This window comes from Protomyctophum bolini (assembly GCF_963924005.1).
Source record: "Protomyctophum bolini genome assembly, chromosome: 10".
NCBI classification, from domain to species: domain Eukaryota; kingdom Metazoa; phylum Chordata; class Actinopteri; order Myctophiformes; family Myctophidae; genus Protomyctophum; species Protomyctophum bolini.
The window spans coordinates 28,155,605-28,226,250 of record NC_137871.1 but is presented as its reverse complement, the minus strand read 5'-3'; the positions used below and the strand labels follow the sequence as shown (position 1 = coordinate 28,226,250).

The 70,646-nt window shown below is 46.4% G+C and overlaps 2 protein-coding genes across 2 annotated transcripts; both read left to right on the top strand.

The window, feature by feature from the left end:
- Positions 1-22,338: 22,338 nt before the first annotated feature.
- Positions 22,339-25,285, top strand: LOC308322253 (putative ATP-dependent RNA helicase DDX4; the record flags this gene model as incomplete). Its single annotated transcript, XM_080773449.1, has 9 exons — positions 22,339-22,356; positions 22,457-22,510; positions 23,263-23,298; positions 23,395-23,430; positions 23,549-23,653; positions 23,745-23,897; positions 24,043-24,197; positions 24,546-24,675; positions 25,271-25,285. 9 exons carry the CDS (start codon positions 22,339-22,341, stop codon positions 25,283-25,285), a joined length of 702 nt encoding a protein of 233 aa, XP_080629575.1.
- Positions 25,286-28,945: 3,660 nt separating this feature from the next.
- LOC308322252 (dual specificity calcium/calmodulin-dependent 3',5'-cyclic nucleotide phosphodiesterase 1A-like) lies at positions 28,946-65,761 on the top strand (the record flags this gene model as incomplete). The annotated part of the gene is made up of 18 exons (XM_080773448.1): positions 28,946-29,030; positions 33,052-33,102; positions 35,248-35,416; positions 44,206-44,319; positions 44,856-45,041; positions 45,636-45,702; positions 45,869-45,985; positions 52,254-52,394; positions 52,870-52,970; positions 55,600-55,728; positions 55,970-56,071; positions 56,868-56,988; positions 58,629-58,710; positions 59,434-59,554; positions 60,821-60,996; positions 62,128-62,294; positions 63,888-64,032; positions 65,556-65,761. The coding sequence occupies 18 exons, from the start codon at positions 28,946-28,948 to the stop codon at positions 65,759-65,761; spliced, it is 2,280 nt and encodes a 759-aa protein (XP_080629574.1).
- Positions 65,762-70,646: the final 4,885 nt, after the last annotated feature.

Here is a 70,646-nt window from a genome sequence, read left to right as displayed (position 1 = left end):
CCGTATCTGCCCCACATGCTCTAGTGTCTGCAAGGTGCGCACATTTGTAAAAGGAACTTTCCTTAGTGTGACACAGACCTGCAGCCATGAGTTTTGTGAATTCAGCCGGAAGTGGAACAGTCAGCCACTGTTGCGCAGCACACCAGCAGGGAATCTGCAGCTATCGGCTGCTGTCTACTTCACAGGCTCTTCTTTCATCCAGACTAACAAGGTTGGTAAGAAATAATGGAGTATTCTCCCGCAGCTTTGTGTTTTAATTTTTCAGTGCATCCCACTCTGCTACAGAGGGATGTGGTATGAACACTGTTACAGAGGAACTTTCATATTTTTCATTGCAGGTGCTCAATGCAATGAACGTCAGAACGTTCAGCAGGATGTCACACCGGAATCACGTTCACCAGTACATCCAGGCTTCTGTGCTGCATAAATGGCGGCTACACCAGGCGGGCTTGCTGGAGGGTCTTAAACGGAACCAAAAAGTATCTCTTGGTGGAGACATGCGAGCGGACAGCCCAGGCCACTGTGCAAAGTACGGCTCTTACTCCATGATGGACCTCGACACCAACAAGATAGTTGATATCCAGCTGGTACAGGTAAATTGTTTGTAAAACTAGAAAATGTGTTCAGTATAGCAATAGCGCAGAACTTCACCAATGAGGCAGATCTGGTATTCATGTGTGTGTTTATGATACACAGAGCAATGAAGTCAAGAGCAGTGTCCATATGGAGAAAGAAGGGCTGATCAGGAGTCTAAAGTACCTTTCCAAAGCTGGCGTGAAGGTGGATTTCCTGGTGACAGACCGACACAACCAGGTCCAAAAATATATGAGGGAGGAAAAACCCACTATTACCCACTATTACGATGTGTGGCATTTATGCAAAGGTAGGAAATTATGGAAAATAGTGTTTATTGATCATTTGTAGCACCGCTGCACCATCCAATAAAATATATTGTATATGTTTTTAAACAGCTTTCACCAAGAAGCTGGTTGCCATGGCAAAGTTGAAAGAATGCGCTAAGGTCAAGCTGTGGAAGAACAGCGTCAAAAACCATCTCTACTGGTCAGCATCTGGTTCTTCCAGTGGAGAGGAAACGGTGGCAAAGTGGTCATCTGTGATCAACCACATCACCAATGTTCATGTCCATGACAATCCACAGTTCCCCAAGTGCCTCCATCCCCCCTCGACTGACAAGAACAAGTGGCTGAAGCCTGGTATGCCACTATTCAATAGCAACCTTTTGTCATTAGAATGCTGTTGTAACAAAACTCTCAAGATCAGTGTTGATTTTGGCAGCAAGTTTTGATTTTTTTTTGTCAGTCTTTCGAATAAAATTCCATTTCGCTTTAGTCAACTAAATATAAGATTTTAATCGACAAAATCTACAGTTGATTTAGTTGACTAAAATGTATTTTGGCGGGCTGTCCTCATTTTTCACTTGCTGAAAATAGCCGATCTACAAGCTCACAATGCACCGCGACACATGAGCTTGTAGAGCTGCTATTATCAGCATGCAATACTGGATCTCTTGTCCACTAGTCCCATCCTAACATTTCAGTCTTTGTCGACGAAATTGTGAATCTTCGTTATAGTCATCATAGCTTAGTTTTCATTTCGTTTTCATCATTGAAAATAGTTTGCCGACAAACATTTTTTGTCATAGCTTTAGTCGACGAAATCAACACTGCTCAAGATGTAATCCACTGACTGAATGTATTTTATAATAGTATACTCTTTCCCCCTTTAGGATCAACGGCCATCCGCAAGCTGGAGACGGCATTGACGAATAAGCGCATTCTGGGTGACGTGAAGAAGCTGAGCCCTCTGTACCAGACATCTGCTTTGGAAAGCTACCATAGCGTCATTTTGAGATTTGCTCCGAAAAATGTCGCCTTTTCGTACTTGGGAATGCTTTGCAGGTAAATTATATAATAATCATGGTGTAATCAAGTGTTATGTATTATTTATTATTATAGTGCCATTTCATTTGGAAATATTGAGCATTTGCTGCATATGTGCTGGTTGCCAGTGTTTAAAAAAGGGGGGGAAAAAGCCAGCCACTTGAACAATGTAAAATGTGATCTTCTAGCCATCTAAAAACTAACTTGGGTTCATGATATCATCCCATTCTTCTCATTTCAGGCTTTACCTCGCTGCATTGCATTTCAACGAAAATGCTGGACGTCTCCAAGCGGTAACTGCGTCAGGAGTTCCGCAGCACAAAATAACGTTTCCCAAGGCCAAGAAAGGGGACCACGTTGTCAACAGGGTTAAGACCAACTATACTACAGGTCAGTTACATGCAATACCATGGTCATCAGTGAAACTTTGCATTATAAATGCTCTAGTTGCAATTGAGACCATATGAATTACTCAAACTACTGTACATGCTGTTATGTGCTCTTGTGTATTTTAGAATATGTGACAGAGCTTACAGACCTCCTCTTTGACGAGGTGTTCCCCAACCCTGCACATTTTGTGGCTGAGCTGGAAGAGGTCCCTGTCCCTGGATTCCTGTGCTCACAGTACGAGCATCCAGAGAAGACTGCTGCAGTTGCTGCACATGTGTCCCGCTTCATCCACCCAGAGCCAAATTAAGACGTCAAATAAATACAAAATAAACAAAGCATTTTGCCTCCAACAATCTGTAATTTTATATTTTAGCTATATACACACACAGCAACATACTTTTTTTTTTAAACAAAAACCTCTTAGGATTTAGAACAGTGGTTCTCAAAAATATAATTTTAGGATATTTCCATTGGAAAAAAATGTCTTGTATTCAGGCAAATTAAATGGAAGGCCTAAATCCAGTGTATTCGCCATCCTCATCTGGGTATTCATCGTGTATCCGGTGCACAATACAGGATGGCAAAATTCTCCGGTTCCCTGCACCCAGGCATCCCCAGCACCATGACACGAAAGACCTGTAGGCCAGGTAGCGAGCACGCCTGTAATGAGAGAATTAATAAAATGACTTGTGTGCTGTTTTCTTTCCCTGCCTGAGGGTGGTGCTGTTAGCTCTGTTTTGTGTTTCTCAGTTGAGTTACAGCCAGGTGGTGAATGCACTGGAGACTAACTGCATGGCGCCAACTTCAAAATGACACCTGCTAATGCCAGTTCCATTTCTCTTCTTCCGGGTTGTCAACAAGGAAGCTTTGAGAAGGAAGAGAAGTGGTCACGTGACTGGGCTGCGCCATGTTACTTTCATGGGAGCCCAACTCACACCAGCAGTGCATGGAATACATGGCAGTGAATGGAGCCGGCTGGACCAGCTCATAACAAACATTATTTATGAACGATTGAGACCTTTGTCATATAATCGGTTCCGGAATATAAAACAAGACATATCACAGGTTGTTTTCGATGTGCATAGTATATAATTTTATCTGAGAATCTAAACAGCAGCAGATATCTGACAGACAGGAAACGGTGGGAAGTCTTGTGATACTTGGTACGTTCAGAAAGGTACTTTGTGCTCTTTAGATACCATACCTCTATAAAAATTACACAGTGTACATACACATCGAAAAGCAACACAGCAGACAATGTGTTACATGTCTTGTTATTTTCCAGAAGTGATTACTTTACAACAGGTCTCAGTCATTCATAAATAATGTTTGTTCATGAGCTGGTCACTGAGCTCTCATTGACTCCAGTGCATTCTGCCAAACCTCCGGGTAGTTTGGCTCCCATGAAGGCGTCCATGAAAGTGTCATGGCGCAGCCCAGTCACGTAACCACTTCGCTTCCTTCTCAAAGCTTCCTTGGTTGTCAAGCACACTGCTGTGCTGCCATTTGATCACCAACCTTACTTCATTTACTGGTCTCTGATGAGTATGAGTCTTCTGTCATCTACTGTATATATACTATATGGGTTGCAGGATCACAATCTGCTTCAATGATTGCGTTGATCAGTTTAGTCAGTGTAGTCAGCCTGCTAAACAGATCACCCCAAAGTGGCTTATAATAACACCAAATTGGTTTGGAAGAAAATACTGCAATGTCTCTGAATTGCATACAGTATATAATGGAACCTACATAACCTACTGTGAAGCTGTTCACAAAGTTTACCTAACTTTTGCTACTACAGGGAAAACATGTACTTATTTTATTTGTACTCTTTGAATGCTCTTGCACTCAATATTCTATCCCTTTGTTTGTTGTGTTTTGTTGTTTGAATGTTATGCTATATATATGCTGCTGCAGTCTGTAAGGAAGCCAAACAAATAAGTTTTACTCTTATGTACCTGGTACACAAGATGTAACAAAGTATAACCTTGAACCTACTGGTCAGACAAGTACTGTGCACATTTGTGTACAAAACACTTGACAATTGTCATCTTGATCGGTGTCCCAGAGATCAAATGGGTCTGTGGCCTAATGCATATACAAATGGAGGTTCTTGAAATAACATTGAATGCCTATGACCATACAGCTAAGTGACCATAGTTTATTTTGTATAATGATTATATAACATATTTTTCTTGTCCTACATCTTACCAGTTTTTGTGTGCCATTTGATAAAAGTAATCTATATACATTCCAAATAAATATTTGATGGTCTAACATACTCAGCTCTCTTCTTCGTCCTCAGTCTTCCATGCTCTGCCTCATATTGTCTGAGGGCATTCTGCAGGGACCAGGGGTTCAGGCAGACAGGTTCTAGTCCTGGATGGAGAGTCATGCACTCCAGGTCCTCTGGAAGCTCGCTAAACATATTCTGAAGCTGTTGGAGTATGATATATTTTAGTACTTTACTGGTTCTGTGGTGATCATTGTTGCATTGTTGAAGATGTTTCTTTACATACCACATTGATACTCTTGCAGCAGATATTGTGATTCACATCAGTCATTGGTCTGCATTTCCCACAGATGCACCTGTATGATTACAATTCACAGTGATGTGTACAATTTACAATGTATGCATTTAGCAGACCCTCGATCATCTCCACTATACCGTACATAGACAGCAGAGAGACACTAGTGCCTCAATAACTAGTGTCAATAACTACTATCCCAGGTAAATCAATAACCATAGCATCATGTCGGTATACTATTACAAACAATGAAAAAAATGAAATGAAATCTAGCTGTCATCATGCTACCCAAAGGCCAGTCCACTCGATGCAACTCCATGATGCAACTACTTGCTACCATTATCTCCAAATGGCAGTTGCATGCATTGGTGTGGATTGCCCTTCAATTGGATTATATATTTTGTCAACCATTGAACTAAATTGAGTCATACAGTTTACAATAAGTACAGTTCAGAGCATAATCTTTTGTAGCAATATTTTCTGCTAGGCTAGGCAACAGAACTAAAAACATGATGGCTGGCTGCCAGTTTGATTTATACAAAAAGAATGAACTGGTAAAATGACAATGTTTTTTGTTCTATGCTACTTATAAATAGCATAGGGTATGCTAATGGTATGCACTCCGGACCAGTGCTTGTTGTTCAATTCGTTGTTCAGACAGTGGTAGAATAATAGAGTAGAAGTATGGGGGAAAATAACCCACCATTCTCCTTGAGGTTGAGTTTGAGCTGGTTCCTCTTCATCTGGTTCCTCTGGTTCCTCTGGCTCAAACATGTATGGCTGTACATTGCCGATGGAACTATTTGGTGCATACATGTTTCTCTTTTTCAAAAGACCGGGCGACACGATCTAATACTTAGATTGTTGTCTTCCGCGAATGGGCGTGGCTTAGACACGCGCACGCGCTCGCACACACTCACACACACACACACACACACACACACACACTCACACACTGTCAACACACACACGTGGCACACTAGCGACGAGCGAGCAACTTCATTGAAACGAGTACAGTCCGTGAGGAAAGATTGTCGACATAACGTTTGGACGAAACGGGGAGAGATATTTCCCGCGAACTGTACAATGGACACGCCCCTACAGTCCTTGCCAGAGAGGCCAGAAAATATTGCATTGTATTTCATCCATTTTTAAACATCATTCCTGAAACGAAGCGATTTTTTTCATCATTCAAATTTGGTGTGTTGGTTAATAACACATTACTCTGTGGCGTGACAAACTGGGAATACAAATTGTATCATCTTTTTATTTTGCTTTACAGCCACTTTAACAATACCATGCGATGACTGTAGAGTTGCAATGCCCTCCATTGACATCCCATTGGTCCAAATTGCATTTACGATCTGCTTGTATTGAACGACGTTAAACTCACCAACATTGCAGCTGTAGTAGGGCAAGCTTGAATTATCCTCTTTCAATCTGAAAAGCTTTTGTTTCCCAAAAATCCACCGTAAACATGTTATGAGCTACTTTCTGTCAAGAAAAACTGTGCTGTGATATTTTTGAGTGGCGCAACCACTCCTATAGACAGTTGTGTGTAGCTGTGTCCCTGGTTCCCTGGGTCTGTCTGTCCCTGTGTCCCTGGCTGTGTCCGAGCACAGAAAAGTGTCACTGTTGCACAGCCTAACACACAGACACACACAGGCCAGACTCACTTCAGACGTGTCCGATTCTTTTTTTTTTAGTGTTAGTTTGGAAGCACTCGTTATTAAGCATTAGGTTATTCTTTAGCTAAATATTGAAAAATAGCAGATCTACAAGCACATAGCACGGCACTTGGTGCCGTGCTACGAGTTTGTAGATCTGCTGTTTTTGAAAGATCTTGAAAATGTGGCGCACATTTGGAATATATATTCTTTCCGGGCGAACGTTTTTAACTCAAATCTTTGCTGGTCCCTGGTCCCTGGAACAACATTTTTTCTGATGGGCGTCCACGGCCAAATACAGATAATTCTGGGGGTCCTTGACGTGAAAAAGGTTGAACACCACTGACATAGAAACATAGGTTTTTCATAAAACTGTCAGGATTTAGAAGGCATTCGTAGAATCGTCCTCTGGTCTAAAATGGCTTAATTCTCAGGGCTTCTGGGTAATCCAGTCTCAATGCAATGCCTATATATGGAGTGTCATGGCAGCCTCCGTATCGCTCTGTCCTCACTACTTGTGTCACAAGGCATGATGGAGCCACGGGTTTTGCAGGTTTTCATAGTAATCTACGGTCGCAATTACTATGCAGAATGTCCCATTTCACACAAGTTATCAAATGTATAAATTGTATACAAATATTTTTGAAAAATGGCAGATCTACAAACTCACAATGTGTCGCATCGCATGCTTGTAGATCAGCAATTTTCAAATGGCCGAAGTGTATATATGGCTTAATGTGGTTGTTGTTTTGTAGTAATGATCTAAAACTGTAGGTCTCAACCAGTGTTCCGGGGACCACCAGTGGTCCTTGAGGGGGTCCCCAGCTAAATGAGTTGGTAACCAAATGTACCCTTATTAGATCTTTAACTCTTGAGAGCGTAAAATGATACCAATATCATTTTACGCTCTCAAGAGTTAAATTATTGTTAAATATCTGCATCACTTAAAGTCCACACAATTAGAGAATGTAGAAGAATTGTTATTTTGATCAACTAAGGGACCACCAGTCTTGATGATGTACAATGATGATGATGATGATGAGCGCCCCTCACTTCACACGGGTGTGATTTTATAGACGGCTGTGTTCCTGGGTCCCTGTGTCCGAGCACGAAAATAGTGTTATAGCGTTTGTTCACCACAAAGTGTCACTGTTGCACAGCCTAATACACAGACACACAGGCAAGGGAGGAGTGCTTGCACAGTACAGTACAGTACAGTACAGTACAGTACAGTACAGTACAGTACCACTCACTTCAGACGGGTCTGATCTTTTTATAATATATTTACTTTTTTTGTTTGTTTTTACAGGAGAATGATGCCTGCTGCTCTTGGAACCCTCCTCAGAACAGCGGGGGGGGAGAGGTACAGATTTGGCTCCCTGCCTCTCCCCGGCCTGTGGACCCGGCAGACCGGTGAGTGTGTTGTTACAATGTTACAATCATGTTATTACAGTGTTACAATGTCATTAGCGTTACAATGTTTTTGCAAGGTTACTACAATGTTAAAAACAGTTTTCGAGGGAATTTGAGTACTTCCGGTCATTCCTTAAAATTTTGAGGTAGTTGCACTTGAGTTTTTCCCCCAATATCTTTTACTTCTACTAGTACTAACCACTACATCTCGGATCCAAATATTATACTTTTACCTCCACTACATTTATTTGAAAACATTAGTTACTAGTTACTTTGCAGATTATTTATTATTTATTACAAAACATACATTAACCACATAGACCTGAGGACTACAAATGCCTTCTAAATCCTGACAGTTTTCTGAAAAGCCCATGTTTCTATGTCAGTCGTTCTCAAACATTTTCATGCCAAGGACCCCCAAAAATATATGTAATTGGCCGCCGACCCCGATCTGAAAATATGTTTTTCCAGTGACAACCCCCCCCCCCACCCATAAGCAAAGATTTTAGTTAAAAACGTTCGCTCTGAAATAATATACATTAAAAGATTTGCACCACATTTTCATGATTTTTCAAAAATAGCAGACCTACAAGCTCGAAGCGTGGCACCGAGTGCCGCGCTTCGAGCTTCTAGGTCTGCTATTTTTCAATAGGCAATACTTTTGTAGTTTTGCTGAAGTACATTTTAAATTCTGGACTTTCACAGAAACAGTATTTCTATACAGCACTATTGATACTTTTACTTTAACTTTTTTCAACCAAGGTTCATGTTTTACAGTAGGTTATTAGAGAAAGTAAAACATGAGTGTACATTTTCTTTCATTTGCTGCTTTCTTTCATTTTAGTGATTTTTATCTATTTTTTACATGGGGGTGGGGGCATTCGAACATGGTGCTAAATAATGTTTTTTAGTCCAGTGGATTAGCAGAGGAGCAGAGTCACAGAGTCCAGTGGATTAGCAGAGGAGCAGAGTCCAGTGGATTAGCAGAGGAGCAGAGTCCAGTGGATTAGCAGAGTCCAGTGGATTAGCAGAGGAGCAGAGTCCAGTGGATTAGCAGAGTCCAGTGGATTAGCAGAGGAGCAGAGTCCAGTGGATTAGCAGAGGAGCAGAGTCCAGTGGATTAGCAGAGTCAAGAGTCCAGTGGATTAGCGGAGGAGCCGAGTCCAGTGGATTAGCGCAGGAGCCGAGTCCAGTGGATTAGCGGAGGAGCCGAGTCCAGTGGATTAGCGGAGGAGCCGAGTCCAGTGGATTAGCGGAGGAGCCGAGTCCAGTGGATTAGCGGAGGAGCAGAGTCCAGTGGATTAGCGGAGGAGCAGAGTCCAGTGGATTAGCGGAGGAGCAGAGTCCAGTGGATTAGCGGAGGAGCTGGGTCCAGTGGATTATCGGAGGAGCCGGGTCCAGTGGATTATCGGAGGAGCCGGGGCCAGTGGATTATCGGAGGAGCAGAGTCCAGTGGATTATCGGAGGAGCCGGGTCCAGTGGATTATCGGAGGAGCCGGGTCCAGTGGATTATCGGAGGAGCCGGGTCCAGTGGATTATCGGAGGAGCCGGGTCCAGTGGATTATCGGAGGAGCCGGGTCCAGTGGATTATCGGAGGAGCCGGGTCCAGTGGATTATCGGAGGAGCCGGGTCCAGTGGATTATCGGAGGAGCCGGGTCCAGTGGATTATCGGAGGAGCCGGGTCCAGTGGATTATCGGAGGAGCCGGGTCCAGTGGATTATCGGAGGAGCCGGGTCCAGTGGATTAGCGGAGGAGCCGGGTCCAGTGGATTAGCGGAGGAGCCGGGTCCAGTGGATTATCGGAGGAGCCGGGTCCAGTGGATTATCGGAGGAGCCGGGTCCAGTGGATTAGCGGAGGAGCCGGGTCCAGTGGATTATCGGAGGAGCCGGGTCCAGTGGATTATCGGAGGAGCCGGGTCCAGTGGATTATCGGAGGAGCCGGGTCCAGTGGATTATCGGAGGAGCCGGGTCCAGTGGATTATCGGAGGAGCCGGGTCCAGTGGATTAGCGGAGGAGCCGGGTCCAGTGGATTATCGGAGGAGCCGGGTCCAGTGAATTATCGGAGGAGCCGGGTCCAGTGGATTATCGGAGGAGCCGGGTCCAGTGGATTATCGGAGGAGCCGGGTCCAGTGGATTATCGGAGGAGCCGGGTCCAGTGGATTATCGGAGGAGCCGGGTCCAGTGGATTATCGGAGGAGCCGGGTCCAGTGGATTATCGGAGGAGCCGGGTCCAGTGGATTATCGGAGGAGCCGGGTCCAGTGGATTATCGGAGGAGCCGGGTCCAGTGGATTATCGGAGGAGCCGGGTCCAGTGGATTATCGGAGGAGCCGGGTCCAGTGGATTATCGGAGGAGCCGGGTCCAGTGGATTAGCGGAGGAGCCGGGTCCAGTGGATTATCGGAGGAGCCGGGTCCAGTGGATTAGCGGAGGAGCCGGGTCCAGTGGATTAGCGGAGGAGCCGGGTCCAGTGGATTATCGGAGGAGCCGTGTCCAGTGGATTATCGGAGGAGCCGTGTCCAGTGGATTATCGGAGGAGCCGGGTCCAGTGGATTATCGGAGGAGCCGGGTCCAGTGGATTATCGGAGGAGCCGGGTCCAGTGGATTAGCGGAGGAGCCGGGTCCAGTGGATTATCGGAGGAGCCGGGTCCAGTGGATTATCGGAGGAGCCGGGTCCAGTGGATTATCGGAGGAGCCGGGTCCAGTGGATTATCGGAGGAGCCGGGTCCAGTGGATTAGCGGAGGAGCCGATTTCAGTGCATTATCGGAGGAGCCGGGTCCAGTGGATTAGCGGAGGAGCATAGACCAGTGGATTAGCGGAGGAGCCGAGTCCAGTGGATTAGCGCAGGAGCCGGGTCCAGTGGATTAGCGGAGGAGCCGGGTCCAGTGGATTAGCGGAGGAGCCGGGTCCAGTGGATTAGCGGAGGAGCCGGGTCCAGTGGATTAGCGGAGGAGCCGGGTCCAGTGGATTAGCGGAGGAGCCGGGTCCAGTGGATTAGCGGAGGAGCCGGGTCCAGTGGATTATCGGAGGAGCCGGGTCCAGTGGATTAGCGGAGGAGCCGGGTCCAGTGGATTAGCGGAGGAGCCGGGTCCAGTGGATTATCGGAGGAGCCGGGTCCAGTGGATTAGCGGAGGAGCCGGGTCCAGTGGATTAGCGGAGGAGCCGGGTCCAGTGGATTAGCGGAGGAGCCGATTTCAGTGCATTATCGGAGGAGCCGGGTCCAGTGGATTAGCGGAGGAGCATAGACCAGTGGATTAGCGGAGGAGCCGAGTCCAGTGGATTAGCGCAGGAGCCGGGTCCAGTGGATTAGCGGAGGAGCCGGGTCCAGTGGATTAGCGCAGGAGCCGAGTCCAGTGGATTAGCGGAGGAGCCGAGTCCAGTGGATTAGCGCAGGAGCCGAGTCCAGTGGATTAGCGGAGGAGCCGAGTCCAGTGGATTAGCGGAGGAGCCGAGTCCAGTGGATTAGCGGAGGAGCCGAGTCCAGTGGATTAGCGGAGGAGCAGAGTCCAGTGGATTAGCGGAGGAGCAGAGTCCAGTGGATTAGCGGAGGAGCTGGGTCCAGTGGATTATCGGAGGAGCCGGGTCCAGTGGATTATCGGAGGAGCCGGGGCCAGTGGATTATCGGAGGAGCAGAGTCCAGTGGATTATCGGAGGAGCCGGGTCCAGTGGATTATCGGAGGAGCCGGGTCCAGTGGATTATCGGAGGAGCCGGGTCCAGTGGATTATCGGAGGAGCCGGGTCCAGTGGATTATCGGAGGAGCCGGGTCCAGTGGATTATCGGAGGAGCCGGGTCCAGTGGATTATCGGAGGAGCCGGGTCCAGTGGATTATCGGAGGAGCCGGGTCCAGTGGATTATCGGAGGAGCCGGGTCCAGTGGATTATCGGAGGAGCCGGGTCCAGTGGATTATCGGAGGAGCCGGGTCCAGTGGATTATCGGAGGAGCCGGGTCCAGTGGATTAGCGGAGGAGCCGGGTCCAGTGGATTAGCGGAGGAGCCGGGTCCAGTGGATTATCGGAGGAGCCGGGTCCAGTGGATTATCGGAGGAGCCGGGTCCAGTGGATTAGCGGAGGAGCCGGGTCCAGTGGATTATCGGAGGAGCCGGGTCCAGTGGATTATCGGAGGAGCCGGGTCCAGTGGATTATCGGAGGAGCCGGGTCCAGTGGATTATCGGAGGAGCCGGGTCCAGTGGATTATCGGAGGAGCCGGGTCCAGTGGATTAGCGGAGGAGCCGGGTCCAGTGGATTATCGGAGGAGCCGGGTCCAGTGAATTATCGGAGGAGCCGGGTCCAGTGGATTATCGGAGGAGCCGGGTCCAGTGGATTATCGGAGGAGCCGGGTCCAGTGGATTATCGGAGGAGCCGGGTCCAGTGGATTATCGGAGGAGCCGGGTCCAGTGGATTATCGGAGGAGCCGGGTCCAGTGGATTATCGGAGGAGCCGGGTCCAGTGGATTATCGGAGGAGCCGGGTCCAGTGGATTATCGGAGGAGCCGGGTCCAGTGGATTATCGGAGGAGCCGGGTCCAGTGGATTATCGGAGGAGCCGGGTCCAGTGGATTATCGGAGGAGCCGGGTCCAGTGGATTAGCGGAGGAGCCGGGTCCAGTGGATTATCGGAGGAGCCGGGTCCAGTGGATTAGCGGAGGAGCCGGGTCCAGTGGATTAGCGGAGGAGCCGGGTCCAGTGGATTATCGGAGGAGCCGTGTCCAGTGGATTATCGGAGGAGCCGTGTCCAGTGGATTATCGGAGGAGCCGGGTCCAGTGGATTATCGGAGGAGCCGGGTCCAGTGGATTATCGGAGGAGCCGGGTCCAGTGGATTAGCGGAGGAGCCGGGTCCAGTGGATTATCGGAGGAGCCGGGTCCAGTGGATTATCGGAGGAGCCGGGTCCAGTGGATTATCGGAGGAGCCGGGTCCAGTGGATTATCGGAGGAGCCGGGTCCAGTGGATTAGCGGAGGAGCCGATTTCAGTGCATTATCGGAGGAGCCGGGTCCAGTGGATTAGCGGAGGAGCATAGACCAGTGGATTAGCGGAGGAGCCGAGTCCAGTGGATTAGCGCAGGAGCCGGGTCCAGTGGATTAGCGGAGGAGCCGGGTCCAGTGGATTAGCGGAGGAGCCGGGTCCAGTGGATTAGCGGAGGAGCCGGGTCCAGTGGATTAGCGGAGGAGCCGGGTCCAGTGGATTAGCGGAGGAGCCGGGTCCAGTGGATTAGCGGAGGAGCCGGGTCCAGTGGATTATCGGAGGAGCCGGGTCCAGTGGATTAGCGGAGGAGCCGGGTCCAGTGGATTATCGGAGGAGCCGGGTCCAGTGGATTATCGGAGGAGCCGGGTCCAGTGGATTAGCGGAGGAGCCGGGTCCAGTGGATTAGCGGAGGAGCCGGGTCCAGTGGATTAGCGGAGGAGCCGATTTCAGTGCATTATCGGAGGAGCCGGGTCCAGTGGATTAGCGGAGGAGCATAGACCAGTGGATTAGCGGAGGAGCCGAGTCCAGTGGATTAGCGCAGGAGCCGGGTCCAGTGGATTAGCGGAGGAGCCGGGTCCAGTGGATTAGCGGAGGAGCCGGGTCCAGTGGATTAGCGGAGGAGCCGGGTCCAGTGGATTAGCGGAGGAGCCGGGTCCAGTGGATTAGCGGAGGAGCCGGGTCCAGTGGATTAGCGGAGGAGCCGGGTCCAGTGGATTAGCGGAGGAGCCGGGTCCAGTGGATTATCGGAGGAGCCGGGTCCAGTGGATTAGCGGAGGAGCCGGGTCCAGTGGATTATCGGAGGAGCCGGGTCCAGTGGATTATCGGAGGAGCCGGGTCCAGTGGATTATCGGAGGAGCCGGGTCCAGTGGATTAGCGGAGGAGCCGGGTCCAGTGGATTATCGGAGGAGCCGGGTCCAGTGGATTATCGGAGGAGCCGGGTCCAGTGGATTAGCGGAGGAGCCGGGTCCAGTGGATTAGCGGAGGAGCCGGGTCCAGTGGATTAGCGGAGGAGCCGGGTCCAGTGGATTAGCGGAGGAGCCGGGTCCAGTGGATTAGCGGAGGAGCCGGGTCCAGTGGATTAGCGGAGGAGCCGGGTCCAGTGGATTATCGGAGGAGCCGGGTGCAGTGGATTTGCGGAGGAGCCGGGTCCAGTGGATTAGCGGAGGAGCCGGGTCCAGTGGATTAGCGGAGGAGCCGGGTCCAGTGGATTAGCGGAGGAGCCGGGTCCAGTGGATTAGCGGAGGAGCCGGGTCCAGTGGATTAGCGGAGGAGCCGGGTCCAGTGGATTAGCGGAGGAGCCGGGTCCAGTGGATTAGCGGAGGAGCCGGGTCCAGTGGATTAGCGGAGGAGCCGGGTCCAGTGGATTAGCGGAGGAGCCGGGTCCAGTGGATTAGCGGAGGAGCCGGGTCCAGTGGATTATCGGAGGAGCCGGGTCCAGTGGATTATCGGAGGAGCCGTGTCCAGTGGATTATCGGAGGAGCCGTGTCCAGTGGATTATCGGAGGAGCCGTGTCCAGTGGATTATCGGAGGAGCCGGCGTGTCCAGTGGATTATCGGAGGAGCCGGGTCCAGTGCATTAGCGGAGGAGCCGGGTCCAGTGGATTAGCGGAGGAGCCGGGTCCAGTGGATTAGCGGAGGAGCCGGGTCCAGTGGATTAGCGGAGGAGCCGGGTCCAGTGGATTAGCGGAGGAGCCGGGTCCAGTGGATTAGCGGAGGAGCCGGGTCCAGTGGATTAGCGGAGGAGCGGAGGAGCCGGGTCCAGTGGATTAGCGGAGGAGCCGGGTCCAGTGGATTAGCGGAGGAGCCGGGTCCAGTGGATTAGCGGAGGAGCCGGGTCCAGTGGATTAGCGGAGGAGCCGGGTCCAGTGGATTATCGGAGGAGCCGGGTCCAGTGGATTATCGGAGGAGCCGGGTCCAGTGGATTATCGGAGGAGCCGGGTCCAGTGGATTATCGGAGGAGCCGTGTCCAGTGGATTATCGGAGGAGCCGTGTCCAGTGGATTATCGGAGGAGCCGGGTCCAGTGGATTAGCGGAGGAGCCGGGTCCAGTGGATTAGCGGAGGAGCCGGGTCCAGTGGATTAGCGGAGGAGCCGGGTCCAGTGGATTAGCGGAGGAGCCGGGTCCAGTGGATTAGCGGAGGAGCCGGGTCCAGTGGATTAGCGGAGGAGCCGGGTCCAGTGGATTAGCGGAGGAGCCGGGTCCAGTGGATTAGCGGAGGAGCCGGGTCCAGTGGATTAGCGGAGGAGCCGGGTCCAGTGGATTATCGGAGGAGCCGGGTCCAGTGGATTATCGGAGGAGCCGTGTCCAGTGGATTATCGGAGGAGCCGTGTCCAGTGGATTATCGGAGGAGCCGTGTCCAGTGGATTATCGGAGGAGCCGGCGTGTCCAGTGGATTATCGGAGGAGCCGGGTCCAGTGGATTAGCGGAGGAGCCGGGTCCAGTGGATTAGCGGAGGAGCCGGGTCCAGTGGATTAGCGGAGGAGCCGGGTCCAGTGGATTAGCGGAGGAGCCGGGTCCAGTGGATTAGCGGAGGAGCCGGGTCCAGTGGATTAGCGGAGGAGCCGGGTCCAGTGGATTAGCGGAGGAGCCGGGTCCAGTGGATTAGCGGAGGAGCCGGGTCCAGTGGATTAGCGGAGGAGCCGGGTCCAGTGGATTAGCGGAGGAGCCGGGTCCAGTGGATTAGCGGAGGAGCCGGGTCCAGTGGATTAGCGGAGGAGCCGGGTCCAGTGGATTATCGGAGGAGCCGTGTCCAGTGGATTATCGGAGGAGCCGTGTCCAGTGGATTATCGGAGGAGCCGTGTCCAGTGGATTATCGGAGGAGCCGGGTCCAGTGGATTATCGGAGGAGCCGGCGTGTCCAGTGGATTATCGGAGGAGCCGGGTCCAGTGGATTATCGGAGGAGCCGGGTCCAGTGGATTAGCGGAGGAGCCGGGTCCAGTGGATTAGCGGAGGAGCCGGGTCCAGTGGATTAGCGGAGGAGCCGGGTCCAGTGGATTAGCGGAGGAGCCGGGTCCAGTGGATTATCGGAGGAGCCGGGTCCAGTGGATTATCGGAGGAGCCGGGTCCAGTGGATTATCGGAGGAGCCGGGTCCAGTGGATTATCGGAGGAGCCGGGTCCAGTGGATTATCGGAGGAGCCGGGTCCAGTGGATTAGCGGAGGAGCCGGGTCCAGTGGATTAGCGGAGGAGCCGGGTCCAGTGGATTATCGGAGGAGCCGGGTCCAGTGGATTAGCGGAGGAGCCGGGTCCAGTGGATTAGCGGAGGAGCCGGGTCCAGTGGATTATCGGAGGAGCCGGGTCCAGTGGATTAGCGGAGGAGCCGGGTCCAGTGGATTAGCGGAGGAGCCGGGTCCAGTGGATTAGCGGAGGAGCCGGGTCCAGTGGATTATCGGAGGAGCCGTGTCCAGTGGATTATCGGAGGAGCCGTGTCCAGTGGATTATCGGAGGAGCCGGGTCCAGTGGATTATCGGAGGAGCCGGGTCCAGTGGATTAGCGGAGGAGCCGGGTCCAGTGGATTAGCGGAGGAGCCGGGTCCAGTGAATTAGCGGAGGAGCCGGGTCCAGTGGATTAGCGGAGGAGCCGGGTCCAGTGGATTAGCGGAGGAGCAGGGTCCAGTGGATTATCGGAGGAGCCGGGTCCAGTGGATTATCGGAGGAGCCGGGTCCAGTGGATTATCGGAGGAGCCGGGTCCAGTGGATTATCGGAGGAGCCGGGTCCAGTGGATTATCGGAGGAGCCGATTTCAGTGCATTATCGGAGGAGCCGGGTCCAGTGGATTATCGGAGGAGCCGAGTCCAGTGGATTAGCGGAGGAGCATAGACCAGTGGATTAGCGGAGGAGCCGAGTCCAGTGGATTAGCGCAGGAGCCGGGTCCAGTGGATTAGCGGAGGAGCCGGGTCCAGTGGATTAGCGGAGGAGCCGGGTCCAGTGGATTAGCGGAGGAGCCGGGTCCAGTGGATTAGCGGAGGAGCCGGGTCCAGTGGATTAGCGGAGGAGCCGGGTCCAGTGGATTATCGGAGGAGCCGGGTCCAGTGGATTAGCGGAGGAGCCGGGTCCAGTGGATTATCGGAGGAGCCGGGTCCAGTGGATTATCGGAGGAGCCGGGTCCAGTGGATTAGCGGAGGAGCCGGGTCCAGTGGATTAGCGGAGGAGCCGGGTCCAGTGGATTAGCGGAGGAGCCGGGTCCAGTGGATTAGCGGAGGAGCCGGGTCCAGTGGATTAGCGGAGGAGCCGGGTCCAGTGGATTAGCGGAGGAGCCGGGTCCAGTGGATTAGCGGAGGAGCCGGGTCCAGTGGATTAGCGGAGGAGCCGGGTCCAGTGGATTATCGGAGGAGCCGGGTCCAGTGGATTATCGGAGGAGCCGTGTCCAGTGGATTATCGGAGGAGCCGTGTCCAGTGGATTATCGGAGGAGCCGTGTCCAGTGGATTATCGGAGGAGCCGGCGTGTCCAGTGGATTATCGGAGGAGCCGGGTCCAGTGGATTAGCGGAGGAGCCGGGTCCAGTGGATTAGCGGAGGAGCCGGGTCCAGTGGATTAGCGGAGGAGCCGGGTCCAGTGGATTAGCGGAGGAGCCGGGTCCAGTGGATTAGCGGAGGAGCCGGGTCCAGTGGATTAGCGGAGGAGCCGGGTCCAGTGGATTAGCGGAGGAGCGGAGGAGCCGGGTCCAGTGGATTAGCGGAGGAGCCGGGTCCAGTGGATTAGCGGAGGAGCCGGGTCCAGTGGATTAGCGGAGGAGCCGGGTCCAGTGGATTAGCGGAGGAGCCGGGTCCAGTGGATTATCGGAGGAGCCGGGTCCAGTGGATTATCGGAGGAGCCGGGTCCAGTGGATTATCGGAGGAGCCGGGTCCAGTGGATTATCGGAGGAGCCGTGTCCAGTGGATTATCGGAGGAGCCGTGTCCAGTGGATTATCGGAGGAGCCGGGTCCAGTGGATTAGCGGAGGAGCCGGGTCCAGTGGATTAGCGGAGGAGCCGGGTCCAGTGGATTAGCGGAGGAGCCGGGTCCAGTGGATTAGCGGAGGAGCCGGGTCCAGTGGATTAGCGGAGGAGCCGGGTCCAGTGGATTAGCGGAGGAGCCGGGTCCAGTGGATTAGCGGAGGAGCCGGGTCCAGTGGATTAGCGGAGGAGCCGGGTCCAGTGGATTAGCGGAGGAGCCGGGTCCAGTGGATTATCGGAGGAGCCGGGTCCAGTGGATTATCGGAGGAGCCGTGTCCAGTGGATTATCGGAGGAGCCGTGTCCAGTGGATTATCGGAGGAGCCGTGTCCAGTGGATTATCGGAGGAGCCGGGTCCAGTGGATTATCGGAGGAGCCGGGTCCAGTGGATTAGCGGAGGAGCCGGGTCCAGTGGATTAGCGGAGGAGCCGGGTCCAGTGGATTAGCGGAGGAGCCGGGTCCAGTGGATTAGCGGAGGAGCCGGGTCCAGTGGATTAGCGGAGGAGCCGGGTCCAGTGGATTAGCGGAGGAGCCGGGTCCAGTGGATTAGCGGAGGAGCCGGGTCCAGTGGATTAGCGGAGGAGCCGGGTCCAGTGGATTAGCGGAGGAGCCGGGTCCAGTGGATTAGCGGAGGAGCCGGGTCCAGTGGATTATCGGAGGAGCCGGGTCCAGTGGATTATCGGAGGAGCCGTGTCCAGTGGATTATCGGAGGAGCCGTGTCCAGTGGATTATCGGAGGAGCCGTGTCCAGTGGATTATCGGAGGAGCCGGGTCCAGTGGATTATCGGAGGAGCCGGCGTGTCCAGTGGATTATCGGAGGAGCCGGGTCCAGTGGATTATCGGAGGAGCCGGGTCCAGTGGATTAGCGGAGGAGCCGGGTCCAGTGGATTAGCGGAGGAGCCGGGTCCAGTGGATTAGCGGAGGAGCCGGGTCCAGTGGATTATCGGAGGAGCCGGGTCCAGTGGATTATCGGAGGAGCCGGGTCCAGTGGATTATCGGAGGAGCCGGGTCCAGTGGATTATCGGAGGAGCCGGGTCCAGTGGATTATCGGAGGAGCCGGGTCCAGTGGATTAGCGGAGGAGCCGGGTCCAGTGGATTAGCGGAGGAGCCGGGTCCAGTGGATTATCGGAGGAGCCGGGTCCAGTGGATTAGCGGAGGAGCCGGGTCCAGTGGATTAGCGGAGGAGCCGGGTCCAGTGGATTATCGGAGGAGCCGGGTCCAGTGGATTAGCGGAGGAGCCGGGTCCAGTGGATTAGCGGAGGAGCCGGGTCCAGTGGATTAGCGGAGGAGCCGGGTCCAGTGGATTATCGGAGGAGCCGTGTCCAGTGGATTATCGGAGGAGCCGTGTCCAGTGGATTATCGGAGGAGCCGTGTCCAGTGGATTATCGGAGGAGCCGGGTCCAGTGGATTATCGGAGGAGCCGGGTCCAGTGGATTAGCGGAGGAGCCGGGTCCAGTGAATTAGCGGAGGAGCCGGGTCCAGTGGATTAGCGGAGGAGCCGGGTCCAGTGGATTAGCGGAGGAGCAGGGTCCAGTGGATTATCGGAGGAGCCGGGTCCAGTGGATTATCGGAGGAGCCGGGTCCAGTGGATTATCGGAGGAGCCGGGTCCAGTGGATTATCGGAGGAGCCGGGTCCAGTGGATTATCGGAGGAGCCGATTTCAGTGCATTATCGGAGGAGCCGGGTCCAGTGGATTATCGGAGGAGCCGAGTCCAGTGGATTAGCGGAGGAGCATAGACCAGTGGATTAGCGGAGGAGCCGAGTCCAGTGGATTAGCGCAGGAGCCGGGTCCAGTGGATTAGCGGAGGAGCCGGGTCCAGTGGATTAGCGGAGGAGCCGGGTCCAGTGGATTAGCGGAGGAGCCGGGTCCAGTGGATTAGCGGAGGAGCCGGGTCCAGTGGATTAGCGGAGGAGCCGGGTCCAGTGGATTATCGGAGGAGCCGGGTCCAGTGGATTAGCGGAGGAGCCGGGTCCAGTGGATTATCGGAGGAGCCGGGTCCAGTGGATTATCGGAGGAGCCGGGTCCAGTGGATTATCGGAGGAGCCGGGTCCAGTGGATTATCGGAGGAGCCGGGTCCAGTGGATTAGCGGAGGAGCCGGGTCCAGTGGATTAGCGGAGGAGCCGTGTCCAGTGGATTATCGGAGGAGCCGGCGTGTCCAGTGGATTATCGGAGGAGCCGGGTCCAGTGGATTAGCGGAGGAGCCGGGTCCAGTGGATTAGCGGAGGAGCCGGGTCCAGTGGATTATCGGAGGAGCCGGGTCCAGTGGATTAGCGGAGGAGCCGGGTCCAGTGGATTAGCGGAGGAGCCGGGTCCAGTGGATTAGCGGAGGAGCCGGGTCCAGTGGATTAGCGGAGGAGCCGGGTCCAGTGGATTATCGGAGGAGCCGGGTCCAGTGGATTATCGGAGGAGCCGGGTCCAGTGGATTATCGGAGGAGCCGGGTCCAGTGGATTATCGGAGGAGCCGGGTCCAGTGGATTATCGGAGGAGCCGGGTCCAGTGGATTATCGGAGGAGCCGGGTCCAGTGGATTATCGGAGGAGCCGGGTCCAGTGGATTAGCGGAGGAGCCGGGTCCAGTGGATTAGCGGAGGAGCCGTGTCCAGTGGATTATCGGACGAGCCGTGTCCAGTGGATTATCGGACGAGCCGTGTCCAGTGGATTATCGGAGGAGCCGTGTCCAGTGGATTATCGGAGGAGCCGGGTCCAGTGGATTAGCGGAGGAGCCGGGTCCAGTGGATTAGCGGAGGAGCCGGGTCCAGTGGATTAGCGGAGGAGCCGGGTCCAGTGGATAACGGAGGAGCCGGGTCCAGTGGATTAGCGGAGGAGCCGGGTCCAGTGGATTATCGGAGGAGCAGGGTCCAGTGGATTATCGGAGGAGCCGGGTCCAGTGGATTATCGGAGGAGCCGGGTCCAGTGGATTAGCGGAGGAGCAGGGTCCAGTGGATTATCGGAGGAGCCGGGTCCAGTGGATTATCGGAGGAGCCGGGTCCAGTGGATTATCGGAGGAGCCGGGTCCAGTGGATTATCGGAGGAGCCGGGTCCAGTGGATTATCGGAGGAGCCGATTTCAGTGCATTATCGGAGGAGCCGGGTCCAGTGGATTATCGGAGGAGCCGAGTCCAGTGGATTAGCGGAGGAGCATAGACCAGTGGATTAGCGGAGGAGCCGAGTCCAGTGGATTAGCGCAGGAGCCGGGTCCAGTGGATTAGCGGAGGAGCCGGGTCCAGTGGATTAGCGGAGGAGCCGGGTCCAGTGGATTAGCGGAGGAGCCGGGTCCAGTGGATTAGCGGAGGAGCCGGGTCCAGTGGATTATCGGAGGAGCCGGGTCCAGTGGATTATCGGAGGAGCCGTGTCCAGTGGATTATCGGAGGAGCCGTGTCCAGTGGATTATCGGAGGAGCCGTGTCCAGTGGATTATCGGAGGAGCCGGCGTGTCCAGTGGATTATCGGAGGAGCCGGGTCCAGTGGATTAGCGGAGGAGCCGGGTCCAGTGGATTAGCGGAGGAGCCGGGTCCAGTGGATTATCGGAGGAGCCGGGTCCAGTGGATTAGCGGAGGAGCCGGGTCCAGTGGATTAGCGGAGGAGCCGGGTCCAGTGGATTAGCGGAGGAGCCGGGTCCAGTGGATTAGCGGAGGAGCCGGGTCCAGTGGATTATCGGAGGAGCCGGGTCCAGTGGATTATCGGAGGAGCCGGGTCCAGTGGATTATCGGAGGAGCCGGGTCCAGTGGATTATCGGAGGAGCCGGGTCCAGTGGATTATCGGAGGAGCCGGGTCCAGTGGATTATCGGAGGAGCCGGGTCCAGTGGATTATCGGAGGAGCCGGGTCCAGTGGATTAGCGGAGGAGCCGGGTCCAGTGGATTAGCGGAGGAGCCGTGTCCAGTGGATTATCGGACGAGCCGTGTCCAGTGGATTATCGGACGAGCCGTGTCCAGTGGATTATCGGAGGAGCCGTGTCCAGTGGATTATCGGAGGAGCCGGGTCCAGTGGATTAGCGGAGGAGCCGGGTCCAGTGGATTAGCGGAGGAGCCGGGTCCAGTGGATTAGCGGAGGAGCCGGGTCCAGTGGATAACGGAGGAGCCGGGTCCAGTGGATTAGCGGAGGAGCCGGGTCCAGTGGATTATCGGAGGAGCAGGGTCCAGTGGATTATCGGAGGAGCCGGGTCCAGTGGATTATCGGAGGAGCCGGGTCCAGTGGATTAGCGGAGGAGCCGGGTCCAGTGGATTAGCGGAGGAGCAGGGTCCAGTGGATTATCGGAGGAGCCGGGTCCAGTGGATTATCGGAGGAGCCGGGTCCAGTGGATTATCGGAGGAGCCGGGTCCAGTGGATTATCGGAGGAGCCGAGTCCAGTGGATTAGCGCAGGAGCCGAGTCCAGTGGATTAGCGGAGGAACCGAGTCCAGTGGATTAGCGGAGGAGCCGAGTCCAGTGGATTAGCGGAGGAGCCGAGTCCAGTGGATTAGCGGAGGAGCAGAGTCCAGTGGATTAGCGGAGGAGCAGAGTCCAGTGGATTAGCGGAGGAGCCGAGTCCAGTGGATTAGCGGAGGAGCCGAGTCCAGTTGATGGAGGATCTACAGAAGGTAACTAAGGAGAGAGGTGGATTAAACTAGATGAACTGGGCCACTGGATTGTCCATAAATGATTTGCTATTGAACTGATTGTATTATTTTTTCTTCCCAGGGTTTGGAGGTGGAGGAAGAGGAGGCAGAGGTGGCAGAGGTGGCTTCCGTCAAGGTATACTTTTATTAAAAATCCAACTTAAGTTCTCTGGTAATGTTAGTAAATATTGGTATAAAGTTTGTTAAAGTCAGCTCTATCTGGAAAATTCCACAACAAGCTTGTAGAATCAAAATTGACTGTGGAAAAAAGTGTCTGCATTGCACCACCGACTCGAGACAGACTGACAAATGCTTCTGATGTCCCACCTGCGCCACTTCAATTCACAATTGCAACATAAATAAGTCCTGTATTGAAATTAGTTGAAGCCTATAGCTTGCTTCTTAGCAGAAATGGAAATTCAAAAATATATGTCAAAAGATATTTAAAAACATTTTCGTGACCTGAAATTACGAACGGATGAGCGCTTCCTGTGCAGGAGTTTATGGAGGCGGATGGTTGTGGAATGGTTGACTATCAACTAGCAAACAAGCAGCTGCAATGTTTGCTCACTGCCATCAATCTTCTCTATTTTGTCTAAAATCAATATTCCTTGTTCTTTTCACTTTGGGAAAAAAATTATGCATTTGAAAATAGTGTGCAGTTTCATTTTTTAGCTTTGTGCTTTAACTGTGCTCTACTTGCCTGAAAAGGGAAGAAATAATAAAAATGTATTCGTGAAGTAATTCTATGTTAGTGTAACTGCAAAAATTTGAACAGAAGGTGAAAGAGAAGGTTCTGGAGTTTATCATGATACATCATTGTAAAGTGAATTAATGAGTCATGTTCATGAGTGAATGTCAACTGATCCTTCTTGTGTAATGCTGCAGGATATCGTGGCAAAGATGAAGAAGTCTTTTCTAAAGGTAATTTGTGTGGATAAGGTTCCATGTTTGAGTTGGTTAGCTTCAGCTTGCATTGGGGACACATGCTAAAAATATATATTCTTTTATCTGTAACAGGTTCAACAGAAAACACTGAAGATGGAGGTGAAGAGAGTAAGTAATTCAAATAAATGCATCCATTGTAATACATTTCTTGTATACTTGTCCAAAAGTCATTCTAACTAAACCTTATCCCTTTCCCTAGGACCAAAGGTGACCTATATTCCTGAAGGATGAAGAATCCATTCTTTCCCACTACGAATCTGGCATTAACTTTGACAAGTATGATCAGATCATGGTGGATGTTAGTGGCAGCAACCCACCAAAGGCCATCATGGTAATGATCTGTTACCAGTGTTATCATCAGTTCAGTAGTCGTGAGTAGTTTTCTTGGACAGCAATGAAACCCTGTTTGTCTCCATTTTCAGACTTTCGAGGAGGCACAATTCTGTGAGTCCCTGAAAAGGAACGTGAGCAAATCCGGCTATGTGAAGCCAACTCCAGTGCAGAAGCATGGCATCCCTATCATCGCTGCGGGCAGAGACCTCATGGCCTGTGCCCAGACTGGATCAGGCAAAACGGTGAGATTCAGCTGATGCTTTCATCTAGAATGACTTATGGTTCAGGACAGGACACATTGTTCAGATTAAAAATACATCCAGTGGTGTAATGAACCACTACATACGAAGTGGATGTGAGCTTGGTTCTCTGTTTTCCTCCCTAAAGGCTGCCTTCCTGCTGCCAATGCTCCAGAAGCTGATGGCAGACGGAGTGGCAGCTAGTCAGTTCAGTGAGCTGCAGGAACCTGAGGTCGTGGTCGTTGCCCCAACCAGAGAACTGATCAATCAGATCTACATGGAGGCCAGGAAGTTTGCCCATGGGTGTGTATCGTCAAAATAGTTTGAAGTTCTGCAGTAGCACATGGTAAAAAATAATTATCTGCAAGCTCAGATGAACTTTCAGGAGATCAGCAGCAGTCTAATATGAAAAACTTACATGTAAGCTGTCCTCTGCATTTTGAACTACTATCAATCAGTGGCATTTTGAACTATATCTATTAGCAGAAGTGACATCAGTTTAGATCATACAGCTTTGTCAATAGTGTAGTAGCAACACGGAACATAATAATTTGAGTGTAAAAGTACACACTGGCCAGAGGCCAATAAAACACACCAATGATGCCATAGTAGTATATTAATGAACACATTTTTCTCATCTGACCTGTGTAGGACATGTGTGCGTCCTGTTGTGGTGTATGGTGGAATCGCAACTGGACACCAAATCAGAGACATCTGCAGGGGATGCAACGTGTTGTGTGGGACTCCAGGAAGGCTGTTGGATATGATTCAAAGAGGAAAGGTAAAGGAAGCCTTCAATTCAGTAATGGTGGTTGCAACTATCAATTATTTTCTTAGCGATTACTATATCGATTGTTAAAAAAAAATAATTAGAAGCATTTTGTATATATTATATATATACTTTATTAAATGTATGAATCCATTACCGGTAACCCCATAAGTGTTATTTTACATTTATATTAACAAATTGGTTTTTAAAGTTTTTTGTCTATAATTACATAACCAAAATAGGGACTAATTGATTATTTTATAAATTATAGATAATCATTCATAATCAATTAAATCGATTCGTTGGATTAACCCATTCTGGGTGGGAACCCCTTTTGGTGTTTAAAGCATTATGTTATACTTTTAGCTATTGACAAATAGCAGATCTACAAGCTCATAGCGCGGTGCCGCGCTACGAGCTTGTAGGTCTGCTATTTTTGAAAAATCGTGAAAATGTGGCACAATTTTGGAATATATATATCATTTTTGGGGTCCTTGACATGAAATAGTTTAAAGAAAAAATATAGAAAAAAAGTTGTCATATGTACAAAAACACTGTTTCAGTGAAAAAGATGTCATAGCTGCAGTGTGCTGTCCCCCCTAATAAGGGTCCATTTGGTTAAACGCCATAGCTGCATGGGGACCACCTGGAAGTAACCACCCTCAAGGACCACTGCATGGTGGACTGGCTTAGCTAATTAGTTACTTAGGCCTACCATTAAAGGAGTTGATAGAATTGCGTGTAATTTCACTTTGATGTAGCCACAAATAGTTCATTAGATCAGTGGTTCCCAAACTTTTTCATACCAAGGACCCCCAAATTGACACTAATTAGTAGTGATCGACCGATAATCGGCCGTTATTCATGTTTTTTATTAATATCGGTATCGGTGGTAAAAGTTAATAATCGAACCGATTATTATATTTTGTCATAAATGCGCAAAAAAGTACAACAACCACTCCACTCTCATTGAAAATCCGGTAGAGTACGGTTGTATGGAGATGTATATAGCTTAGCTGCGTGTCTGTAACACAGAGGAGGAGTAGACAGAGCACAGCGCTCTCTCTGCCTGCTCCTCCCTCCCTCCCAGTTCCACACACACGGAGTAAAAAGAGAGAGGACCAGGGCTAGAAGGAGTAATACTAACCTTGTAACCATAAGCATTGCTGTTTTCATCTTGCATTAACAAAAATAAAATCCACACTGAGAGGGACAGAAGGTGTAACAGTGGTAGACCTACATTAGCCAACGCTAGCTCCTATGCTAACGCTGCAAACTTACAGCAGATGTAAACGGTTCTTTGATTGTGTGTGTGTGTGTGTGTGTGTGTGTGTGTGTGTGTGTGTGTGTGTGTGTGTGTGTGTGTGTGTGTGTGTGTGTGTGTGTGTGCGCGCGCGTGTGGGTGCGTGCACGCATGCCGTGTGCGTGCGTGTGTGTGTGTGTGTGTGCGTGCATGCATGCGAGCCAACTGAATGTTTTCTAAAAGGACAACTTTTTCCCCCCATCCTGACCAGCCTATTATTATTATTGCATTTTGGCTATGTGCAATAACTAACTGCAAGCCAATGAAGAATTAACCAATCAGTAGCATTGTCAATATTTGTCTTAATTTCTAATTCATATTTATTTAGTTGACAATAATTTAACGGTAGGCCAGTGTTTTGAGACATACAAGGCTATTGTCTTGTATTGCTATAAAATTATGATCTTGAAAGTGGCAAATTTCAGTGGTGGAGTAAAAACAACAAGGTCACATGGCTTTGGGGAGTTTGGGCAGCAGATCTACAAGCTCTCAACATGTCATGCTGCAATGTGCTGTGGGCTTGTAGATCACAAATTTGGATAAATAAACTGATTATTTTTCCCAGATTTTTTTTTAAATAAATGTTTTAAGCCTGTGCCTGCACTTCATACGGGTGCGTTCCATATTCTGCTACAGTACATGTTTGCACTTAAATTAAATTAAAGCTACATTTGATGGGGGGGGGGGGGGGGGGTGTTGTTACTGAAAACGATGTTGGTGATTCTTGCACTAACTTTTTATAAGCAATAAATGTTCTCCAATGCATTTAAAGGAATTATTGTGTAAAAAAATATTTTTTACTTAAATTAATATCGGTCATAATATCGGCTATCGGGCTTTTTGATTCTCCACTAATCGGTAATCGGAAATATCGGCCAAAAACCATATCGGTCGATCACTACTAATTAGCCAGCGGACCCCCAATTGAAAAGATATGCCAGGGACCCCCATATGAATATTTTGACGGCTCTCTATAGTGATTCTCAACCCGTTTAATTTCAAGGACCCCCCAGTTTGACATGCATTAGTCTACGGTTACTTTAGTGTGCGTGTGTGGCGCTGTGTGTGTGGGGCTGTGTGTGTTTGGTTGTGTGTGTGTGTTTGTGGCTGTTTGGCTATGTTGTGAGCTTGTAGATCTGCTATTTGTATACATTTCGTACAAATCGCCCCCCCTGGGTCCACAGTTGTTATAGCTTAATGTGCAACATTTGGATTGGAGACGCACGCACTCGCCCACACACGCACGAACACCCCCCGCAATTTGCACCGCAATTTTAAATAATGGGATGAATCTGCACATAATACAGGAGGCAGCAGCACGACTAGCCCTGGTCCAGGGCTTACAGCGAGTCTCTCTCTGACGCCCTGTGGAAGTCTCTCCCGCAGCCCTCTGGTGATATTCTCACTCCCGTGCGCAGGTTTTCAAATCCCAGCAAATAAACAAAACAACGTAACTACTCACCAAAACAAAGCCTGCTAGACCTTGGTAAAAGTCTATTCTCGTAGCTGGGAAGCGTCTCAGGTCCCCAGTTTCTCTCTAAAATGCACTTTGTGCCATTTTAATAACGCAATGTACCCTGTAATTTCTTCTACTATGGCATTTCCGTGTCTTGCCTGCGCCCGATCTGGTTGGATTCATTTTATTTAATGATTAAAATAGTGCATTTCACATGATTTTAGAGAGAAACTGGGGACCTGAGACTTACAGAGCCTATAGTTTGAAGCTATATATTAAGTGACAGATCACATACTACTTTAACAGAAGATGATGCTACAGATCTTGACTCCTAACCACTATTGCTAATGAAGAACCGTACAGTCATGCTACTTGGACTGCTCATAAAAGAAGATTGATATACGAGGAAAATATATCCGGCGTCCCTTCAGACTTAGCCAGTGAGCTTGGCCAGGACGGAATCCACAGTAAGAGAGGGCAAAAGTGCTGGGCTGGATGGCATTCCCCGGTGGTCTTGAAGAACGAATCTAGACATAACATCATCCCAGTGCCTAAAGCTGGAGACCTCTCAAAAGCAGACAACTACCGAGGTTTCAGACTGACACGTACCACCACAAAGGTCCGTCCAGCCATCTTCAACAGCTTCTCCGTAGTCGGGTCGTGGGGGAAACTGCTCCACCACCTCCCTCTCCAAAGCAATCATTTTAATAATATCATTATTAAAGCTCACAGCACATCTCATTCAAGACACTGAACTTGCAGATCTGCCATTTTTGCCATCCAAATGCATTATATGGTTAAATGGGCCCTAAGCATAAATTAACTAGAAAAACTGCCCTTCTGGGCACAGGTCTCCACCAGGAGGATAGGAGAATGTGTGATGTTTGGCAAAATGTTTAGGAGTAATTTAAACGTGTGTGTGTGTGTGTGTGTGTGTGTGTGTGTGTGTGTGTGTGTGTGTGTGTGTGTGTGTGTGTGTGTGTGTGTGTGTGTGTGTGTGTGTGTGTGTGTGTGTGTGTGTGTGACGCAACTTGGCCTGTTGTAGCGCCATCATGAGGCTGATTTGAAAACTGGCAGTTCTTTCTCAGCCTATAGTGGGAATAGGCACCGTGGATATGCACGGCTTGGGGTAGCCTATCTGTGGATATGCACGGCTTGGGATATCCGTGGATATGCAAGATCCGAGAGAGCGGTCATAAAAATAGACACACGAGGACGCTAAATTGGACCCGTGGTGGACCTGCTAATCTGAACAAAACAAAAACATTTTGATAGCCTAATTCTGTCATAGCATCTGTCAAGGCAGGCAGGCAGGCAGGCAGGCAGGCAGGCAGGCAGGCAGGCAGGCAGGCAGACAGACAGACAGACAGACAGACAGACAGACAGACAGACAGACAAGAGGGCGGGAGGGGGGCTGCATCTCTGCAGTAAGCACCTCTCCTGGGAGAGCAGCAAGTGCCAATCTCTGTTCTTTCGTTCACAGAGGGAGAGAGGAGTCTTGTTTTGTTTGTTAAAAGGCTAAAATGACAGAGCAAGCATCTAAAAAACAAGGACTTAAAAAGTGTCGGAGTGCCACTTTCTGCATCGATGGATTCAGCTTCACCATTGGTAAGAGGAGTGTGTGTGTGTGTGTGTGTGTGTGTGTGTGTGTGTGTGTGTGTGTGTGTGTGTGTGTGTGTGTGTGTGTGTGTGTGTGTGTGTGTGTGTGTGTGTGTGTGTGTGTGTGTGTGTGTGTGTGTGTGTGTGTGTGCGCGTGCGCGTGCGCGTGCACCATGTGCATGTGTGCATGCGACATGCGTGCATAGTAGAATTATAGTATAGTAGTAGTATTTGAGAAACATTTGCAATTACAAAAAAGATTCAGGTCGCAGTTTGTTTTAGGATTAGACATCATACACACACAAATACACTCACGTAGATCAACTATTTTCCGGCTTTTGGCTTACAGTTAGAAATGGCAAAAGTTTGTTAAAAAGGCATTCATAAAATTGCCTAAAATGTCCTCACAATTAAGTATAGTAGTGACGTGTGCGTTATAGTGAACGTGTGTCCGCGACAAAACAGACATAAATCCCTGAGAACCAAGTAGACTACTTCAACAATTGCGGCCTCGCCCTAAAGGGCGTGCACGCATCCGCCTTGTTGACGGCAGACTGGTGCTTTGGCACGGGGGTCAGATCAACATGGAATGAATTCTGTACTGGCCATATAAGGAGCATGTCCTGAGTGTACAGGGTTTGATGAGGTCAGATCAACATGAAATGTCAGAACAGGTCAACTCCATATATGGAGATCGAAGGGTGGTAGCGGGGACATTCCCTTGAGTGTACAGGGTTTGATGAGGGCCGGGCCTTAATTGTCTGTTGAGAACTTTTTTTCTATTGCTGCCGGGCGCGGCTGCACTAATAACTTTGGAGCAGGCCTGTCAGTTTGAATGGACAGGTATCAGTCAAAAGGGAAACATCGAAGAGGAAGGATAGATGGGGAAGGATCAACATATGGAATGTCAGAACAGGTTCTGACATATATCCAATCCATATATGGAGATCTAAGGGTTTGAGGTTTGAGGTCAGATGTTGAGTTGCTGGCCTTTACGCATCCATGATGATGTCACGAGAACTGGGCAGTGGGCACCATATGGGGGCTTTCCCATGTATGGGGATTGAGTCATACACTGACTGACTGCCCGTTTTCATAGTAAATGCAACCTGCGTCGCAATTAACGTTATTATATCATGGTGGAATTAAATCATGCAAAGTTCATGGGAAAACCAAAGACCTATGACATGCTCTATAATGTGTACCGTTGGAACAATAGGCCATTGAACTGATGGCATGGCATGGCCATTGAACTGATGGCATGGCACCTGGCAGTGGCCATTGAACGCACGCACGCACACACACATGCACGCAAGAAGGAAAGAAAGAGTATTTTATTGAAGAGAAACACGCATTAGAAGAACAATGTCAGTCAAGGGATGTGTGTTTTCAGTGACTCTAACATGGTTAAATATATATAGGAAGGGTTTGATAATATCAAATCTCTAAATACGGCATCAAGACTTCATTTAAAAACTGTCTGGGGTGCACACAACAGCCTGAGTAGACAAACGATCCATTCAATACAGGCGTATACTCTCAATGCAAATGAAAAACATTAAATAATAATAATAATATAAAAAATAAACAATAACATTTATTAATAAATTGCTTTCTCGCTCTCCAAACACACACACTCCACGCTGACCTTGTCAAAACGGAGGGACGAAATGATTGGGCAGAGTGCCAAGTTCTGCAATGAGTGGCACTTGAGAGAGCTTGCTCTCTCTCTGTGTGTGTGTGTGTGTGTGTGTGTGTGTGTGTGTGTGTGTGTGTGTGTGTGTGTGTGTGTGTGTGTGTCACTGTGGGTTTCCTTCTGGCATAATCAGTATCGTTCTGATTGGAGGAGCGGGGTGCAGGGGGACTAATCAAAGTTGTTTTGTGAGGTGAGGATGTGTGCAGTCTAATGCCCTTTTCCTTTGTGAATGAATGACCTACTTCATGCAAGGACGGGACTACTTTTGTGTGACAAAATATATAACACAAAATGATGTGAGGATATTTTAAGTTTTCTATTTATTTATTTTTCTTTGCTTTTTTATGTGAAAAGTGGTTAAGAGTGTGTGTGTGTGTGTGTGTGTGTGTGTGTGTGTGTGTGTGTGTGTGTGTGTGTGTGTGTGTGTGTTAGAGAGTGTGTGCATGTGTGTGCGGGGGGGGGGGATGCTTGATCATAGTCACCATGGGGACCGTTAGGGACATATGTGACATCATTCTCTGTGTGTGTGTGTGTGTGTGTGTGTGTGTGTGTGTGTTTTCCAGCCTGTTGCTATTGGTACCCGAGCAGTCTGTGGAGACCTCATTACACACACTAGGGGGCAGGGATTTTCCTGGCATTGAGAGTGTATAGGCTACCGAGGGTTAATCAGCACTGTTGTGTTTTGGTGTTGGGGTGCTTGTGGGCAAACATGCAGGTGTGTGTGTGCATGCGTGCGTGCGTGTGTGCGACAGACAGACAGACTTTCCTGTTCTTCTGACATTGATCCGACCTAATCAAACCCTGTACACTCCATATATGTCCAGTACAGAACAGTCCAGTTTCATTTGTTGATCTGACCAAGTGCCAGTGCTCGTGTGCGTGCAGCCGTGCAAGTGCGAGGTCGCTTCTCACCCTCAGGACGTCCTACTGGTATTTCCTGTATTTTATTTAGTTCATTATGTTAAAATTCAGTGTTGACGTGGGTGTGACGATGTGCAGGGTCCATTTAGCAAAATGAACACAACGTGTCACATATTGATTCAATACGTAGTCTCGCGTAGCCAGACAACTATTCCACAATCTCCGAATGCTATATAGAGTCTGGAACTATACCTCCCGAAATCTGAGTAAGGAAGCTGCTAGTTCAGTTCACGAAAATGTATTTTTAATTTTTTTTACATTTTATTATTTTATTTCCTTTTCTGCTAAGCAATAAGGTTGTGTTTTCTATTTATATTAGGATAAATTTGCGTGACTGTAAAGACGAAACGGAGGGGGGGAGAAGGCTCCATTTCCGCTTTATATTTGACTCATGATAGCTTTTCCATTGCTCCAGACTGTATGACTGTCACAGTGCAAAGACAGGAGCTTTAGGACCCAATAGCAGACGGATAGGCGCAGGCAGATGAGCTTCAATGCAAGGTTTTTATTCTAAAAAAATCACACCTGTGTGAACCAAGTGGTGCAATTCCCCCCCCCCCCCCCCCCCCCCCCCCCTCTCTCTCTCTCTCTCTCTCTCTCTCTCATTACAGACACAGCACTACCCCTCTCTCTGTTTCTGGCTCCCCCTACTGGTATAAATACGTAACATACTCGTGCTCAAAGACACACACACACAGGTACACAGGTACACAGGTACACGGACAAAGCTGGATGTAGAAGTGGTTGCACCACTTAAAAAACCTTGCCACAAGGAAAAAATATCATGGATACACGAGGAGAACACTACTGACATAAAGTGACGAACTAGCAAGGGAACTGAACAAACAGGGGAGTATAAATATACACAGATTAACTAGGCACAGGTGAAACAAAACTCAAAATCAAGACAGGGATTGGCTGGGGCACTAAGAGGACACAGGTGGAAAACAAAGACTAATCACAATACAGTTTAGACAAGGCAGGTACAGAACTACAGGGGCAGACAGGAAGGCACAAAACAATACTACAAAATAAAAGGTACACAAGTTAAAGGTGAAACTCAAACTGGAACTAAGAAACAGGGAAAAACACAACACTTCAAAATCACAGGAAAACACCAACTCAAAACAAAGGAACACAGGAAAAATAAAACAGGGATACAGAACACGGACACAGAAGTCACGGACCGTGACAATGATGGAAGCATTTGGAAATTGCGAGAGGCAACAGTCTGGCAACGCGAGACTATTCAATATGGGAAGCATCATTTTCAAATAAAGGGCGTTTCCGTATGTCATGGGACGGGTGATAACCCTAGCAATAGGTGCAACAACTTGTAGATCTGTAAATGTTTTAACCTTTTCAGGCATTAACCTCTACTCGCTGGTTGTTTAAATCGTTCTCTGTCTGCAGTTGCCAATGAGGCTGGTGAGAGGAATCGACGGACACGGTCTCGGTTCACACGTAAGTTTGAACACCATAACCTCGGATTACTCATCATTTCTGTCAGGCAGAAACCTCCCGTCTCCATATTTAAACCTTTTGTCTTTTTTCCATAAATTAACGCCCTACTTGATCATAGGCTATCGCTACAGCATACATGGATAACTGGTGGCCCGGGGGCCACTCCCCCTCATTTAATGTGGCCCGCAGGTTAATATCGGAATATAATATTGATAATATTGTTAAATTCCAAACATGCAAGCATGACCTGCTTTATTACATTTCAGTTTATTAGTAGCTGAATGACTAATATTAAAATGTATTGTCTTTTTTTTAAGTCCACTATATTTGTATTTTAGTTCAGAAAGTAAACATTGAAATTAAATTAAAAAAATTACTTTTCCAATTAGAAAATACCAAAATATAATTCAGACAGACAGACAAAGTCAAAAGACAGACAGACAGACAGACAGACAGATGAGGCATGAGTTATGCCTGTTCAAAGTGCCTGCATGTAAAAGTAAAAAAAAGTACAGTACTTATTTTGGTACACTGCTTGGTCAAAGCATTAATTGTGAGGAAAGAGCCCATTGTAGCAAAGCACATCACTTAAGTAAATGACTGTTCAAATGACTGTGTGAATGTAACTCTCAGAGATTGCATTACAGTCAGGATTCCTTATTGAATCTTTTTCTTTGATCAAAATGCACGGAAATTTCTACACGTGAACTTTGGACCTATACAGACAAAAGAACTGGGGGCATGATTATATCAGGCTAACTGTCATATTGTCATGTTTCATATTGTCATGTTTCATATCGTCATATTGTCATGTTTCATATCGTCATATTTTCATATTGTCATGTTTCATATCGTCATTTTGTCATATTTCATGTTGTCATGTTTCATATTGTCATGTTTCATATTGTCATGTTTCATATTGTCATGTTTCATATTGTCATGTTTCATTGTTTCATGTTTTCAGTGCAGATCAATTTTGTGTTGATTTAATTTAGGACTGAGGTCGATTCTAAAAACACCTGACCTCAGTTTTCTAAAAAGACTTTAAATATTTATTCAAAAATTACAAACATGTTATGTTGCTATATATACTGTACATACTGTATATTATATATAGCAACATAACATACTGCACATACAAAAAGAAAGAAAAAAATATATTATCTATCTATCATGCCATAGCCGGAAAGGCTATTCTGATTGGTTGCGAGGCCATTTGAAACTGAACCCTAAAAAAAAACAAAAAAACCCAATATATATCCGTGGTCATCATATGAGCATACCTAACACATTTTAAATCTGTGTGTATTTGTGTATATCAAAAGTCCATAAAGATCCAATTTTAAAGATGGAGTGCCTACATTTTTGTATTTTTCCAGTTTTTCATGTCTATGAGGCGACAGTACTTCATTAGACACCCTGGAGTCGTGTTTATGTGCAACGAACGAAAACGGGATGCATGATGACGTGTCGAGAGACTCGAGACCTGCATGAATAAAAATGAATCTTGACCCGTTTGATTCCCAAATCATTCTGCACCCTCCTCCAAACACAGCTGATTTTGACCTGTTTGATTCCCAAATCATTCTGCACACTCCTCCAAACACAGCTGATTTTGAGTGCAGAACTACTTCGTTTTTAATCTCATTCAAGATGAAGTCCAGACCGTGGGCCCTATTTCCGTCAGTAATAAAATCCTTATCCCTAAACTTCTTTGCCTTTTCTACTATTTTGAAAAACACTTTTTAATAGCCGATCTACAAGCCCACAATGTGTTTATGTAGATTGGCTAGTTGAACAATTTTTATGTTTTTCACAAAAAGGCAAAGAAGTTTAGTGATAAGGGGTTTAGCAAGTTAGCAACTAGCACTGACAAAAATATGGCCCAGTGTGACTCAGTGACTCATTTTAAACTTAATCAGCACTATAACATTATTAACATTATGTATATGAAAACATTATACTGTAGGTTACAAATAAGCCACATAGTAGCAAACATTCTTTGCTGCCGTCTGCCTCTGACTATAGTAAACAAGACTCTAGTAAACAAGCGACGTTGACAATAAGGAAAAAACCACGTGGGTCGCCAGCAATACGTTTAAAGACTAAAGGCCCCTCCTTTCATTCACACCATTTTCTGTGCAGGCTCTCAGTCCCAGAATGCACTGTGGAACGCCATCACGGTGGGCGTGGCCATCAAGGACGGAGACAAGCAGCGAGGCATCCTGATGGACCAGCGCAGCCCCGAGGACATCCTGACCGACCCACTGCCTGGCCTAGACACGCCCGACGCCATGGAGAAGACTGCTAACAGGTCTGATACTGTCTGCTGATTGATTGATTGATACTAAGACATGTAACGATTCACTCAACTCACAATATGATTCCAATCACGATATTAGGTACACAATATGATTAAAAAAAGGGTTTTTGTCCAACCAAAAAACAGCAACCAATGGGTGCAAAGAGGGGAACAACCACAGGCGGGACTTGACAAAGGGTCAATTGGCTTCCTTGATGCATTAACGAGCGTCAATGAGCTTCAGTTGTGCACTCCAGATCGGTCCAAACCTACAGATGAGTGAATAGGTCAATGAAGGCAATTTTTTGGGGGGTGGGGGGGTTGTATTTATGTGATGGGCTTTTAACCACATGTCACTCATATTTCCACATCACTGACATGGACACATGCATGCACGCATGCATGCATGGACGCACGCACGCATGCATGCATGCATGCGCGCACACACACACACACACACACACACACACACAATTGAGTTGCATGGTCATTCATATAATGAGTATAATAATATGCAGAATGTCAGGATTTTATCTAAAAAAAGGAGGGAGGGGAAAGGGGGACCAATGACCTAATTATCATTAAGGGAACGTGTGTGACTGTGACTGTGTGTGTGACTGTGCGTGCGTGTTTGCACGCCATGACCTTGTAGCAGGTCACAGTAATTTGCAGCAGTGCAGCTCTAGTTTGTATGAATAGAGGAGGATGCTGATTGGACATGCACGTTAAATGTCCATCAAGGCTCTTGACACAACGTATTTCATGCTCTGCTGCGAGCGGTCTATCTCCATTACAGTAACACAGTGGTTCCCAAACAAGTTTTCATATCAGGGACCCCCAAATTCACACTAATTAGCCTGCAGACCCCTATTTGAAAAGATATGCCAGGGACAGATAAAAGATATGCCAAGGAACTCCAGGGGTCCCCAGCTAAATGATAGTTTGGAACCAAAATGTGTACACATGGAACCAAATGCCATTTGTACACTCAGAGTTAAATCCCAGAGATAGAAATGCCATTAAATGGGGGTCTGTAGACTATTGCATGTCAAACTGGGGGTCCTTGAAATTAAACAGGTTGAGAATCTTCTCTTATGGGTGGTCCCTGGCATATCTTTTCAAATGGGGGGTCCGCAGGCCAATTAGTGTCAATTTGGGGGTCCTTGACATGGAAAAGTTTGGGAACCATTGCCTTAGATCCCAGTAATCACCACGCGTGCAGATCTGCTATTTTCAGCTATTAAATGTTTATTTTTGTCGGGGAAAACCATCGTGCGGCAGAGCATGAAGCCAAGCACGAGAGGGGAAAGTCTCATGCAGCTTCACCCAGCTGAAGGCTGTAAAAGTAAAAGGATAGATCTAACAGACCTTCGCCTCTCATTTATTATTGAAATTGTAATTCTGAACTGGCCTTGGTACGTGTGTGTGTGTGTGTGTGTGTGTGTGTGTGTGTGTGTGTGTGTGTGTGTGTGTGTGTGTGTGTGTGTGTGTGTGTGTGTGTGTGTGTGTGTGTGTGTGTGTGTGTGTGTGTGTGTGTGTGTGTGTGTGTGTGTGTGTGTGTGTGTGTGTGTGTGTGTGTGTGTGTGTGTGCGCGCGCGCGCATGTGCACGTCTATATTTCTCTCTGGGTGGAAAGGGACCCTCTCTGTGGAGGACTTCTCTGGTCATCCGTTGAAAGCAGGCCCTGTGCGGTGCAGACAGGTGACAGTGGTGTCACTTACACATCATTCATGGTGACTGTGTCCAACCAGCCGATAAAGATGCATTTACCAGAGAGACTCTCTGCTCTCCTCTGCTAAATGCATGGAAAACATGCATGGCTGCATGTACATGTCATCACAATAGCTTTAATGGCTTGCAAATTTTATAAGTGAATTGTTTATTTTTAATACAATTGTTTATTTTTTGTTAAAATAATTGTTAACATGAATCATCTTGAATTGTGTTCCACTGTCCTTGGAATTGAGAGTATGCACATGCCGACATGCGTCACTTTTCCACCGGGACACGCCCCCTCATCTAGACTAGTATTATTAGTATGTTCCGCATTGTTCAATAAAAAAAACATTTCTCAGAATGCATGCAGTAGCCTACACCCGAAAATCTACAAGCTCAGAACGCGTCGTGTTGTTCAATTGGTTTATAATCAGAGTCAGATTATCCTTATCTTTATTGTGTCAAGTTGCACCACCGAGATCGGAGATATTTAGTTACTTACAAAACATTGTTATATACGCCTGAGATGATGCAGGAGTTCCGAAAAGCAGCGCAGAAGTGCATTAATGACGATAAAGAACACCCTCGAGGGTAATATTGCAACTAACAGTTACCCTGTTTAGTTAAAAATCGTATTTTCTTAATGACAGAGTTGACCACAAATGTCCCAAGAAACTCACTAGCCTAGCCACCCAGTCTGCAGCGCTCTGGGAGAACAGAGCAGGCTGATTTCTTTGTTTTGATTAGGTGTTCCTATACTGTCGTTTAAGCACGGCTAGAATGCTGTTTCAACCAATCAGATTGCATGCTTCCTCTAAACCAGTGGTTCCCAAAGTGGGGTCCGGGGACCCCCAGGGGTACCTGAGGGAGTTCCAGGGGGGACCCATCTATTTTGTTCATGTTCATAAAGTGCTAAAGTGTTTAAAGCAGTGGTTCCCAAACTTTTTCATGTCAAGGACCCCCAAATTGACACTACTTAGTGTGGACCCCCATTTGAAAAGATATGCCAGGGACCCCCATAAGAGAAGACGTACACATTTAGACGTCTACATTTAGACGTCTACATTTAGACATACACATTTAGACGTCTACATTTAGACGTCTACATTTAGACAGTGTCCCCCCGAGTGCCTCCCCAATGCCTCCCCAGTGTGCCCCCCGAGTGCCTCCCCAGTGTCTCCCCAGTGCCTCCTCAGTGCCTGCCCAGTGTCCCCCAGTGTCCCCCCAGTGTCTCCAATGGCAATACAAGAGCAATAATACAAATTAATCTTAATGTATTAATCTTATTAATTAATTAATCAAAATTGCGGCCTGTGCCCAGCACCATGCCAAAGCTTTTTCCTGCAGGAAACACTGCTTGTGGTTGTAAATATATTGTTATCCGTGTTGCGAGGATGAGGGGGTACCTGGAAAAATATCTACCCCAAAAGGGGTACCTGGTCCAAAAAAGTTTGGGAACACCTGCTCTAAACGACCCGTTGTAATGCAGAATAGTGACTGCTTAAATGTGCCTGATTTGCACTGAGGGAATGTGTGCGTGTGTGAGAGCTTGTAGCGAATGAGAGTGAAGGGAGTTGACATGGTGAGACACAGCTGATTTAAATGAGCAGAATTAATTACTGCTAGAGAATGAATGAAGGGTATTCCGGGGAAATATATAATAATCCTTCTGACTTCCATGTCTCAATGAACTATCGCTGTTCTGGATTTAATTTTCTAAATTGCATTATTTGTCGAGCTGCAACAAGGATCTGTGCCTGTGATCTGGAAAGCCATGACGCCCAACACCCCACTCTTTATCCCAGTTGGGAGAGCTCTGCGCTCTCCCCCACATGAGTCCACCCCCCAGCTATTGATGTGCTGATGACACTATGCCGTGTGTATGTATAACTCATGTCTTGTTTGGCCAAAAGCCATAGAACTTGTTTACACATGTGCCTTGATGTGCCCTCAGATATTCCACCATTTTGAGCAGTTTGCTATTCGCATTTCTAGCCTAACCGTGCAGTTGGTATTTACAAAACTTAAGCAAAACGGTAGGTAGAGGGTCAAGAAGGCCAAGAAATGATATTCACAAACAAATTAGAAAATGATCACATTGAGTAGTAGGTGGAGCTTGGAGGATCCCTCCTCTCTCTCTCCCTCTTCTACCTCTTCTCCCTCTTCTCCCTCTCTCTCTCTCTCTCTCTCTCTCTCTCTCTCTCAGTCTCAAACACGGCAGGTCATCCATCGCTCATCAGGAGACAGGAGAGGCGGTGGTCGGAGCCCCCACGCCTTACCGAAAGAACCGGAGGAAAACTCCTATAGTGGCTCTGTTTGACACACACACACACACACACACACACACACGGACGCGTGGGAGGACCAGACTATCCAGGAGGAGCTGCTTCATCTGCCTGTGTAATGGACACCGGATAGCGGGCTTGAGGAAGTGCAGGAGTGGGACAGTTTATTTTCTCCTGTGGACAGACGGCCAGACAGACAGACGGACAGACAGGGGCCCCCAGCCCCAACGGTGGCTCCTCAGAGGGGGCGCCCCTAGTGGCCAGCTGTGTACGTGCAATGTCGTTGTGTCTGGTTGACATCTTTGACATTAATTCATCGCCCACCAAGGAAATAGAGGAGTTTGAGAACAACTCGCTGAAATACCTGCAACCAGACCAGATAGAGAAGATATGGCTGAGACTCAGAGGGCTGTGAGTATAATTGTAGTATTTAATATAGTTATGCTATTTATTATGATGATTGGTTGGTTTTTAACAGTGCTGGACAAAGTACACAACTACTTTTGAGTCAAAGTATACTCCTGGTCAAATACTCAACTGCAAGTGAAAGTTGCTCATGACGTTGTACTTGAGTTAAAGCAGTGTTTCCCAAACATTTTCATGTCAAGGACCGCTAAATTGACACTAATTAGCCCACGGACCCCCATTTGAAAAGATATGCCATGGGACCCCCATAAGAGAAGATTTTTACGGCTCTATTAGGGATTCTCAACCCGTTTAATTTCAAGGACCCCCAATTTGACATGCATTAGTCTATGGACCTCCATTTAATGGCATTTCTATCTCTGAGATCCCAATTTATATTGTAAAATCAATGTTAATTTTAACTCTGAGAGTGTGCAAATGGAACCAAATGGACCCTTATGGTTCCATTTGTACACTCTCTCTTTCTACCATCAATTAACATTTCTATTTTAATGCATTTCAGTAAAAAAAAAGGACAATATTTCCCTCTGAGATGTAGTGGAGTATGAAGTACTTAGTAGAAATGGAAATCAAGTAAAGTAAACGTACCTCATGTTCGCGATGACAAAATGTAAGTCGGGCGTTAATTGTCATATAAGCGATTGTGATTAATGATTTAATTGTATTTTTGGCATTTCACATTGTATGAATGGAAATGTGTTTGCTTTATATGACCAAATAACTTAAATTACTGACATTTAACAATTGCATACTTAACAACATAAAATAGCGGAACGAGTTGATCTACACGTGAGCTTGTAGATATGCTATTTATGCTATTTTTGGAAAATGTTTGACAATGTATGAACATTTTTCAAAATGATTGTGCAAAAACAATTGCGATGCTATTTATCAAATAAAAAATATACAGATCAGAGGATATTTGATCTCCCTGCTCTTCCTCAAATAGCTGCATCCCACCGAGGCACACAGCTGTGCTCATTTGACCCTCCCGCCCTCACACCGTTGCTGAGGCCCTGGGCACCGCAGAGGGCAACGTTTTCATCATGCTATGAAATAGTGTTGACTTCATCGACTAAATCTATGACAACATTTTTCGTTGACTAATGTCTTTCACTGACAAAAGCTAAATAAAAACCAAGCTACGATGACTAAAACCAAGACTAAATTTATTCATAATTCTGTCAACAAATACAACCTAGACTAAAATGTTCGGGAGAGACTAGTGGAAAAAAGACAGGTCATTCTATGCTTGGTTGCATGCTGAAAATGGCAGATCTTCAAAGCTCATGAAGCGAACTAAAGTGTTGAGTGTTAAAATTATGTGGCCACACACTGCAGTTCATTAGCCAAAAACGTCAAGACGTCTAATTGCCTATTAAGTAATGGATGCCACGGGCGTCAAGACGTCTCTCCCTTGGGAATTCAAAAAAATATATATATGTTTTTATTTTCATCCATATTTTGAAGATTCCTGCACATGCACATTACATGCATAATAGAATTACAAATTCTTTCTTTCTTTATAATGGGAGAATTGGCACTCGGAGCCTAAACTGGTGACCACCAGGTGGCGCTGAAAGAGTATACCTGATTTTCACTTTAGCACCACCCACCTGAACTTATAAACCTCGCCCACAGCCTTATCATACAGCTGTTGTATGATAAGGGGGGACAGATTAGGGGAGGGGTTAGGATTATGATGTCACTAATGTGGAGTATTTCGGTTGGGCTTTTTGACTCAAAGGCTTCAGCTTTCAGGAAGAAATCAAAATGAAACAGGGAAGACATATTTGAATATTAACCACACCTGGGGGTCTATATTAGAGTAATGTTAACTCCATAGACACATACAAAACAGAAAAAAGTACAAAGATCCTGGCACTCCATCTTTAATGGTTAATTCAAGTTTATTAGTATTCCAGCTTCTTCAAGGTGTATACATGCAGTGGCCCATGGCTACATAAGGCCTATAAACAATGTGTAATCCCGCTTCTGTCTTCCACAGGAGGAAATACAAGAAGACATCTCAAAGGTAGGACCTCCAGGACTAATTAATCTATTTATTCATTTTTTACTGTAGCTCAATGATGTCAATGATGGCTCTTCCTTGGTATTTCAGAATTAATGTCATGGGGGCAGTGATTGATTGGCTGTAGTAGTGATACAGCAGCATAATAGACTTTGATTGATTGATTTAAATCTTTATTAACAGTTTGCAGAATTACAGTACATTTCAAGCACAAACTCAATACAAAGACTGTTAACTGTGAGTGGACGACCCAATTAAGCCTTACACTTGTTTACAACAGGGTCCACATTGTTCAATTCATCAAAGCAATCAGTGTCATCTGCAACAACTCCAACCGCTTTCCCTCCTCAGTTGCTGCATAGATAGCCCGTGCCACAATTATTGTCATCTGCCTTCACATGAGTGGTCTTTAGATCCTGTCTGGATATAATGATGCCACCTGCTGATATCTCAGTGGGAGTATGGTCCTGGCCAGTAACAACAAGTTTGCTCTGGTATTGTGGCTTCAGTTACAAGAGCTTCTATTATGATTTGAATAAGTTGCTTCTTATTCTCTGGGACAGTTGGAACACCCTATACTAGCCACCAGCACCTGTAACCTTGCAAACTGAGCACTTGGCGCTAAAGTCAATGTACCTAACAAACGCAATATAAACATCTCAAATTCTATTTTTTTTTAATTTTTTATTACTGAGTTTTCATTTAACTGCTATTGCTCTTCAAATCCATTGTGTATGACATCACCATACAGTTTGCTTCCTTTGATTATTCTGGCTACTGATGCTTCTGAAATAATTATGGCCTTCTGTTTTGCAGGCATATAGCTCCCCAAAGAATCAGGCTGCTGCATTGTCTGAAGGAAGCCAAATCAAAAATAAGTTTTACTCTTATGTACCTAGATGTATATGTAACAATAAAGTACAACCTTGGTTTGACTCTTCTTTGTGACTATCTTTGTTGACTATCCGCAACTGTTACATAACCAACATGTTTGCAAAATATGAAGTGAGGTATTTACTTGCGCAAGTACTGTGGTCGGCTGGATCAAAAGTTGTATGCATGGTATGCGTGATATAAATCATCCATGGACGTGGTCGTATGCTGATTCCTGGGCTCGGATTTAAGCTCGTTTCCACGTTCCATTGATAAATTAGGGCTAGAGAGAGAGAGAAAGTGAGACAGAGAGAGACAGCGAGAGAGGATGACAGACCTTCACCGGTAATGGGGAGATTAGCAGCCACCAGGCCTCCATCCTGTTCCACTTCCTCTCTTATGGGGTTCCACAGGCAAGCATACACACGCACGCACGCACACACACACACACACACACACACACAATTTGGACAGCAAAAAATATTTGTAGTACATTTTGCCATTTTCATCCATCAGATCAATGTGTGAATGGATGTGGTGAGTGTCCGGTGATTTTACGTTTAGCAGGTGGACGTGTTGGTGATGCTTCTATTGTTGACAAGTGGAGCCCCCACAAAGCCAACCTGCAGTAACTACAGAAAACACTAAATAACTGAGTGAGAGGAAGAACCACATTTACTGCCTAAGACATTTAAATTTACGCCATATCAAATCCAAGGCTTCTGTACCAGACATCTTATGGTCTCTATATAGTTTGCTACAGTAGTTTGCGTTTGCTGTGCATTCCGTTCGGCTCAGTGCAGTGAGCTCTCTGTCCATCGTTGGGTTGTCTGGCTGCCCAGGCTGTTCCACTGGTTGTGCCACTCTGTAATCCTGGCAGCAGGTAGCGTGGTCTCCACTTCTGAAGTGGCATCCAAGAAGATCTATACTCCTGGACCTGAGCCGTTTCTGGTTGGCAGAGTTTTCATGTTGTTGGCCTGCTATACCATGCTGGGCAGGCATATTCTGCGGTGGAAAAGCACAAGGCTCGTGCCATTGTACGGATTGCACTTAGGTGAGTTCCCCACTTTGAGTTGGTTATTTGTCACAGAAGACTGTCGCTGGTGGTGACCTTCGCTCTCGTCTTCTGGATGTGTTCCTTGTAACTGAGGTCTAAGGTTACTCACAGGATAGACCGGGTGCTGGTAGTTTTCAAGCTTTAATCCGCCCCAGGTTACGTTGAGCTCCCATTTAGTCTCCCTGTTTTTCAGATGGAAGCTGCAGATTTGAGTCTTCCCTGCATGGTTTACATGCATGTAGTTTTACTGACATATCTGAGAGTCCTTGTTCCAAGGTTGACTCAAGGTATGCTGCTGCGTTGCCAAAACACTGCCTGGCTACAGCGTGTTGTTCCGGTGGAACCATCTGCCTTTTAGAGATGTTAGCTAACAGAAACTATAATGTGCACGGACGTTGTTGTTGTTCTTCCAGGTTGAGATGTCTGGTCAAGCAACTGGAGAGAGGAGAGGCGTCGGTGGTGGACCTGAAGAAGAATCTGGAATATGCCGCCTCTGTCCTGGAGTCTGTCTACATCGAAGAAACAAGGTGAACAGTTTATTGTGAGCCACACTATTAATTCACCCTTTGTCAGCCTTCTGATTGGTCCCTGACTGACTAACCAGCAGGCTCTTTCTGCCTTGTTCCGCCCTGTTTCCGCCTAGTTTATGTTGAATTTGCTAAAACAATTTGCTGTAGTCAACTGAAACAATTTTCCTTTTTACTGACATCAAATTTAAAGTAAGAATTGAATGCACAGAATATCAATATGAAGCAACTGAAAAACATGTTATTTCAATGGTAGTGGATGGAGAGAGGATTTTTGTCCAACCACGAAACTGCGACCAATGGGTGCGAAGAGGGGCACAACCATGGGCGGGACTTGACAAAGGGTGAATTGTATTACATACTGTAGGTGCCCTTCACACTTCTAATACAAGGCAGGCCATCCGTAGTGACACCATGTGGACTGGTGTGAAACAGTACTGCATGCATAAAATACTGTGTAACACAATACAGTATACAATAGGTCTAGGACACAGCAGATACTGTTACCATCACTGGTCTCCTCCCCTGCTCTGCAGGCGCCTGGCAGACACGGAGGACGAGTTGAGTGAACTGCGGTCAGACTCGGTGCCGTCAGAGGTTAGGGATTGGCTGGCGTCCACGTTCACCAGACAGATGGGGCTGATGCTGAGACGCGGCGGCCAGGACAAGCCGCGCTTCCGCAGCATCGTCCACGCCGTGCAGGCGGGCATCTTCGTCGAGAGGTGTGTGGGTGAAAAAAACACGTTTATTTTGTCCGTTTAGTTTTTCTTCCAAAATAAATCCAACATTTTATTTTTATTCAACGTTAAAAAACACTTTAAAAAATGGCCCAAAATAGCAGATCTACAAGCTCTTTGTCATCTTCGTGGCATGGGTGGGTGATTAGGTGAATTTGTCAGATTTGTTCTTCCAAAATGCCTTCTAAATCTCCAACTTCCTTCTTAAACCTAGAACACTAAATAATATGCACGTTTTTCACAGATTTTGTCCCCCATGATATCTATTTTTCTTTTTGAAAAGTCCTGATGAAATATTAAAGAAAAGTACCTCAAGTTGCCATGCATTGTTGTACTTCAACATATTTTGATGAGAAATATGTGGGTAAAAAGCCCCGGCTTATAGTCCGGAAATTACGGTACATTGATCGAAGTGCTGAACAAATGTTATTTAATTTCCATTCCATACAAAGAATGCAAAAAGTGGCGAGTGCTCAAGTGTGTGCCAGACCCGCCCGGTCAGTTTGACGGACGTGTCTGGCCCATGTACGCCAGTGTGTCGTTGACATGTCGTTAACGTGTCTTGACATGTTGTCACAGGATGTACAGACGGACGTCCAACATGGTGGGACTCAGCTACCCCCCCAATGTCATCGGCGTGCTCAAGGTATTATTGCACACCACACTCTAGAAGCACTGCTTCTCAAACATTTTCATGTCCAGAACCAATATGCTAATAATATGTGTGTGTGTGTGTGTGTGTGTGTGTGTGTGTGTGTGTGTGTGTGTGTGTGTGTGTGTGTGTGTGTGTGTGTGTGTCTTCCCTCCTATAGGACGTGGACGCATGGTCTTTTGACGTCTTCGCGCTGAACGACGCCAGTGGAGACCACGCCCTCAAATTCATCTTCTATGAGCTGCTGACCAGATATGACCTCATCAATCGCTTTAAGGTGTGCCCGCCCATTGCACAGTTACCGTGGCCAACACGATTGAGATTTACGTGTCATTGAAGTACTCCAACTACGCTTCAGACTCTTAAAATGCCACATTTGTTGACCAACATCAACAGCAACAACATTGCAGCATCAATATTCTGGAGGAAACATCAGCCCAGAATAGCAGATCCACAAACTCTTGTACTGTAGATGTGGAAAATTGTTTTTGGTGAAGAAACGTGTACACAGGAAAGAAAAGCGGTCCCCAATTCTCAGAGCCCACTCAGCTCCAATGTATGGAGGACATTAAAATATCTGCGATAGGCCTATGATCATTCCAATAAACAACAATGGGGAGGGGGGGAGTGACAATCGAAGAACTTATAATACCTATTACCTAAAATAATAATAAAAAATCATATCAAATCAAGTAATCAACAAACTGAACTATAAAAACTCATGAAGCATGGGTCAAATTGTCAGCTAGTATAATTAATTATATAGTATTTGCGACCAAAGGTTTGAGTTAACTATGGAATCGTGCATTTCCCGTCAGGGATATATGGAGATCCCTGATGTCATCAATATTGGCCAGCAACTGTACATCTGTCCTCAAACCCTTAGTCTCCATATATCTTCCCCATCCATCCTTCCTCTTCGACGTCTCCCTTTTGACTGATACCTGTCCATTTAAACTCTATACGGGCCTACCCCAAAGTTATTAGTGCAGCCGTGCCTGGCAGCCAGCGAAAACTAGAGTTCTCAACAGGCATGAAAATTAAGATCTTACCCCCATGCCAAAGCACCAGCGCTCGCCCAGCAGTCTGCTGTCACCCAGGTGAATGCGTGCACACGATCTCAAGGTCACTTCTCACCCTCATGCGTCTTACTGGTATAGTTATCTGTGAGTCAAACTAAATATAATGCCTCAACTCCTAAAATGTGTGTGTGGACGTGTGTGTGTGTGTCTGAGCGAGGGAGGCATCATTGTGCTTAGGGGTGGGCGATATGGAAAAATATAAAATATAAAAAAACGATAATTTATTCATGCGTTTTTTAGGGTTATTGTTCAAGTTACTTAACAGAACAGAACAGAACATTTAGACCAAAATACTTGGCCAAACGAAACCGTCGTTCTACAAAAGTACAAATCAAGGTATAGAACTGCAAATCATAGAACGTGATAAGTCAAAAACGACAACCTTCTTCTTTGTAATATGAAACTTTATATCAGTTGAACATAGCGTAAAACAACAACCTGGCCACTGCCATTGATTCATATAATAGACTGTCTGCTAAAGCCCGCGCATAGTGCAAAGCCCGCTGGGTAGTGGGATGTACCATAGTGACAGAACCGTAAGTACCATAATAGTAGAATGCACAAACAGAATATTTACAATCTCCCACTTTTCTTTTCTTTTTCCCTTTTTTTTTTTATAACAAAGAAAAAAGTCTATTATTAATGTCCATAGGCATGAAAGAACATAATGACCAAAAACAAAAATTACTGTTAATAGAAAAAAGAGTCTCTATTCCAGTTTCCATACTCCAACACTGAGTGCCTTTAGGAGCTGAAGTGCGGATGCACCTCGTTTTGTCAAGCAATCAGCTAGCTGCTCTCCTGTAGGTGCCCACAGTATCCGTTGGATTCTTTTGCTCTGAAGAAGTTCCTTGATACCACTTATTTCAATGCGGAGCCTTTTCTCTGTCACTGACTTAGTAGACTTGATGGCATCAGCAAGAGAGTGGTTATCAGTGACACACACTATTGGTAAGACATGCTGGGTAAGATGTCCAGTGGTTAGTTCTGCATGAAGGTCAGAAAGAGAAATGGCACTGTCAACAGCATCTGCGAGAGCGAGTGTTTCTCCAGCAAGTGTGCTTCGGACGACTCTCCTGATCTTCTTTGACTGCCAATAAACAGGTGAGAATCTTCCTTCCTCACCCATCAGCACAATGAGATGTCCCCCTTGAGTGCCACCATCTGGAAGGTTTCCCAGTGAGGCATCACAGAACACTACTAGCTTTAGAGAGTTGTCTTTTCCTAGGTTCTGAAATTTCAGTGTCACTTTTTCTGATTTTAGCTTTCTCACCACCTTGTTTGTGTCATGTAAACTCTGTACAGTAGCATGTTTTATGTTAGCAGCAAGGACACAAGTATCAAACATAATATCAGGTCGACTTTGTCTGGCAACCCACAGAAGTTGACCTATCTTTGATCTAAGGTCATCGATTTCACTCTCAGTCAGGGGAGCATCACGGCTCATCGCTCTGGAGGTGTCCATGTGAATTGGCTGAAGATTCTGTATATAATGGTCTTGATGCATATAAGTTACTCCACTTTCAGTGACATACTCCATGCCTACATAGCGAAAACTGTCATGTTCTTCTCTGCCCACTTGGAAGGCAGTTTGCAGGTGAGGGATCACTGTTGTTGCGAAACTGTGTGAACCACCCCAGATAAAATCATCAACATGACAAGCAAGCACTCCAGACACATTACAATCATTATCCAACCAAAAAAAAATGGCAGGGTCAACTTGTGACATCTTTCCTCCAGTTTGCAACATTGTTTCTTTAACTCTATTGTACCAGTACAGTGATGCATCATTTAGTCCATAAACACATTTTTTTAGCTTCCACAGAGTTCCTTCACTCTTTGCTTCAGGTGGTGGACGGAGATAAATGTCTCGGGATAGCTCATTTCCTTGAAGGAATGCTGACTTAATGTCCATAGAGTGGGGTGTCCATTGGTTTTGACATATCACTGACATGAGTAGTCTAAGAGACTCTGAGGCACATGTTGGAGAGTCCTTTGGGAGGTCCTTTGTGTTTAGCTCTTCAAAACCTCTCGCCACTAGTCTTGCTTTTGGAACTATGCCGTCTGCTGTGTCTTTGAGTGTGCACACCCATCTTGTGGAAATACACTTTTGTCCCATATTTTTTACTTCATTGAACACTCCATGTTTTTCCCAGTTACTGATTTCAGTAAGTTTAGCTGATTCAAATGACACATCCTTTGTAACCAGTACATCATCGTGGTGTCTGTCAGGTGGCTGTTCCACCCTGTCCAATAGTTCAATCTGCAGTGTGTCAACCTGTGAAAGGTCAGCTGACCTGGTTGTGCCAGTGAGGCTAACTGGCTCAGTGTACTCCAGATTGTACCAGTTCTTGTTTTTTCCTGTTGCTTTTCCTGCTCGGCTGAGCACTTTTGCTGTGTGTGAAATTCCAGTGTCTCTTTCCACATACTTAATGAATTGACCTGCCTTTAGATTCTCACTGCAGTCTGTTCTTCTGATAGTAGGTTGTCGGTTGGATGGATCATTGGTCTGCTCAATGTTGTCTGTGTCATTATTAGAGTCCCCTGCAGCATTCTCTGTGTCAGGTACATCACTAGATTCAGTATCAGGTACATTTACAACATTGTTCATGTCACATTCTGCTGCATTATATTCTGTCTGACTTTCTTGGCTGTCACCTGACTTGTCAGTGTAGTGATCTTTGGCCTTGCGTAGTCTACAGTGATGCACCCGGACATAGGTGCCCCCATGTCTAACAAATATGACCACGCCGTCCCGTCCAATTACCACTCCAGGGCCTTTCCATTCATTGCAGTCCATTCTTTTGTAGTACACTTTGTCTCCAGTTTCGTAGTGTTCATCTGTGGGGCGAAGCTGTGTGCGTAGAGCTCTCCTGATTCTCTCAGAGCACTCTGCCTCAGTAAACGCTGTCCTTGCTTCATGCAATGCTGAAATGTGCTGTCCTACCCATTTACTTATTGTAGTGCCCTCCAGGGCAGGCGGTTTATCAACTAGCACAGAAGGTAGGTTTGGATTTTGCCCAAATACTAGCTGATATGGACTAAATCCATGTACATTGTGCATTGTATTCTTTGCCATGAGAGCCCAATCTAGGGCTGTTTTCCAATCACATCCACTGCTTTTCTTCACCTTTAACATTATCTCTGTAAGGGTCTGGTTATGCCTTTCACACAATCCATTACTCCATGGACTGTAGGCAGCAGTGGTTTTGGTTTCAATGTTAAAGTTCTCTGCCATGTCTCTCATTTCCTCATTGTTGAATTCTCCTCCGTTGTAAAAAAAAAGTTTTGCCGGGGCTCCATGAACACTCACCCAGGAATGAATAAAGTGCCTCACAATTTCACTGGATTTTTTTGTGGTCACAATACTACCAGCACTGAACCTGGTGAAATGATCAATCATGTGAAGGTACCACACATTAGGTTCTAGCTCATGCAGATCTAATGCCACAGTTTCATTGTAGGTTGAAGCCATTGGTAGACCAACTGATGGCTTTGGCTTGGGTTTGTTGTACCTGAGACATGTTTCGCAGCTGCTTACAATGTCATTCAAAATAGTAATGCTCTCATCATCATTACTTCCAGCACTAGTCAGTAATTTTTTAAGTTTATCAACTGAAGCATGTCCAAACTGCTTGTGAAGTTTCACCAAGGCTTTGTGTTTTTCATCTTTACTCATGTCATCTGTTATGGCCAGAACCTCATTAGCTTGGGGTTCATTCTCACAAGTGGCTGTGCAATCTCTGTCCACTATGCTGACACAGTAGTGTCCAGAGGAGGTGATTTCAAGGGGCACAGGTTCATGAAACATTGTGGCTTTATCATTCTCAATGTCAAGCACAGCTTTTGCCCTCTTAAGTGATGCTTTGCTTAGTAGTAAAGGAATGTCCACTGGGACCACCTCAGTCTCTATATGGCACTTAGTTTGGCCTATCTTAGCTGGGACTTTCACCTTTTTTGTAGAATGAACAACTTGACCATCACCAAACTTGAAAGCTCTTCTACTCTGTGTACTTTCCATTTTATTCCTCTCACTCTTCTTCAGTGTATGAATGTAACTGTCCAACCATTTTTCACCACAGACTGTTCTGGTGCATGCAGTGTCAATTACAGCTGAACCCAAGGCCTCCACCATGAATATTTCAGCATCAGATATTGACTCTTTAGAAAACAAAGTAATGTTGCACTTTTCAATTTTATCTGCCTCTGAATTTTCTTCCGTCATTTTCACATGCTCAGCTTTGTGTGGGCAGTCCTTAGCCCAGTGGAACGTACTCTGACAAATAGCACATTTTGTTCTTTTTCCATACCTGTCCAGTGGGTTTGAGCCAGTCAATGGCGCCCTCGCATGGTTGGTTTGGGGATGGAATTTGCTCCCGTATTTACCGTCTTTCCTCTGATCAACATACAAAGCATGCTCGTCTTGTCGCACTTGAATTCCTCCACTGCTGCTCGTGGATAACACAGTCTTGTCTCCAAAAATCCTTTTTAGAGCTGACTTCATGCTTGCAAATGTAAGTGTTGAACACGCTGTAAGAGCAAGCTGCTTATCTTTAACATCCAGATCGGCTGTATCCAACAACTTAAATGCTAAAACAGTATCAGGAAGAGTCATGTCAAATTTTCGCATTTTGTTGTACCTCTGCTCGAAATGGACGATGTAATCCGCCATGGAAACGTCACGTTCTCTCCGAGTCTTGTCAAAGTCCGTGTATGCGTCGTAAGCCCGGTCTTTTTCTTCTTTTAGGAATACATTATCCAATGCCTCTACAAGTGTCTTCATCCCATCATCTTTGTTCAAATCGTCCGCAGGTATTTCCAACGCTGTATCTCTAGCTCGTCCCGTCAGTGAAAGAGCAACAGCTAAAGCCTGTTTCTTCGGATCCAGTTCAGTGACACGTTTCCACATTTCAACTTCATTTTTCCAGCTCTCATAAGACTTCTTTTCTTCAAACGCCGGTGGGACTCTGTAGTTAATGTTGTTAGCCATCCTCTGCTACCATTGATAAGTCAAAAACGACAACCTTCTTCTTTGTAATATGAAACTTTATATCAGTTGAACATAGCGTAAAACAACAACCTGGCCACTGCCATTGATTCATATAGTTATCTGTGAGTCAAACTAAATATAATGCCTCAACTCCTAAAATGTGTGTGTGGACGTGTGTGTGTGTGTCTGAGCGAGGGAGGCATCATTGTGCTTAGGGGTGGGCGATATGGAAAAATATAAAATATAAAAAAACGATAATTTATTCATGCGTTTTTTAGGGTTATTGTTCAAGTTACTTAACAGAACAGAACAGAACATTTAGACCAAAATACTTGGCCAAACGAAACCGTCGTTCTACAAAAGTACAAATCAAGGTATAGAACTGCAAATCATAGAACGTACATTCACTGTGTCACGACGACATCTCTCAATATCGTATCGCCCTCCCCTAATTTAATTTGTGCTCGCTCCAGATCCCCATCTCTGCGTTGGTGTCGTTCGTGGAGGCGCTGGAGGTGGGCTACAGCAAGCACAGGAACCCCTACCACAACCTGACGCATGCCGCTGACGTCACGCAGACTGTGCACTACCTGCTGCTGAAGACTGGCATGGTGGTAAGAAGCAGGGACGTGCACACATAGACATCAGAACTGGCCTGCTCTTTTACCGGTCTGTAAAACAACTGCCCTCTCCAGACCACGAATGCAGCATTTACTACGGTGGAAGAAATGCCTCTCCTCTTCATGCCATACCGGCGGAAGGAATGCAACATTCAGGAGAATTGCTTTTTTCCCCGAAGTCTCCTGAACTTGAACGCAGCATTTTGGGTTGAACAAATTTGTTTTCGAAATCCACGTCGCACGCCCGCATCTCCAGTAGATAAAGAGTGCTGCAGGGTTGCGCCCTGAAAATAGCAGATCATAGCCGATTTTTTGTCCAAAAGTGCCCTCTTATGGGATTTCAGCCCCTGCCTCGCTAACATTCTCTGCACGTCCCTGGTAAGAAGAGCAGTGGTGGAAAGAAAAGTGCTCACATGTGTTTTTTCTCTCTCTCTCTCTCTCTCTCTCTCTCTCTCTCTCTCTCTCTCAGCACTGGATGACAGAGATAGAGATACTGGCCATGTTTTTTGCGGCAGCCGTCCATGACTTTGAGCACACAGGCACCACCAACAACTTCCACATTCAGACCAGGTATACCATCCTCTGAGTTATACAGACGGGACCATTATGACAATGTCATGTAATGTTGATTTTTACAGCAAAGTTTGATTTTAGTTTCAGTCATAGTCTTTGGAATGAAACTTGATTTAGTTTTATTCATATTGTAGTCAACTGAAATGTTTTCGTGTTAAGATTTTAGTCGACTAAACCTAGTTGATTTCGTCTCTGATTTATAATGATGATGATCAAAATACGCTGAAAACTCATAAAATGCCACTTTTGTTAAAGGACGAATTCACCTCTTTCCAATCTTCATATAGTTGGTGCTCACTAATGTTCATGCCAAAATGGTAACATTTTGTTTCTATTTGGTCCGTGTCTCATAGGAGGGCTGTAAACACTTCAGAAACCCGCCTACCAGTGTCATAATCATTAAGGAGGAATAAAAAATAAAAAATACAAGATTTCAAAATTCGTATTTAGATTTTCATTAATGTATTTGGCTTCCATTATAGTATGCTAACTTTCCAGGAAGTCAGTGTAGTCCGGCAGCCGACAGGCTTCTTTTGTTAAAAGCGGGAAATTTGGTATATAGTCTTTTTTATTGGCCTAAAATATTGTCTATATATATATATATATATACATTCATGAGTTCACTTGCTGACCGGCTGTTAGTATTGGGCAATCTTTTTTATAGGGGTTTCTTATGACCCTACCATTAACATCCTGTCAAAAATGTCAAATTTAGCTTTTGCTTTAGGTAGCATGTGACATGTCAAACTAGGGATTTTTCATGATTCTGAATCCATTCCAAGCATTAGTTTTGCACGAAATACACTCCTTGGGCTAAAAGCAGCCATAGCCACTTGCCCAAATGTGCCCAAAATGTGCTGACCTCATCACATTTGTCATGATGTCTATGGCCGTTTTAGCCCAAGGAGTGTATTTTGTGCAAAACAAATGCTTGGAATGGATTGAGAATCATGAAAACCCCCTAGTTTGTGTTACCAAGTGGGATTGTAGATCTGCTGTTTGTCAGTAATTAAACCTTTAAAATTACATACTGGACATGAGGCAGACTTGCAGGTGAAAAATAAGGTTTAATGTGTTCCAGGCCTGGACAACATAGGTGAAATAACTGAAGAAAAGAAAGAACTCAAACAACAAAACATAACTTAAACAGAGAGGTAGTGGTGTCAACCTCTCGCCATGGCAGCCCATCCTCTAGTCTACTGAACCATTTCCCCTTTATATAGACTCCTGACTCCACCCCTGGCTAAGCAGTCAGCAAATCACAAAGCATTTAGCAACACCCAAGACGCTCCCCCTAAAGCAATCAATCAGAGCTCTCTTCAGGAAATCAAGGCAGCGTCCCAATTACAGCCTCTGCATAGATAAACAAGTATGTTAGATTCACATGTCACAGCAGAATGTGCACCTTCTGTGGGACTGAGAATCAACCTGTTACAAATACAATACAGCAATATAAAGCAAAAGGAAAGTTTGACATTTTTGCCTGCCATAGGATGTTAATGGTAGTGTCACAAGAAACCCCTATAAAAAATAGACAGTATTTTAGGCCAATGAAAAATACTATATACCAAATTTCCCACCCGTCACCTCGGCGGCTGATGAGATGTTGGCGACACTAGGAGGCAACTATTAGATGGTTTAATTAGTCTTTCGGCCCTATACCCAGGTCGTATACCCAGCCCTATACCCAGGTCGAACGACCGGTTTGCACACCAGGACCACTGTGGGGCTCCTAATATAGTGTACTTACCCTTGAATTCTTTTTTAAACCTGCTGACACTTTTGGAGTTGGCAGGTCAGATTTGACCCGTGATTAATTAACTCAACCCAAAATACCCAAAAGATTATTATTGTTTTCTCCCCCATAGTTGAGTTACTGTATGTATTCATATCCATGTAAACATTATTTAAAATATTTTGGTTTAGGGTTTCCTTTTTCAATTAAAATCGTTTTCAATTATAAAAATGTTAAAATTCACTCTGCACATTTCCTATAATGAAGGCTTTAACTTTAAAATTGACATTTGCGTGTTATGGGTCAAAACTGACCCATATGGTAAAAAGTAATTTATTTTTCATGAATCCAAACTTTATTTTACTCTTAACACGATGGACGCCAGATCGCCTCGTCAGATGACTGGTTAAGATTTAACCCCGGAAGTCGCCAAACCGTCAGATGGCGTGTAGGGTTATATGAGTACCATGCAGCCGAAGCTCAACACTAACCTTCCGTGCTGCCCAGGCTGCTAGACAGGGCCCATGTTCTTCCCATCGTGAGGATCAATGCACACGCCTCCCATAAGGATCCACTCATTGTCGTTTCTTTGTTGCTTGTTTTCTCTGAAAAATACTCCAAAGTTGCTGTTTTAGTCCAAACCGTCCGGCGTTCAAGATGTAAACAGTGATTTCTGATCGCATCGCGCCAGCCATGTTACTGCTTGTGGTGAAACCTGAGACATGCTGCTCGAAAAGGTTTTTGCGCCTCTACTCGTTGTATTGGGCTGTATTGACGCTAATAGAATGTTTTATATTGGCTTAATTTAAGGTAGCCTAATTGCTGTTCACGCACCGCTCGATGGTGGAAAGGCAGGCGGTTTATGGTGTAAAACTTGTCATTGTTTTCCAGGTCGGACACGGCCATCTTGTACAACGACCGCGCCGTGCTGGAGAACCACCACATCAGCGCTGCATACCGCCTGCTGCAGGACGATGACGACATGAACATCTTCTCCAACCTGCCCAAGGACGACTGGAGGTAAGAGGGATGGTGCTATAAGAGGGTGTTCTGGAATATTTGGGGCAGAGGTCTCATGTTTCGGAATTGTCATCCAGGGTGTGTGTGTGTGTGTGTGTGTGAGACAAACAGGATAGATCAGAGGATCAGAATGATAGAGCTCTATTCTAAAATTAAGTTCTGTCAGAGTGGCGGACTGGAGGAATTATGAACTCTCTCTCTCTCTCTCTCTCTCTCTCTCTTTCTCTCTCTCATCCTACAGAGAGCTTCGAGCTCTGGTAGTAGAGATGGTCTTGGCCACAGACATGTCTTGTCACTTCCAGCAGATCAAAGCTATGAAGAACTTCCTCCAGCAGCCTGAGGCGTGAGTATCCTGCTCACCTTTTGGGGGAATGTGTTTGGTCCGACGTACTAACAGTCCTACAGGCATGAGTCCATCACCCTACCCAAAACCCAACCCTAAACCTCACAGGAAGCCACATGTTAGTTTTAACCTGCCATGGGTTGGTTTTAACTTGCCACCCAAGTCGGGAGCCACAGATGCGTTTTAACCCGCAGCACAGGACATAACCGGCAGTGCTGGTCGATGTTGTCGAACTAATCCTAATAATAATACTTACAATTAATATAACGCTTTTGGTACCCAAAGTCCTTTTGCAATTTATTTTTATTAGAAAAATTAACTAGATAAAAAAGTTTAAAAGGTTAAAAGCTATAGGTGTAGAAGTAAATGTACCATAAAAAGAAAATCTAAAATAATTAACTATTTACTGCTGTTATAAAGAAAACAAAGGTAAGCTCGTCTCAACGTCCTCTCAGTGTCCTTATTGACAGTAAAAGTACATTGTGAAAGTACATCTTCTAGCTTTGCTTCTACAAACAGCAGCAGCAATTAATGCCTGTCGGACTGTTAGTATGCCTAACAAACGTATGCACCGATACCAACAGTCAGACACACTCCGCAAATTTGTAACCAGCCGCACTGGTGATTTTTAACCCGCAGCACAAGTGATTTGTAACCCGCAGCACAGGTAAATGGTAACCCGCAACATAGGTGATTTTTAACCTGCAGCACAGGTTTGTATGACTAATGACTGTAGGACTGTTGGTACAGTATGTCTAACCAATGTATGCACCCCGCTGGTCACTGTGTCCTCCAGGATCGACAAGCCCAAGGCGTTGTCTCTGCTCCTGCACACCGCAGACATCAGCCACCCTGCCAAACACTGGGACCTGCACCACCGATGGACAACCTCACTGCTAGAGGAGTTCTTCAGACAGGTATGCACGGGACCCTAGCCTCACTGCTAGAGGAGTTCTTCAGACAGGTATGCACGGGACCCTAGCCTCACTGCTAGAGGAGTTCTTCAGACAGGTATGCACGGGACCCTAGCCTCACTGCTAGAGGAGTTCTTCAGACAGGTATGCACGGGACCCTAACCTCACTGCTAGAGGAGTTCTTCAGACAGGTATGCACGGGACCCTAGCCTCACTGCTAGAGGAGTTCTTCAGACAGGTATGCACAGGACCCTAGCCTCACTGCTAGAGGAGTTCTTCAGACAGGTATGCACAGGACCCTAGCCTCACTGCTAGAGGAGTTCTTCAGACAGGTATGCACGGGACCCTAGCCTCACTGCTAGAGGAGTTCTTCAGACAGGTATGCACAGGACCCTAACCTCACTGCTAGAGGAGTTCTTCAGACAGGTATGCACGGGACCCTAGCCTCACTGCTAGAGGAGTTCTTCAGACAGGTATGCACGGGACCCTAGCCTCACTGCTAGAGGAGTTCTTCAGACAGGTATGCACTATGCACAGGACCCTAGCCTCACAGCTGGAGGAGTTCTTTACAATTTACAATACACAATTTAGGCATTTAGCAGACACTCTTAAATCCAGATTCCAGAGCGACTTACAGTAAAGCAGGAACAATAAATGGAAATAGTCATCAAGAATCATAAGCAAGCTTATGATTATCCTAATATCCTAATATTATATATCCTAATATCTGTCTAACAGTAGATTTGTGTAGTGTAGTGTAGTTTCATGTAATGCAAGACTACAGTGATTAGTAGGCCTAATGCCATCATCTGGGCGGGTGAGTCATCAGTCGTGTAACTTTCCCGACGTTAAGCTGTGTAAAATAACAGCAAAGCAGCGTACACACACTGACCTTGATCCTCCTGATCTCCATGAATGATGGCAGCCTGTCCATACAGAGGCCAGAATGATGGCAGTCTGTCCATACAGAAGGCCAGAATGATGGCAGCCTGTCCATACAGAGGCCAGAATGATGGCAGCCTGTCCATACAGAGGCCAGAATGATGGCAGCCTGTCCATACAGAGGCCAGAATGATGGAAGCCTGTCCATACAGAGGCCAGAATGATGGCAGCCTGTCCATACAGAGGCCAGAATGATGGAAGCCTGTCCATACAGAGGCCAGAATGATGGCAGCCTGTCCATACAGAGGCCAGAATGATGGCAGCCTGTCCATACAGAGGCCAGAATGATGGCAGCCTGTCCATACAGAGGCCAGAATGATGGCAGCCTGTCCATACAGAGGCCAGAATGATGGCAGCCTGTCCATACAGAGGCCAGAATGATGGCAGCCTGTCCATACAGAGGCCAGAATGATGGCAGCCTGTCCATACAGAGGCCAGAATGATGGCAGCCTGTCCATACAGAGGCCAGAATGATGGCAGCCTGTCCATACAGAGGCCAGAATGATGGCATCCTGTCCATACAGAGGCCAGAATGATGGCAGCCTGTCCATACAGAGGCCAGAATGATGGCAGCCTGTCCATACAGAGGCCAGAATGATGGCAGCCTGTCCATACAGAGGCCAACAACACAGCTGGCCTTCTTCATGCTCTTATTGAGCTTGTTGATCTGATTTGATCTGCTGTTGTTTTGTGATCTCTAGGGAGACAAAGAGGCGGAACTCGGCTTACCCTTCTCTCCACTGTGTGACCGCAAGTCTACCATGGTGGCCCAGTCCCAGATCGGTAAGTCTATACCATGGTGGCCCAGTCCCAGATCGGTAAGTCTATACCATGGTGGCCCAGTCCCAGATCAGTAAGTCTATACCATGGTGGCCCAGTCCTAGATCGGTAAGTCTATACCATGGTGGCCCAGTCCTAGATCGGTAAGTCTATATCATGGTGGCCCAGTCCTAGATCAGTAAGTCTATACCATGGTGGCCCAGTCCTAGATCGGTAAGTCTATACCATGGTGGCCCAGTCCTAGATCAGTAAGTCTATACCATGGTGGCCCAGTCCCAGATCGGTAAGTCTATACCATGGTGGCCCAGTCCTAGATCGGTAAGTCTATACCATGGTGGCCCAGTCCTAGATCGGTAAGTCTACTATGGTGACCCAGTCCCAGATCGGTAAGCAGTATAGTGGACAGTAGTAGCAATTTACTTAAGTACTGTACATTTACATATTTTTACACGCACGCACACACACACACACACACACACACACACACACACACACACACACACACACATGTTGGTAACTTTTTTAACTACGGTATGTTTTTATCTGTCTTGTTGTCTGTCGAACATGTATGAGTCACAGACTGAGGGACTGCAGCCAAATGGCAATGGATTCTTGGTGTGTGTGAGACAGTGTTTCTGTGTGTGTGTGTGTGTGTGTGTGTGTGTGTGTGTGTGTGTGTGTGTGTGTGTGTGTGTGTGTGTGTGTGTGTGTGTGTGTGTTCTGCAGGGTTCATTGACTTCATTGTAGAGCCCACCTTCAGTGTTCTGACAGACATGACGGAGAAGATCGTCGCGCCTCTCATTGACGAGGCCGATCCATCTGGGCTGACTGTCCTCAGACGCTTCAGGTGACTGATATTTAACCTAAACACTAACCAGCTGTGTACAGTAACTAAGTAAATTTACTTAAGTCAGTGATTCTCAACCCGTTTAATTTCAAGGACCCCCAGTTTGACATGCATATTAGTCCACAGACCCCCATTTAATGGCATTTCTATCTCTGGGACCCCAATTTATATTGTAAAATCAATGTTAATTTAACTTGTGTACAAATGGAACCAAATGGACCCTGTCCCTAACAGACCCATAGCATAAGGGTACATTTGGTTCCAAACTATCATTTAGCTGGGGGCTCCCTGGAACTCCCTCAAGGACCCCTGGGGGTCCCCAGACCCCAATTTGGGAACCACTGACTTAAGTACTGTACTTAAGTACTACCAATTTGCAGTACTTTTACTTGTACTCCACTACAATTATTTGATAACTTTTGATTATTATATTAACCACCTCCGACATTTCGGTCATTTGAAAATAGCCAATCTACAAGCTCACAATGTGTTGCGATGTGATGCATTGTGAGATTGTAGATCTGCTATTTATAAAAGCTTTGTATACATAACTTTGTGACATTCTGCATCATTTTGAATTTGGGACTTTTACTTCTAAGTATTTCCACATTGCAGTATTGATACTGTTACTTAATTCAAAAAATCACACCTGTGTGAAGTGAGTGGTGCAACTCCGTGTGGGGGTCCCCGGAACTAATGTACCTTGGGAGCTGGGCCGGTTCCGGTGAGCCGCCCCACGTCCGAAAGGATTGAGAAATGTACTGTACTGTACTGTACTGTACTGTCACACCCAAAATCATCACAGTTAATATGCGTGTGGGTGTTAGGCTGCAAAACAGTGATACTTGGTGGTGAAAGGTGGTGAAAACCAACCAAACGCCAGCCAAGGACCCAGCCACACACAGAGCTCCGGGGGCAGTGTCTTAATTGTACAGGGTTTGATGAGGGCCCAGATAAGGCCGGGTCTTAATTCCCGGGCGTGTTGAGAACTCTAGTTTTCGCCGGCTATCAGGGGTGGCTGCAGCAACAACTTTGGGGCAATAGAGTTTGAATGGACAGGTATCAGTCAAAAGGGAGACATCAAAGAGGAACAGGTCAGCTCCATATGTCAGAACAGGTCAGCTCCATATGTGGAGATCTAAGGGTTTGAGGTCAGATGTAGAATTGCTGGCCAGCTCATAATTATATGCAGATGTAGGTGACGATCCAGTCCTCTCCATGTTCATTGACTGTTGGTCTGTGTTTGTGTGTGCGTTTGTGAAGCAGTTTGAACAGCGACAGTGGAACCAGCGAGGGGAAGGGTTCCAGTGATAAGAGCCAGGCAGGGTCGGACTCGGAGGTCAGCAGTGGTCTCCACACGGTGGACTTCAAAAGCTTCAAGAGCACCTGGGCAGACGAGGTGCACCACAACCGAGACAGATGGAAGACCCAGGCTGACAAAGGTCATCTAAAGCTCTAGCATTCTTTAATGTTCTTTGATGTTGTTGAATAAAATGCAGTGTTTTCTTTTTGAGTGGTGCAACCACTCCAAGGAACAGCAATGTCCGTGTTCACCTATGTACCTATGTGTCCGCCTATGTGTTAATGAACACCAGTATAATGAGTACCAGTAGGGGCGCTGTTTGCCAGAAACGGAGAGAGAGAGACAGTGCTGCACTGTTGCCTGCTAATGAGAGAGAGAGAGAGAGAGGAGGGGGGGGAGAGGGGAGTTGCACCACTCGGTTCACACAGGTGTGATTTTTACTTAAAGGACCACTTTTCAACCTTTTTCCAACTTGATTTGTGTCTCATAGCTAGGAGGTCTGTGGGCAGTTCAGAAACCCGTCTTGCAGTGATATTTTTTAACGATGCGTCACAATGCGTCACGATTTGTGAGCTTGTAGATGCCATTTAATATATATACGGTGGCACAGTCGGTAGTGCTGTTGCCTCACAGCTAGAAGGTCCTGGGTACGCTGTGGCGGGCACTGTTTTCTCCTCACGTCATCAGTGCCCATACCCGAGGCGGGGTTGGCGAAAGGGCCTTTCTGTGTGGAGTTTGCATGTTCTCCCCGTGTCCCCTAGGGGTAGGTGCCGGCACAAAAAACATGCAGTAATCCTGGTCTCTAAACTACCTGGCCAGCCAGGGCGCCTGAAGGAACTGGTCGGAATAACGTGTTCCTTCCTCACGCTACGGCCGGTCGGGGAAACTCTCCCCTGTCAGGTGGAAAGAAGCAGCTTGGACTCCACATGCATAGAAGGAAGCATGAGGTCAGTCCGCTGCCCCCCCCAGGTTGGAAGAGGAAGTGTAGCGCCCAGGATTACATTAGATAATTGACACTGGGTGAAAGAATGGGTTGCAAAATTGTGGGATGAAAATAATAATAATAATAATAATTATTATTATATACTGTACATTTGAAAATTGGACATTCTGCACAGTGAGGACTTTTTTATGTCAATACTTTTGTACTTTTACGCAAGTACATTTTTAATTCCAGACATGTACTTCATGTCATAGAGTAGTTCCACACTGCAGTATTGATACTTTTGATTAAGTAAAAACAACCGAGTACTTTTTCTTTCTCCACCAGACCTAGAGGAGAAAACCAAAAATGCCAATCAGGTCAGTCAGGATGAGGACAGGCGGGACGACAGAGAGACTGCTGCATCCGGCGACCAATCAGAGGACAAGGAAGAGAAGACAGGACCGCATGAGACACAGGAGGAGGAGGAGCAGGAGGAGGAGAGGCAGGGGCAGGTAGGGGGCGCTAAGGAGTAGGGCCATGGTATAAAGCAAAATAAAATCTGAAAATGTAATGATGATGTTTTAGGCCGACCAGCTGAAGAAATCACTGGCTGACTTGGCTGAGCTGGCTTTTATGACATTTCTGAGACCATTTCTGGAACTTTTCAAATGCTCTTTCATCTTAAAATAATTTCAGTCAGGACAACTCGGATGGAGTATATATTTATTGAATATAAAATGATCAATATAATTACTTGCGCAAGCAGAGCGCGCAAGTAATCGTTTCGCTTGGTCTCTTCGAAGTGAAGCCAAGTTTTCTTCAACGGTAAATCTGTGCCTGGTTTGCTGGGACTAGTTACAACATTACGTCATCCTTGAGAGAGTACATGGTGTGTATATGACGTAATGTTACAAGTTACAAGTTACAACATTACGTCATATACACACCATGTACTCTCTCAAGGATGACGTAATGTTGTAACTAGTCCCAGCAAACCAGGCACAGATTTACCGTTGAAGAAAACTTGTCTTCACTTTTTGGAACCAAGTAACCACAGTATACTGCTAATCAAATTACAACTACATACTCTGTATGTAGTTGTAACTAGAAAACTACATACAGTCTGTGCCTGGTTTGCTGGGACTAGTTACAAGTTACAAGTTACAACATTACGTCATATACACACCATGTACTCTGGTCCCAGTTCACAACGATGACGTAATGTTGTAACTGGTCCCAGCAAACCAGGCACAAACCTACGGTTGAAAAAAACTTGGCTTCACTTTTTGGAACCAAGTAACCACAGTATACTGCTAATCAAATTACAACTACATACTCTGTATGTAGTTGTAATGTGATTTGTAATTTGTAAATCTGTGCCTGGTCTGCTGGGACCAGACTACACAGATGACCATATCTCTTACGTCATCACTGAGAGCTAGTCATACATATACACACCATGTACTCTGGTCCCAGTTCTCAACGATGACGTAATGTTGTAACTGGTCCCAGCAAACCAGGCACAGACTTACGGTTGAAAAAAACTTGGCTTCACTTTTTGGAACCAAGTAACCACAGTATACTGCTAATCAAATTACAACTACATACTCTTGTAATGTGATTTGTAATTTGTAAATCTACTTTTTTTTTCATCACATATCAATGATTCATTTTTCTGTAAAAAAGTAGTTAGGTAGCAAATAGTTACACGTAATGATTATACATTTCAAACGTTCCTTCACAGAGATACTGAGATGTGATACTTTCCAGCGGTCGAAAGTACTTGCGCGCTCTGCTTGCGCACTAGTAGGCCATTTATGGCCTACTAGTGTGCAACAAGCAAGTATGCACTCGGCAGAGTGCAGTTCTAGTTTATTATGGTTTGGCGATGAATTAGAATTAGCTTTTTAGGTACCCAGATCAAACGCATCAGTCCCCACCATAGGGACTCCGAATCCCCCGTACCTAAACAGCAGATCCAATCATCATTGTCACGAGCTTTGCTGAGGGTAATGACATGCCCACAGAGTAAATTATTTGTATTAAATTATTGATTATCCTTTTATTTTGTATAATCAATTGCATTGTTTCATATAACTGTCAAGGAGCGCCTGGAGGAGCCCACACAACAAGAAGGAGACCTGGAGCCCATAGCGGCCCCTGGGGGCCCAGAACAGAACGGACACGGAGGGCCTCAGGAACCAGCAGGCAATCAGACCAGCTCACAGCACAACCAGCATGATCACAATGGTATGGTGTCCTAAAGTAGAACAGTGTGTGTGTGTGTGTGTGTGTGTGTGTGTGTGTGTGTGTGTGTGTGTGTGTGTGTGTGTGTGTGTGTGTGTGTGTGTGTGTTATATAAATTATGTATGTATGTATTGTGGAAGGTCTGTGACCAATGAACAGGCGGAACAGGGGCTTGCAGCAGTTTCAAACGGCTTTTTATTTGTTTAGCAGGAAATCATATGGCAGGCAGGAGAAAACCCCACATAGGTTTAGGGCAAATTATATTCCATACAATGTTTGTTTCACAGGCGTCTTCCACAGCCTGGAGAAGAATGAGAACAGAAGATTAGATTTCAACTCAGGTTCATACAGTCTCTTATAGCTCGCTCCTCACTGGAGGGCTCTGTTTTAACAACGATAAGACGGGACGGGGATCCCTGGATTCGGGTGATAGCGGGGGTTCAGCTCCGAAAGAGCGCAAGCCTTCAAGCCGTTCCCGGTGTATATAATGAGCGCCTGTCTGCCAGACAGGACTCAATGCTTTATCAAGAATTATAGGTTTCTTTCCGACCTTGTTATTTTGGAGTTTCCGCGTCACCGTCGCTGTGGCGGGCTGCCTTCCTCCTAAGAGCCTGTGGTGAGAGGAGAGTGACAGTCAAGACATGCAGGAATATACACATACAGGAATGGGTGTTTGGTGGAAGTGTGTGTGTCTTCTTACCCCCCGACGGTATGTGCTGTGCGTTCCTCCGTGAGCGTGTGTGAACCAGCCGCTGTCAGACTCAGACTGAATCTTCCTTTTTATATGACGGTGTGGCCGATTGCTGATTTGGGTGTGGTCGTTCCATCATCTCAATCTGGCGGAGAAGGAGATTCGGCACGTAGACATTCCCTACTATGCGGCCGAGGGCGGGCCTAACTGCCCGAGGCAGCGTGACAGCGTGTCTGGTTGCCCTGGCAACGCACTTACCATCGCAGGGTGTCGCTAGCGAGACCCCACAGTGTATGTGTATATATATATATATATATATATACATTTTTCGCCTTAGTATTAGTTGATGTCATATTATGCATCACGATGGAAAACCGCTGTGTGTGCTATAGCTTAAATTTGATGAATGCGTCGTTCAACACTCGTCACGCAAAGCTTACATTTATCTTAACCCCTTTGAACCCATACATTAAGTATAGAGTCCCTATCAGGGCTCCAGTGACGTTCCTGTTTTCGCTCTACATTATCTTTGCTGAAAATAGCTGACAACGTGTCGGACTTACAACGCATCGTGCTTTGAACTTGTCGATCTGCTATTTTCTTTACTGGAATGTTTTACCCAGAATACGGCAGCTGGGCTTTTTTTTGTATGTGTATGTGTATGTATATATATATATATATATGTATATATATATATATATATATATATATATATATATATATATATTATATATATACACGCATGCACACACACACACACACACAAAGAGTATGTTAATTGTTCCATAATAACCTGAAACTTACTTATCTACTTCCTCCTGCTGTCTGTTTCCAGGCAACGCCGAAGCCGGCGACCTGATCCGCTTCCACAAAAAACCCAGCTACTGCGCCAACTCCTACCGCCCCCTACTGTCCAAACTGGGAGAGGTTCATCCCAGGGGCCTCATTGATGCCAGGGGCCCCATTGATGCCAGGGGCCCCATTGATGCCAGGGGCAAAGCCAGGAGACTGCAGACCATCTCCTTGCGCCGGGGGAAGTGAACCTGGACAGTGTCCTCGTGTCAGGAATGTGAAGACAAACCCCAGCAGCCGTATTCTGGGTAAAACATTCCCAGAAAATAGCAGATCGACAAGCTCAAAGCACGATGCGTTACGACACGTGCGTTTGTAGATCAGCTATTTTCAGCGAAAGGGGTTAAGATAATTGTAAGCTTTGCGTGACGAGTGTTGAACGACGCATTCATCAAACTTAAGCTATAGCACACACAGCGGTTTTCCATCATATACCTGCAGTGATGCATAATATGACAACATCAACTAATACTAAGACGAAAAATGTTCGTCAGCCACCCTTTTTTCACTGACTAAAACTAAATGAAAACTAAGCTATATGATTACTAAAACAAAGACTACATAATGTTGACAATTTCGTCAACAAATTAAATTAAATATTAGGTGGACAAGAGATCCAGTATTCAGTATACAAGAGATCCAGTCATTTTACACTTGGTTGCATGCTGAAAATAGCAGATCTATAACCTCGCGTCACCAGGCTTTCCACCTTGGAGGAAAGCCTGGTCTGTGTTCCAAAATCGCCGTGTGAACCAGTCTGGAGCGGATGTTAATTTACGTCATGTTGTAGACTTGTAGTCACTGATTTGTAGTCATCAGGCAGGAAACCATAGAAAGTACCCATTCATAATACTGATTCCGCCTTGTGGTATCCTGCCAGATGACTACACATTGACTACAACATGACGGAAGTTACCATCCGCTCCCGACCGGATCATAGACACGAAATGGAATATGCTGCCCAGGCTAGCAGATCTACAAGCTCACAACATGTCATGCTGTGACACGTTGTGAGTTTGTAGATCTGCTATTTTCAGCAAGTGTAAAAGCAGCCATTACAACAGAATCGTAAAGGCCCGCCTAAATATTTAGTCGACTAAATGAACTATAGATTTAGTCGACTAAAACTAGACTAACACTACACTAACACTACAGATGACTACAATATGACTACAACTAAATTAATCTTTATTCCAAAGACTATGACTATACAGAATTTGCTGCCAAAATCTATTACAGGCATCTAAACATATTGTTACTGTATGGTATCCAATGAAGCTATAGTCGCAAGTTCTTGTTAATACTTTTCATTGGTTCAATATTAATTAAAACCACACACACTTTTACTATACCTTCACTCAAATTCAATTTGTTTCAATAGCAAAGATAGTACAGTAGATCTACAAGCTCACAACACGTTTGTTACTTTTGAGTGATACTGTAGTATGACGTTGCAATACATACATTTAGTGTGCGTGCGTGCATGCGCATGTGTGCAATGCATGCATGCATGTGTCGATGCGTGCATGGCATGCATGCGTGCGAGTGCGCGTGTGGGTCTGTATTACACAGGAAAACGTGACAATGGGTTGGCAGCCAATTGTCACGCTCATAGTGCAACGTGTCGTTTTAGGCAGTGGTGCGTTATCTATAGGTCATGTCAAGGACCCCCACATTTGCTGGCCAATATTGATGACAAGGGATCTCCATATATGGGCTTAAAATTAATAACGTGATGTCACAGTCAGGCATGGTCATGCCTGGTGTGACCAACTAACCAACTACAGTAACAATTGACTGATTGACTGACAGTCTGACGGGAAATGCACAATTTCATAGTAAATGCGAGTTAGTACTACACCTCAAACTAAGCTGGAAAATGACTACATTTTAACCCCAACTGTTCATAATAATATATACACCATGTATACGTTTCGTACTAATGAAGGCAATAAAAAGCATATTACATTCATTCAAAGCCTCATTAATTGCCGTAATCATTGCTTAATATTAATAACACAATATACATATAGGCCTACAGTACGAAACCCCCCAACAGTTTAAAAAAGGCATGGGAAAGTCAATGAAAAGTGTGTATAAAAATATTTTATTTAAATTGTATTCCCGATGACAAGACCCTCAAAGCTTTTGGTCCTGGCTGGCCTGGGAAAACAATTAAGGCACAACACATTCACAGATGTACAGTGAGGGGTTTTTATTTGAATTATAAATAATGTCATAAGAAGTGAAAAGAACGTTTACTTGCAACAGAGTATTTCTCCATAAATGTAAAAAGATCGTAGCTAGAGCTGCTGTTACCTGGCTTATTGCACGCCTTCTGCTTATCTTCTCTCTCGGGAGTTTGCTCATATCTCGATCACAGTTTAGAACATGTTAAGTATGGCATAAATACTATAAAAACTGGTGTAGATAGTAGGCCTATATGTAAATATCGATTGCAGTAGCGTTCCATACCTATGTTCCCTCAGCCCTATGTTCCCTCAACCAAGTGTAATTATTAATTAATAATTAACATCGTGCACCACACGTGTGTGTGTTGGCACGTGGCAATGGGACAAGTTGTGCGTGCATGCATACATGCAGTGCCGGATTTATAGGAGTTGAGGCCCCTGGGTTAGTAATTTTTGAGGCCCGCCCCCGGGCCCTTAAGGCCACGCGGCTTTGTTCGTTTTGTCCGACAATTCACCCTAAAAAAACTAAATCTACAATAACTAAACACAAATCTCACTTGAATGGCCTGGGCCGTGGGTCAGCGGTTCAGGCACCTTGGCTGGTAATCCAGATTCCAGCCTGGCAGTGTGCCGCGGGTTCGACTCCTGATCCCGACGGCCTTTACTGCGTGTCACCCCCCATCTCTCTCCCCATTTCCTGTCCGCCTACTGTCTATCCCTTCGTAAAAAATATAAAAAAAACAAATCTCACTCGAATTGGATTGCAATACTTTACATTTTCATCTTAAAAAAAAAGGAACCCCCCCCCTGTGTAGGTGTAGGTGTGTGTGCGTGCGTGTGTGAGACCGCAACACGTGTGTGGGTGTTAGCTTGGCTGCTCTTACCTTATTTACTGTCATATCATATAAATTATGGTAATGGATTGCAAGACTGCATTTCAGTAATTTATTCGTGCATTTCGGACAGGAGACAAACGTTTTGGCTATCCAGCCTTCATCAGTGTGGCTGGATAGCCGAAACGTTTGTCTCCTGTCCTCGGGTACAGTACAGTAGTAAATCAACAATGCAACACATTTATTGGAAACAAAGAAGAGCTGTGTTCAGTTCTTGCCGTCGACCTTCTCTTCATGTTCGTGGTGTATCATCTGCTCGTCTGCTTTCAGCTCTTTCACTCCTGAAATCAAGCACAGACCGGCGGAAAAAAAGTATTATAGTATAGTAGTATAGCTGTGGTTTGGGCGTTACAATAAACCAATCACCGGTCCACGTGCCATTGCTGCACAACCTCCTCATGACAGCTTGTGAGCTTGTAGATCAGCTACTTTTGGTGAATGTTCCCCCAGAATAGGTTTGCTGTCGTGCAAGTCGTTTAACAAGAATTATATTATATAATTTTTTTGTAAAAGTGAAAACTACTAAATATTACCATTGTAACATTTCACCCACTATTGAACCCATGACCCACAGTTCACCAGTCTGGCCCCTGTCTGGGCAACAACCCCCTTCCCCAAAGGTAGCTCCCTCAGAGGAGGTTATGGCCAAATATCACGATGCTACAATATCATTATGCTTACAATATTAAGAATTCTGTTACAATTTACAATTTAGGCATTTAGCAGACGCTCTTAATCCAGAGCGATTTACATTAAGCAAGAACAAAAAGCATGGGGAATACATCACATAAAAACATTTATCATGAAACATGCGTAAGCTAAGAATGTTACATTTATTATGACGATTTCATTAGGAGGTTTTAAGTTAAGAGTAGAGGTAAAATGTAGACTATATTTTTGGGGTAGTTGGGGTCGATAAATCTGCCCATTCCAAGCCTCGCTTGGCTTTAGTGGAATGGAATAAACGAGGCTGTACGGACCAGGATTTAACAAGCCTGGTTTTGCCTTAAATCCTGGATTAGTTAATCCAAGTTTCGTGAAATAGGCCCCTGGTTCAGTCCGGTTGTATTCATCTCCTAGCAACCTAGCATTATTCATACGTTGGTGAAGAGCGCCTTCTGGTGTAATCACTGAAAACATTAATGTCCACTCGTCCAGGAACACCAATGGCAGTCAAGTGTTGGATTTTATGATGTCCAGAGACATCCATGTGCGATTGTGTTTGTTTGAATAGCATTATGTACAGTACACACACACACACACAGCATAATGCATGTTATATATACCAATGGTTCTCAAACTTTTTCATGTCAAGAACCCATGGACCCCCATGAGCCCATTAGAAAAAGGATTCCCATGAGAGAACATTTTTACGGCTCTAGCAGAGATTCTCAACCCGTTTAATTTCAAGGACCCCCAGTTTGACATGAATATTAGTCTACAGACCCCCATTTAATGCCAATTCTTTGGTTCTTCTTCGGTTTATATTGTAACATCAATGTAAATTTAACTCTGCAAGTGTACAAATGGACCCGTTATCCACCCGGATCCATCTGTACACTCTCAGAGTTATAGACCCACAAGGGTCCATTTGGTTACAAACGATAATTTAGCTGGGAACCCCCTGGAACTCCCTCAAGGACCCCTGGAGGTCACCGGACCCCACTTTGGGAACCACTGATATATACAGTATATATTGTATATAAAATAACATTGCTGTAATTATCTATCCCTGTTTCAACGGTTTGCTGAGATGGCGTGTTGGTGGTTATATGTTATCTCCACAGTTGAAAAGGGCATAATGAGAGGCCCAGCAAGACAAGGGAATTATTGACTCGTCTATTGATCTAGTATAGCATTCGCTGCCAGCTGGCCCCACCCCTCCTTTCTCTGTAAATATACCTTTTGATACTACTGATTATTGCATTGTATTGCACAGTATAATCTCTTATGTTGATGAATTGAGTAGGAATTGTGTTTGGTCTGACA